Below are 72,089 nucleotides of genomic sequence, written 5' to 3' on the forward strand. Positions count from 1 at the left end.
CACACACATCCATGCCCGAGGCAGGATTCGAACCTGCGACCGTAGCGGTCGCGTGGTTCCAGACTGAAGTGCCTAGAACCGCTCGGCCACACCGACCGGCTCCAGTACAAAAAGTACACTCATGCTCATAAATTAAGGATAATTGCAGAATGTGGTGCCATGCACAAAACTGGCGTTAATAGCATGGGCACATAGGGAACACACACGACACAGATCTATAAGTCCACGGTATTGGTGATAAGTTGAGAAAACCGTCCCGAAACACGTCTGCTACAAAACGCCACTGTTTCCTGCGCATGTACCCCGACATCAATCTGGGATATGATCACCATGCTCATGTACACAGGCCGCACAACGGGTCAGGCGGTCGAGCAGCTGCTGGGATATAGCCTCCCATTCTTGCACCAGTGCCTATCGGAGCTCCTGAGGTGTAGTAGGGGTTTGAAGACGCGCAGCGATACGTCGACCGAGAGCATCCCAAACGTGCTCGATGGGGCTTAGGTCTGGAGAACAGGCAGGCCACTCCATTCGCTTGAGATCTTCTGTTTCAAGGTACTCCTACACGATAGCATGTCGGTGGGGCCATGCGTTATCATCGATCAGGAGGAAGGTGGGTCCCACAGAACCCCTGAAAAGGAGTGTTTACTAGAGCAAAATGACGTCCCGATACACCTGACCTGTTACAGGTACTCTGTCAAAGACGTGCAGCGGTGTACGTGCACCAATCATAATCCCACCCCACACCATTAAACCACGACCTCCATACACGTCCCTTTCAAGGACATTTAGCGGTTGGTATCTGGTTCCTGGTTCACGCCAGATGAAAACCCGTCGAAAATCACCGTTCGTACGTGAATATAACCTGGGACCACTGTTCCAATGACCATGTACTGTGTTTTTGGCACCAGGCTTTACGGGCTCTCCAGTGACCAGGGGTCAGTCGAATGCACCTTGCAGGTCTCTGGTCGAATAAACCATGTCTGTTCAGTCATCTGTAGACTGTGTGTCTGGAGACAACTGTTCCAATGGCTGCGGTATGGTCCCGAGCAAGGCTACTTACAGTACTCAGTGGCCGTCTGCGGGCACTGATGGTGAGATATCGGTCTTCTTGTGGTATGGTACACTGTGGACGTCCCGTAATGTAGCGCCTGGACACATTTCCTGTCTGCTGGAGTCGTTGCCATAATCGTGAGATCACATTTTGTGACACACGGGGGGCCCGTGATACGACCTGCTGTGCTTGACCAGCCTCCAGTCGCCCTAGTATTCTACCCCTCATAACGTCATCAATATGTATTCTTTGAGCCATTTTCAACACAGAGTCACCATTATCCACGTCTGAAAACGTCTGCACACTTACTCGCTGCACCGTACGCTGACATGCACCAAAACACCTCTGCGTATGTGGACTACTGCCAGCGCCACCGTGTGACGACCACAGGTCAAATGCACCGCATTGTCATACTCTGAGTTGATTTAAACCCACAAACCGCCCACCAGAGCGTTGTTTCAGCACGTATCAGCATTATTCTTAATTTATGAGCATGAGCGTAGAGGGAGACTAGAAAAAACCAGGATCTACTGTCTTCGGAACATTGTATCTGTTAACGAAAGAAAGAGGTACAAAGATATTTAGAGAAAGACTGGTATACAGCAGTATAAGTTAGTAGGGAATAAAATAGTAAGCAGAGGGAAATCGAAGCGAAATGGCTATAGGAAAACATGTGAAGGAATCGAGAAAGAAGCAATCGTCGGCAGGAAAGATTCGGCAAACAGTAAAGTCGAAACGAACTTCGTTGAAATTAAAAGCAAGGGTGGGAACATTAAGAGCCCCACGGGGAAATTCAGTTGCGGAGGAGAGAGCGATAGGTGGAATTAGTATACTGATGGCCTCTATGTGGGGGAGATCTGACAAGGCGGTGGAAAAAGAAAACGAAGTGGTTGTCGAGATGAAAGACATAGGGGACCCAAAATAGAGTTTAACAGACCTTTCGAAGACTTGAAATAAAAGAAGGCGGAAGGGTTATACAATACTCCTTTGCAATTTCTAAACCTAGTGGGGGGAAGTGACAACCAAATCCTATTCCACTTGGTGTGTAGGATGTATGAGACTGGAGAAATTCCACTAGACTTTCGGAAAAATATCATCCACACAATTTCCAAAACAGAGGAATGAAGATCTTTTAAATGACTATCAGACTGATGTTCGGAATGGCAAAGGCACTTGAGAGGCAGTTATGACTCTTTGCTTGCTAAAGAAATCAAGACTTAAGAAAAACCAGGACACCCTCACTAGATTTGTAGACCCAGAAAAAGCTTTCAAGAATGTAAAACGGAGCAAATATCGACATTATGATAAAAATAGGGGAAGCTGTAGTTAAAGACGGGTAATATGTAATACCTACAACAATCAAACGGAAGCAATAACAACGGAAGGCCAAAAGTTAAGTGCTCGAATTAAAAAGGGTATAAGACAGGGATGCAGTCTTTCGCCTCTGCTGTTTAAACCATACATCGAAGAAGCAATGACACAAGTACGAGAAAGGTTCAAGAGCGGAATTAAAATTCAGGGTGAAATAATATCAAGGTGAAAGGATATCAGTGATAAGATTCGCTGATGACATTGCTATCGTCGGCGAAATTGAACCAGAATTACAGGACCCGTTGTTGGAATGAACAGTCGAATGAGTACAGAATATGGAATGAGATAAAGCGAAGAGTGAGGAATAACCGAAACGGTATTAGCGAGCAACTTAAAATCTAAATTTTTGACCACTAAGTAGAAGAAGTTAACGAGTACTTCAGTCTTGGAAACAAAAAAGAAAAACAAAAAAAAGAAGTAAGCAAAACGTAGAAAAGAGACTGGTACATGCGAAGAGAGCATTCCCGTTCAAAAGAATTGTTATCAAGCATAGACCTGAGTTTGAGGAAGAATTTTCTGACACTGTGCGTTTGGTTTGCAGCATTGTGTGTTACTGAGCGTAGAGTGTGAGAACATCGTAAAAGTAGAGGATGGAAGCGTCTGAGACGTGGTGCTACAGAAGGATGTTAAAAATTACGTAAACTGATGAGATAAGAAATGTGGAAGGCCTCTACAGACTTGCCGAAGAAAGGCACACTTGGAAGACACTGACAAGAAGAAGGGACAAGTAATGGGATATGTAGTAAGACATTCAGGAATAACTTCCATGGTACACTGAGAAATCTGTGGACGGTAGTGAAGCCAGAGGAAGACTTAGATTGGGTTAAATCCAACAAATAACTGAGGATGTAGGCTGCAAGTGCTACTCAAAAGTGAAGAGGCTGACACTAGAGACTGATTCGTGACGGACCGCATCAAACTAGCTGGAAAACGGATGACAAAAGAAAAGGAAAAAACAGAAGAATAGTTGCCATACACTACCGACAAGTGGGATTCCATCATTTGCAGCGATAAACCACTGTCCTGCATTGCCTCGGGTAATATTTGTATGGCTATATGGCGGAGTCGGAGGAGAGGACACATACGCTAATGTTTTCGAGAGACACGCTGGTGTTATTCTTGGCGTCATCAGAGCCATCGGGTAAGAGTTCCTATGATCATGTAGGGAACCGTTAAACCATAGCAGCACGTCGCATGCGTTTCAGATTCTTATATGTTACATCACATTATGATGGTTCAACCTTTCAAAAGAACCGTACTCGTCTGCAAACGACGCATATCACTACGACCTAACTCCGTGTTACTGATATACTCCTTTGGCCACCTGTACCCCTCCACCACCCTTCCCTTCCCACTCCGCTCTAAGAAAAAAATCCCTATAGAACGTATGTTCAGGCGTCAAATTCATTCTAGTGCAGTACCCAGGTTGTCGAGTGCCAGTTACAACAACTGGGGGACCAGCTTAGTGTCTGAGAGTATATAAAGTCTGTGAAACACCCTTCCCAGCCAAATGTGCGCTTGCGTACGGGCACAAAGGTGTGCAGGATCTAACTACTAAGTGAATTAGAAGAGCCGGAGAGTGTCTGGCGTGCTCCACTACAGTATGTGGTTAGCATTGTCTCCGTATTCTTATGGTTTAGAGGTTACTTTTTCCACCTGAATGGGAGGACAATTCACCACTGAACACCAAGCGTAAAAGCAAACTGTTATCTTCCATCTCCATGTTCGAAAGAAATTCGAAAAGCTCTAAACGTTGTCATTTATTACCACCAAGCAGAGTTAGTTCCAATTGAATCTTGAATTGTTTGAAACACGTCAGATAGATACCTGAGGAACGGCTGGTGCTCTGATGTCGGTACGAGTATACATCTGTGAATTTCGAGGCAAAACTGTGTTGAATGCTTCTGACCGAACGCATCTGTGGATTTCTACCTCCATAACCTGCCATTGTGTCCAATCTGCTGGTTTCGTAATAGGAGGTTGTGAGCTACAGGACGCCCATTGCCGTTCTCTCTCACGTCTCTCATTTGAAACTGAATTACACCTGTTGAAGCGGAGAATGCAAGATGCCTCTTATTCTTGTGTTAGCGCCTACTAGTCTCGAAATACATAACGAACGAGTGAGTGGACGAGCTAGCTGTACCACTGAGGATCTCACCAACAAGCACATGAACCTCCAAAATAAACTGGTGCAGAGATAAGCTTTTAGTTTCGAAGCGCAGCTTAACGTTTACCACAAGGTTCTATTTCAATTCAAGTGGAAGATACGATCTTGTATAATCGGATGATTGTTTTTCAACATCTTGTGTTAATGCTTTGCCTCGCTGCTGTGGTATAAGCCGTGCGTAGTCGCCGAATTTGTCCCCTCTACGATGTTCTGACCGCCTGGAGGTTGTTCGCTCCTGCACGCAGAGAAGTATGGCGGGTAGGCTGTAACCCAGGCGCCAAGCCGAGCCCGTGCGTAATTGGCCATCCATCACGTCAGGCTGGCGGGGGTATCGGGCCGTTACGCCACCTGGTGGCAGACAGCTGGCAGCCGGCGTTTTGTTTGTCTCTGGGGGCGTGGGCGGGGCCGCAGGTGTGATATGGCTGGCTACCAGTCGCTAACGAAAGCCGCTCTGGCCGCTGTGACCGCGAATCCTAATGGAGCCCCTGCACCAGTTACGCTGTTTCGTTCTACATCTCGTTGTATTCCATTTTTCCTCGGCGCGAGCCAATTCTCTTATTGGAACTATAAAACTACGTCTACTGTATATCACCCATACGAAAGTTGCTCAGCGCAGTGAGTCAAAGCGTCTTGGACGACCGAGTTCTTTTTCTTGGATTTCGGAAGAAAGATCTCCCGCTCTATTCTATGCAAAAGAGCAAATCTAATGCAATAGAACAAAGGAAACGACATTGCTTGACTATATCATCACCGAATAATCGCTGAACTCAATCACATCAGTTAAATTTGCAGACGAGATGTGCCATAGATTTGTTAAATAACGTTAGTCGTGAAAAAAATTCTTACCTTTTATTTTCCTCTAGTGGATATTTCTAGGAAACTGACGAACTATGTTATGTCCCCCAAAATACACCTAATCTAATAACCATAACGTCAAAATCAGAAAATTTCTGGCTTACGTGTATGTATAGCGAAAAAGTTTGAATAGCACAATGGCGACTGTGAAACGTCCCCTTAGAAAAATTGTACATGACTGTGCTTAAACTGACACACAATATTTTTAGCGCAACGCAATCTGACTTTCAACCTCCAACTGCGCAACGCTACGCGCTGTTCACATCCAGCTGCCCAACACTACAATGGCAGACAACAATGCAAACTAGCCACAGACTGCACACAGCACAGGCAGTGATTTTCATACAGAGCGCTACGTGGCGTTACCAATAAAAAAAACCTACACAGCCTACTTACATAGCCCCCATGCTCCCCACAAAAATTTTACAAATTGTTTTGGGCAGTGACCAATACAGATTTGAAAACATTTTTTCATAATCGTAATTACAATAACAAAGAAATCAAATGCACGCACTTATTGATACAATGTTGGTCAAAAGCTAAAATTTTCTCACAGTCCATAAAGACAGTCCTGATCATTCCTAATAATAATAATTACAGTTTTTTTCACAAAGTCTCATTAGTAAAAGAAATTGCACACAGAAGTAGTTGATTTCCATGATGTCTTGAAGAAGTAGTGTTGTCCATCCAACAGAAAGACAGTGCTGACTCTTGAAATGCAGACAGGTAATGGGCCACAACATAGCAAACCCACAGCAGAGTCAGTCGACGTTTTGAAGAATATTGGTAGGTAGGTCATCACAGAGCAGACCCACTGTAGTCCTAGTAGAGATTATGGTATTGGTGGGTCATCAGAGGAGCAGACCAACTGCAGTCCTTGTAGAAATAATGGTATTGGTGGGTCATCAAAGGTGCAGACCCACTGCAGTCCTTGTAGAAATAATGGTATTGGTGGGTCATCAAAGGTGCAGACCCACTGTAGTGCTGACTCTTGAAATGCAGACAGGTAATGGGCCACAACATAGCAAACCTACAGCAGAGTCAGTCGAAGTTTTGAAGAATATTGGTAGGTAGGTCATCAAAGAGCAGACCCACTGTAGTCCTAGTAGAGATTATGGTATTGGTGGGTCATCAGAGGAGCAGACCAACTGCAGTCCTTGTAGAAATAATGGTATTGGTGGGTCATCAAAGGTGCAGACCCACTGCAGTCCTTGTAGAAATAATGGTATTGGTGGGTCATCAAAGGTGCAGACCCACTGTAGTCCTTGTAGAGATGGCCAGCAGCCATCTGTTGCGACTGTGCAGGTGCACAATCACCATCGAAGATTGTTGTGGAGAATATAGGAAGTCCATAAACCACCACTTGTGCATTCACAAAAAATTTGTTTGAAATGTCCTTAGATCCAGCAATGCTGTTATCCAGTCCCTTGCTGAATCATTAACACACGTGCAAACACTATCAGTCCCTACTTCTCACATATTGTCCATATACTATGACCAACAGAAACGTGTGCAGTGAAATGTAACATACAAGTTACTTAATTTGTTGAAGTGGTGTCAATTACAATTTTATAACATAAGAATACAATAACAATGGTACAAAATACATCATTAAAGAACATAACAATACAGATAACATTTGTAGTAATAGGGGCTTTTCAAAAGAATAGAAATAAACATATACATCAGTGTTACAGGAATTATGACATAAGTAAATACATAAAAGATCAGAATAACTTTTGAAACATCAACTTCACACATGAGCATTAAAACAAAACAGAATAAATAATGTCTAAACATCTTTACAAAGTAAATAACATGTTATCAGAAAAATTCTACAATGTAACGTTCATCAGATAAACACGTAAAGACAGAAAGAACACAAATACCCAAGGGTACACAAACACATAGTGGGATAACACAAGGAAAGGACAGGGTTTGTTTTACTGCAGTATTTTGCAAACAAAACTTTCTTTACTTCTCAGAGAACTCCCTTCGTTCTTCATTATTTCCAAAAAGTCCTAACTATACCTGCTTTCTGTACTTTTTTCGTATAACTTCTCAATGTATTTCTTCCAGTTCATTGCAACTCATTCTCTTATATAGTCTACCCCCTCTTAAGCTGACTTAAATCTACTGAGGTCAGATGCATAAACTAAGGGATGAGGCAATGCAGCAGCACAAAACAATTAATACAAACAGCAATGACAAAAAAATGGAAACTGGCAAAGCAAGCAGCAGTGAATGTAATAACTTATATCTAAACATGACAAACCCGCAACCAGAAAAAATAGTACACTAAAGACAACAATGCAGATAAGGGAAATGTATATTCACATCTTAATGTCTATGTAATTAAAGTGGTGCACCACAAAAACTAATTCTACAAAAAATTACCAAGTACTTGAAAAGAAAATTATATATGCAGTTACTGTTATTAGTCCCTTCTTATTGTTCTTTCCATTCCAAGAGCTTCTTTTTCGAAGAATGTGGATCATAAAATAATTATTTAATATATCTGTTGACAGAAAGTGTTCACATTAGCAAATGCATTTAAGTTTATTTTATAAAACCAATATTGCAACACAGCTGGAAAACAGATATCAAATGAAATAGGCAATTACGCAAACCAAAGCATAAAAACATCATTCAATAGCTATGTGGCATTTCGTAAGTCAGTAGCTCTCAACTCTCATAGAAAGACACTTGTCATAATCAGGTTTGCAGACGTAAGAATAGTTCCCATCAATTCATAAGCATTTCAGTAAGTAGCACAAAGTACAATATGTTTCCAAGTAACGAGCGTGTCGTATTTGCGATACTTTCTACAGTGGAATGTCAATAGCGAGGTTAATGGTCTCTTTTTTTTTACCTAATGGCTTTTTCTCCAGGCGACTCGCACAGCTGGTCGCCCATAACGCATTACATCGAGGTCACTTAGCTTTCTTACCGAAATATTTACGACACCAGTTTGCACTACAGTGACAGTCTCATATAAAAAATTTCAAAGGCGAGAATTTGCGTTACAAATGTGTAGAAACAAAATCCTATAAATATAACTGTGTCCAAAAAATTTTCGTCGGCGTTGTGATACATTTACACATATACATACATTTCATAACTCTTATAGTACGATTCTTGGTTTCCAACATCCCTTTTCACAAATCAGAGTCCCTAACCACTACTCATTATGCCTTACCTTATTACACATATACATATTCGTCGACATTCTTCAATATTTCATCATTATAAATATGTAGCACAATGAAATTCGTCATATAGCATCAGCTTATTGATCATAAACATAGCTCAACAGCATAATACACATTGTCATCGTAATGATAACATCATAACACCACAGTAAAATCTCAAAATCGTCGTAGCTTTCTGCAATAATTTCAAAACCTAAAAAAATATCCTCCGCTCATTTCAATAGTGTCATCTACCTCAAATGTACTTTAAAAATCATGATCCCATACCAAATACATCATTCAAAGCTCTCATAGTATCACAATGGTTCCGAAACAATATGAACAGTTCACAAAGTATCACACAAAATACAATTTCATAAGCGTGAAGTTATCCAACTGTATAATTACGTAAACATGTGTCACTGACGTAGTAAAAAAAAAAGTTTGTCTCTATCAGTTAAATGATCAGATAGTTGTGTAATTTATGTGTTAGAGAAATATGGTACCGATGTGTAAAGTTGTATAAGCAAATACCATATTAGCTAGGGCTCCCTGTGCTTGCTACACACATGGTACACAAAGTAAGCGTGTAACCCCCTGAGGATTAATGTAATTATACCCTCAGGTGTTACAGATTACAGAAACGGAATGAAATGTATCACGGAAAACTTTCTTTGTAATTCAAAAATCTTTAAAAATAAATGTTTTAAGTACGAAATTAATCACTCAAATACGTGTACTGCGGCGCTAAATTGTGCGTCTTGTTGTAAAATAATCTCTGTCATTACTTGGGGGTAAAAATTGTGCCAAGTGTCGTAATTATCGTCGTCCGTAAGCAAAGTTCTGTAGAAGTCAATGTACTTACCTCGTAATAAACGAAGTAAATTGCTATGCGTATAGATATCGTAGTTGTTACGCTTATTGCCGTGATGAAGTAAGTACTGTACTGTAAAGTATTGTTGTGCTACAGAAAAGGCTGTCTCATTGTAGCTATACCACAAAAGTTACTACTAAAATGTGTTTTCCTTTCCAGAAGAATACATAAAAACTGTGCAGACATAAAACAGATACAGCGCAAAAGCAATAATATAAATTGTGTCACTCACTGGTAGTGTCGTGATATAATCGTGTACCTGTCAAATAAACTAACCACTGTGTCATCTGATATCTCTCAAAAAATACTTTAAATCCAGAATGTATTTTCAAGTGAACCAAACTGTTGCATTAAAATCTCATTAGCAGTACCGGTACATGTTCTAAGTATGTGCGCCTTATGTTCGTTACGTAATCGTGCAACTACCAAGCAAGAATGTACACACACAATAACACTGTGTCGTCTGTTCACTATAACAATGCATTCGTAATTTCTGTTTAAATAAGTTCTCTTGGTTCTTGACTGAATGTTTAACTTCAAACATTGTTGCATGTTAACAGTTTCTAAGTCTGAGAAAGCATACTAGTAACGTGAAGTGATAAGTTGTATGGCAAAGACAAAGTTAAAAAGCAGATTATCTCTCAATAAAAGGTTTTACATGCGAAATGTGGTGCAATCCTTTACTCTTCCTAGTACGCAGAGTTTCAACTTCAACGCAATTATCATGTGGTATACATCGGATTCTGTAAGGTCCATTGTAAATCAGAAAGAATTTGTGACTCAAGTGTTTCTTCTTATGTGACAATGAATGAGCTTTAATGAGAACTTTCTGACCAATATATAATTTCTTTGCATTTGCTTTACCGTGTAGTTTTCTCCTTTTGTCTGCCGCAGAATTTATATTTTTAGTAGCCAAATCAATTATGTCTTTGTGTCGAAGTTACGTGTATTCGGAGAAGGTACAAGCTCTCTAATTCTGTTCGGTGGTTCTTCATTCTTCAGTACAAGGATAGGTGGTAAAGCAGTGGAGTCATGAGGCATTTCATTCAGCACGTTTTGAAATAAGTGTAAATATCTGTCCCAATGCTGATGCTTTCTGTGACAATAAAGTCTGCAAAGCTTATTGATTTCTTTCATAATCCGGTCAGACGGGTTACAATGTGGTGAGTACAACGAAATAAAAACAGGTTTGATTTTATGATTCCGGAGCATACGTGACCAAACAGCAGATCTGAATTGCGGTCTGTTATCTGAAATGACTTTACTAACGTGTCCAACTTCACGTAAGAAATTATTAACAAAGGCGTTGGATACAAACCGTCCAGTGGCTTTACGTAACGGAGTGAAAGAAACAAATTTTGAAGTAAGTTCCACAGCGACTAGAACGTACGAAAATCCATTAGATGTTCTGACAAGGGGTCCCAAGAGATCAACAGCAGCAAATTCTTTTAATTTAGAAGGAATGATAGGAAACAACGGAGCACGATGTGAGATAGTAGATGGTTTCGTCTTTTGACAAAGTTTACAAATAGACAAGACTCTTCAAATTCTCTTTTCCATATTGTTAAAATAACAAGTCGTTCGAAGAATATGATAACATTTTCGTGGACCAAAATGTGCGTAGCTGAAATGAATGTACCAAATGATCTTATTAACAAAATCGTCTGTAATGCAAAGTACCCATAGCTTGTCATCAACAGTGCAGCGTTTGAAGAGTATGTTGTTTCTAACCAGATAATAATGCCGAATCTGAGTGTGCGTCTTTTCATGCCATTTACTTTTGATGTCTTTCCAAATCGGATCTTTATCTTGTTCATGAGCAATGTCCTTTAAAAATGTCGTGATAAAGTTTTCAAAGGCGACTTTCTGAATGTAAAGAATACTGAAATTTTTCTCGAGGTTGCCTTCTGTGTTACCTTTTTCAAGCCCAGCTGGTGAGCGTGACAGTGCGTCCGCAACAATGTTCTCCTTGCCGGGAATGTAGACTATTGTGAAGTGAAATTCTTGCAGAAACAATGCCCAACGTTTTAACCTGTCATGATTTAATTTTGAAGACATAAGAAATTGTAATGCACGATGATCACTGTATACTTTTACGCGCTTGCCAGAAAGAAAGAAACGGAATTTGTTAAATGCCCAAACGATAGCTAAAGCTTCTAATTGAGTAACGGAATAATTTTTTTCAGATTTTGTTAACACTCGGCTAGCAAAAACAATGGTTTTCTGAACAGTAGTGTCATTTTCTATGGCTTTTTGAAATAAATCGGCACCAAGATCGACTTCAGAAGAATCCGTGCCAAGGCAGAAATCTTGTGACAGATGTGGATGAGCTAGTATTGGCGCGTTAAGTAGCGATTCTTTCAAAAAATTGAATTCCAACTGTGCTTGTTTGTCCCAGTTCCAAATTGTATTTTTTCCAGCGAGAGAACAAAGTTTTGGTGTAACTAGAATTTGCATATTCAGAACACGACGGTAAAAATTTACGAGACCTAGAAAACTGCGGACTTGTTTTTTTGTGCGTGGAACTGGAATGGCTCTGATTGCTTCTAACTTTTCAAGATCCGGCTGAATGCCTTCAGAAGAAATAATATGTCCCAAAAACCTCACCTTTGACCTACCGAATTCAGACTTTTCCAAGTTAACTGTAATTCCAGATTCTGCAAAAATACGTAACAAACTGTTGAGGATGCGATTATGTTGTTCCCTTGAGGCTTCTGCTGTTAGAATATCATCCACATATAAGGTGATGTGACGTTTTAAGAAATCAGGTTATGGAATTTAGTCTGCGAATGAACGCTGCCGAAGAAATGTTCAAACCAAAAGGAAGTTTCCAAAATTGATAACAAACGCCGAAACAAAGAAAAGCTGTGTATTTTCTACATTCTGGATGAAGTTCGATCTGATAAAAGCTGGATCTGAGATCAATAGGAGACAACACTTTTACACCATTAAAATATTGAAGAAGTTTTTCCAACGTTTGTGGCCTGTCTGTTTCAGGAATAATGATAGTATTGATTTGTCTCGAATCTAAGACAAGTTTGATCGATCCATTTTTCTTCTCAACAACATGTAATGGATTGTTGTATGAGCTTACTGCAGGCTCAATAATGCCCTCGTCAAGCATAGATTGTATTTCTGTTCTAACACGGTCCCTATAATGTGCTGGAATTACGTATGGTCTAACACAAAATTTAGTATCCTCACGAACACGAAATTGGTATTGAAATCCCTTGATTGTTCCTGTTTTGTGAGTAAAAGCTGTGGAATGTACTTGTAAAATCTCAAAAAGGTCCTGCCTATCAGTGTCATTACAATTCTCAATTGTTTGGATTTTCTTCTGAATTAACTCATTAGTTTCAAATATGTCGTCGATATCATCCCTGTCAGTACTTGCAGAGTGATTGTTAGTGTCTAGTTCCGTAGAAAATTCCGAACTATTGTCTAACAGAAGGTAAAGCCGATTAATTTCCTCGTCATGGCTTGAGAGCCAATATTCAAATTTCAAAGCTATTGACTTACCTTCTTTCTCTAAACTTATTTCAGCATCGTGAAAGTTTAAGATTGCTTTGTATTCATTCAAAAAGTCTACTCCCAATATAATTTCCGTCGACAATAATGGAACAATAAGAAAGTTCATAGAGAAGCTGTGGCTTTGACAAAAGAATTCTAAGTTGGTTTGTTGGCGTACATCTACACTTTTTCCAACGATTGCGCCTTGTAATTTAATCTTACGTAACGGAAGTGTGGGGCAATCGTTCGATTTGTTGCATTTGCTAAAGGCTGTTTCACTAATTACTGAAATAGGACTGCCAGAGTCAAGTACTGCTGTAAATTTTATGTCATTTACTGTAATGTGAATCACAGGATATGCAATGTTGTTATGTTTTACGTCATGTTCCTGGAGTAAGACGTCCCTAATGTCTTCCATTTTTACGTAATTACTAGCTACGGCAGCTGCGTCGTCAGTTTCATAAGTACGTTTTGTGGCTGCCAGCGGTATGAGTCATTGCCTATTTTCTCTTTGTTGGTGTGCGTCGTTATTGGGATTTGGATACCTAACTTCTACAAATTCACCTTGTCGAGAGGGCCCTGCCCTGTTTGAATCCCGCCAGTTCTGATGCAATTCAGGTCTGTCGTTACGATCATATCGTCTGTCGTCATGTCGGTAGATACCATAGTTTCTTTATTGTCAGTCACGGGGTGGAGAATTTCTCCCTGAATCGTATCTGCACGCTGGACCGTTGCGTCTAAAGTTATTCTGTCTCCCTTGATAATAATTATTTTGGTTCCCATATTGTCTGTTTCTCTGATTGTCTCTGTGATAGTCATTACCACGGAGAGGTGATTTTTTCCCTGTAATTATTACTACTCTACCAACCGTTGTCATATGGATGGTGTCTGTTTTGGTCACGATTTACGTTGTAAGAATAGCCTTGTCGTGTCCATTTATTATTTCTGTCATCGCGGAATTGTGACAGAAGTGACCTGTAATTGTTGCGCTCCTGTTTTCGCGTTCCGTGATTGTCAGTGTCAATTTCCCATTATTGTAACAGTCCCTGAAAAGCTTCAATGTCGTCTTTGCAACGTTCTGCCAAAATAATGTGTCGTAAATGTTCAGGTAATTTGATTAAGGAAATGCGGATGAGTTCTGAGGGGCTGTATGGGTTTGACAGGTACTGATTCTTGTGCAACATGTCTTCAAAATATTTCACAAGACTGGAAAATTCAGATTGTTCGAAATGTTTCATCATTATGATGTTATGTTTTACTCGGTCTTGTGTAGCTTGAGACCAATATGCTGAGAAGAAGGCATGATATAATTTTCCTTCACTGTGGCAATCGTGAATGACCGATCGCATTCTCACAGCTGGTTCATTCTCTAAATAGCCACACATATGACCAGTTGGGAGGAAAACAATGAGAGAATTGATGAAGCCACGATTGTGGATGAATGTCGTTGCCAGAATTCTTAAATGTTTTGAATTTACGTATAGTAATGAACAGCTTATAGTCAAAATCATCGTGTCGGCGAGTCGCATGTCGGTCATTGTTATGTCGTTTCGGCGGTTCCATTTCAAAATTCGGTTTACCTTGCCAATTTCTTTCATAATTTCCGAAATGCGCTGTGTTATTATTTTGTGGCTGTTCCGTATTTCTATGTCCCTCTTCCCGTATTGGAGCGCGAGTGTCCTCTGAAATATGTAATTCTTGTATTACTTGTGCCAACTGATCTTTTACATCCCGGATTTCTCTTTTGTGTTGCATATTAATTTGGTTCTGATTTTGTTTGAATTTCTTAATTTGTTCATACTCTTCTGTCTCAGTGAAGGCTATAGATCTTGTGTCACTCAGATCATCATCCACCTTTGTAGATAAGTTAGTGAACTGATGTGAAAGTTCGGCTACTTTCTCTGATAGTAAACTTATTTCCTCAGTGTGTTTTTCTGAACCAAGTTTCAGAGTGTCCATTTGTGTTGAAATCGTATCTACTGTGTCCTTTAAGTTTTCCTGAGTTTTTGCAAGTTGCATAACCGAATCGGTAGATGCAGCTGAGTCAACTTTAGCTTGCAAGATGTCGTGATTTTCGTGAACAATAGTTTGCAGTTCCTTTATGGCTGCTTCGTGATTCTGTAATGCACTTTCATGACGCGAAAAAATAGGTTGGAAATGCTCACAAATTTCTGTTTTTACGTCATTACAGACTTTTTGACATTTCGATTCGATTTATGTATCTCAGTAGTGAAATCTTCACGTGTTCGTTCAAGCGTGGTGTCTAACTTTTGAAGATTTTGTTCCATTGCGTCTAACTGTTGCTGTGTTTGTCTCTGGTGTTGTTCCATTGTGTCTAACTTTTGAAGATTTTGTTCCATTGCGTCTAACTGTTGCTGTGTTTGTCTCTGGTGTTGTTCCATTGTCTCTAACTTTTGAAGATTTTGTTCCATTGTGTCTAACTGTTGCTGTGTTTGTCTGTGATTTTGTTTCATTTGTTGCATTAATTGCAATAATAATGTATTAACGTCTGGAATCTGTTCCTCCATGCTTTTCGGCAGTGCATTTTCACCGGCAACATTCACATTTTGACGAGCAGAAAATGTGTCTTGACTTATTTGAGAAAACGGTGAAGAACGCAAAACCTGAATCTACAGTATTTGCAAGATTGTGACCTGTCATTTCGGGTTCCTGAAGCGAACTGTTGCCGACCGATCGATCGATAATGCTTCCCTGTTCACTAATTGTTTCACTGCCTACACCATTATTTGCAGCCCGCTCCATTTCCCTATGCACAATTACCAAATTACTAGTTTGAACATTAGTTAATTCGTTACACAGTGACGCTAACACACTGCTTTCGTCTTCACTGTCATTTCTCAGTTTAGTTTGGAGCCTAATATTACGTTTTTCACACGCCATTATTGCCACAATATTTCACACGACAACACAGAAAAGCACAATTTGAAGAGCAAAATAAGAAAACACATTAACATAGCATTGAAAATAATATCTCGTTAATTGCAAGCGCAGCTGCGAAATACTTGGTGCAAATCTACATGCATGCCACAACTGTTTTACTGTACAAGAATGAAAAACTAGAACTACAAAGGAGATTTTCTCTACAACTACGTGCTAGCAATAAACAATAGCTACACTAATTACACAAACTACAAGGAAAAAATCAGAAGATTCCAGTGAGGTATCCTCGGCTAAGGGTCGACATATGGAACGTCCCCTTAGAAAAATTATACATGACTGTGCTTAAACTGACACACAATATTTTTAGCGCAACGCAATCTAACTTTCAATAATCCCTACAAAAGAATGGCCCTGACTAACATTAAACTATACCTTTCACAAATCACTTACCTCACAAAAATCTTCGTTACTCAAGCTACTGCAATACAGCGAGCGCCACTACTGCCAGCTAAATAAAAGATTCTAACTACTGAAGGCACTAACTACTGATAGGCATAGTTAGCAAATGAAAGATTTTGATAGAGAACAGACAATGTATTTACCTTTATATTGTTCAAAAGTCATATTATATATATATATATATATATATATATATATATATATATATATATATATATCAGTTCATGACATCTAGTCTTACAAATTTACTGTCTCTGTCCAGATCATCCGCTCTAAAAAACTCCGCCATCTCACTCCCCACATCCACCACTGCTGGCGGCTCACCTCCAACTGCGCAACGCTACGCGCTGTTCACATCCAGCTGCCCAACACTACAATGGCAGACAACAATGCAAACTAGCCACAGACTGCACACAGCACAGCCAGTAATTTTCATACAGAGCGCTACGTGGAGTTACCAATAAAAAAAACTACACAGCCTACTTACAACTGGAATAAAAAATAAACTGGACACGTGTAACTAGCACTTGCTATCTGAGGGTTCCGTGTACACTTAATTATATAGCTAGACGATAATAATTTCGCGTGGCTTATTGGTTTGGCGCAAGTCTTTCCATTGAAAGTCACTTCAGCAATCTGCATGTCTATAACATATTCCGGTTATCCAATTGCGGAAAGGGGACCTGCAGTTGCACGTAGAATCTGATCCACTTGTCGGTTCTGGCAAATCCTCGAAGGCTAAGTTAAAACAAACACAGGGAAGTCCGCAGCCCGATGGAGATTCGATCTCGCAAGTAAGACGTTTCCAGGCATGCACTTTACCCCTAGGCAACTTTATTTTCTGGTCCGATGTGTGGGTGGAAAGTTCGTCTATAGGTTTCGACCAGTGAGTTTGCGAGTACCAAAATACGTGACATGTATGGCCGTGTAATTTGACTGCATCGACTTAGAGCCTTAAATTATGTACAGCGCCAAGAGACCGTGGACGTTAATATTTTACATAAACTTCTACCTGATACCTGTACCCACTCTGATAAAAAGCGGTCTTTGCGGAAGGCCGTAACTTCTGGTTTTATTGATGTAGAATCTTACAATATTTCGCGCCTCCAAGGGACCGTAAACATTAATATATGGCATAAATTTCAACTTGAAACCTTTATCCACTCATGAGAAAAAGGGATGTGAACAATCAGATGGACAGACAGACAGGCGGATAACTATGTGATGCTACGGGGTTCCGTTTTTACTGGTTGTGGTAAGAAACAGTAAAAAGACCTCGTAAATAGTCCCCACCTAGCCATATTTACAAGTGAGCGTATGATGTTAATGTAAAACGGCAGGTTCAGCGTCAGTGCAGGTAAACGTACTTTGATCCGTGGAACATGAACCTAATTCACAGTACTTTCCTTTTCATCAACTGAAAATTGTCTTCACAAGGCTTTGTGTGTTTCTACTACAGTTGCCTTTGATTAGTCGAAATTAACTCTTTGAGAAATGTGTTGCCTTTCATTAGTCGAAATTAGCTCTTTGAGCAATGTGTTGCAGTCCGAATGTATATTCGTCACTCAGAAGCTGATTCTCGTCAAGTTCTACTCTATTTCATTTGGGAGACAGTATAGTTTTGTATGGTATCGGTGCGAGCTGATTCGGAATTTCTACAGTGATAAAGAAAATGGGTGAGATATTTTAAATTACTTGCCGTAGTGATTGTTCGGCGATTGTGCACATTATTTCAGAAGTACGTCCTAGATGTCTGCACAGCAAACCTGCGGTCATTCTGCGTTTATACTTGCGATGATATCCCTCTGCGTAGTGAAGTGTAAGCTTATGAGTTGTTCACTTCTTGTTAAATAGAGTCTTATTATATGACCAAATATTATCTTGTTAATCCGCCGGGTTTCAGACTCAAAATTATCACCCTCTTCTGCATTATAAAATAGTTAGTACCTTGTTAGAAGTTGAGTAGTGAGAGCAATGATTCCGTCTACTCTTTGTGAGAATCTTATTGCTGCTTCGAGGAACCAAGTGGGCTTTGTAAATCAGCTGCGTTCTTTTGAGAATAATATACGTCAACATTTACAACTTTTTTCTCTGAATTATTCGTCCAAACCTAGTCTTTACGTTTATTATCTTAACTTACCGCAGCTAGATTCTGCCAGGCCGCCTTATTGTGAACCACTGCCGCTCTATTAATGCTATGAGATGGGCCAACATTTAGGTAATTCATTACATTCTTCAATACTCCAGGAAATTAGCAATAAATACTCTGTTTCTTTGCGTGAAGTTATGTTTCATATACTGAGCGGTAAGTCGTTGTCTGCTGACTTCTGAATGCAATGTGTAGCGACTTGACATATAGTTAGGTGTGCACTGTAATATTTTATAGCAATGGCGTAATGTTCTGGTTTCAGTACACATTGGAGAGTATCCTCTTTCTCACTACTTGGGGGGGGGGGGGGGGGAGGGGGCGTGTATAGAACAAAAGAAAACACAGTCTGCAATAAACTAGGAGAAGTAGAAAAAATCTGCCAAGTAGTTGCAAACAAAGGCTTATTGGAACACTTAATCTAGATTTCGACAGTTTAAAAATTCTCTTCTTGAGAAGAAACCTAGGTCAAGGGTTCCAACGAATCTTTATTTACTGGTTGGCCGGTTTTTTTCAACATCTCCAAGTTTACTGTCACACAGTTCAAATGGTTCAAATGGCTCTGAGCGCTATTGGACTTAACATCTGAGGTCATCAGTCCCCTAGAACTTAGAACTACTTAAGCCTAACTAACCTAAGGACATCACACACATCCATGCCCGAGACAGGATTCGAACCTGCGAGCGTAGCGGTCGCTCGGTTCCAGACTGAAGCGCCTAGAACCGCTCAGCCTCACCTGCCGGCTGTCACACAGTTGCTGAAGTTATAGCCATGTTCAAGATCTTACAACCTGTGGTTTTTGGGCAGTTTCTGGATAGAAAATTATTTGTTGTTTAACGCCTGAGCAGTTAGTTATGCGAAATTTACTCAAAGCAGGAGTCTGTGACTTAGAATGTTCCGTTAAATATTTGCGGTCAAATACACTCCTGGAAATTGAAATAAGAACACCGTGAATTCATTGTCCCAGGAAGGGGAAACTTTATTGACACATTCCTGGGGTCAGATACATCACATGATCACACTGACAGAACCACAGGCACATAGACACAGGCAACAGAGCATGCACAATGTCGGCACTAGTACAGTGTATATCCACCTTTCGCAGCAATGCAGGCTGCTATTCTCCCATGGAGACGATCGTAGAGATGCTGGATGTAGTCCTGTGGAACGGCTTGCCATGCCATTTCCACCTGGCGGCTCAGTTGGACCAGCGTTCGTGCTGGACGTGCAGACCGCGTGAGACGACGCTTCATCCAGTCCCAAACATGCTCAATGGGGGACAGATCCGGAGATCTTGCTGGCCAGGGTAGTTGACTTACACCTTCTAGAGCACGTTGGGTGGCACGGGATACATGCGGACGTGCATTGTCCTGTTGGAACAGCAAGTTCCCTTGCCGGTCTAGGAATGGTAGAACGATGGGTTCGATGACGGTTTGGATGTACCGTGCACTATTCAGTGTCCCCTCGACGATCACCAGTGGTGTACGGCCAGTGTAGGGGATCGCTCCCCACACCATGATGCCGGGTGTTGGCCCTGTGTGCCTCGGTCGTATGCAGTCCTGATTGTGGCGCTCACCTGCACGGCGCCAAACACGCATACGACCATCATTGGCACCAAGGCAGAAGCGACTCTCATCGCTGAAGACGACACGTCTCCATTCGTCCCTCCATTCACGCCTGTCGCGACACCACTGGAGGCGGGCTGCACGATGTTGGGGCGTGAGCGGAAGACGGCCTAACGGTGTGCGGGACCGTAGCCCAGCCTCATGGAGACGGTTGCGAATGGTCCTCGCCGATACCTCAGGAGCAACAGTGTCCCTAATTTGCTGGGAAGTGGCGGTGCGGTCCCCTACGGCACTGCGTAGGATCCTACGGTCTTGGCGTGCATCCGTGCGTCGCTGCGGTCCGGTCCCAGGTCGACGAGCACGTGCACCTTCCGCCGACCACTGGCGACAACATCGATGTACTGTGGAGACCTCACGCCCCACGTGTTGAGCAATTCGGCGGTACGTCCACCCGGCCTCCCGCATGCCCACCATACGCCCTCGCGCAAAGTCCGTCAACTGCACATACGGTTCACGTCCACGCTGTCGCGGCATGCTACCAGTGTTAAAGACTGCGATGGAGCTCCGTATGCCACGGCAAACTGGCAGACACTGACGGTGGCGGTGCACAAATGCTGCGCAGCTAGCGCCCTTCGTCGGCCGACACCGCGGTTCCTGGTGTGTCCGCTGTGCCGTGCGTGTGATCATTGCTTGTACAGCCCTCTCGCAGTGTCCGGAGCAAGTATGGTGGGTCTGACACACCGGTGTCAATGTGTTCTTTTTTCCATTTCCAGGAGTGTAGTTTCCAATTTGTTTTTTGAGGTGTACAGATTCAGATATTAGTTCTAGCCTTAATAGTTCAAGGCTTTACTTAACTGTTCATGGTAGGAGCTTAGCTTTTAATACACACACATACACACACACACACACATACACACACACACACACACACACACACACACACACACACACACAAACACACACACACACACACACACACACACACACATTAAAACAGCTAGGGGGTCGTGGATTACCAGTAACAGCATTTGTCTTTTCTTCTATTACATGCGGTAGAGCAGTCTGTTTCAGATTGGGCCCACAATAGAAGTTCGGTTATTTTCATACAAATACCAGGCGAAATATAGTGGGGAAGAGTGGTTCCCAATTTAAACTATACCTGCATTTGTTTTACAACCAACGGAAATTTCCTAAACCTTGGTCAAAACCGGATGATGGCATCTTATTTACATTTAGGATGTGGTACCTCGGAATATTGTAACAGTTTCTGATGAAACCAACGTTTCGACCACGGTTACAGTGGCCTTATTCTTGATCTGTTGGTGTATTTTGTTGTCCAGAATCGCTTATGCCGGCCGCTGGTGGCCGAGCGGTTCTGGCGCTTCAGTCTGGAACCGCGCGACCGCTACGGTCGCAGGTTCGAATCCTGCCTCGGGCATGGATGTGTGTGTTGTCCTTAGGTTAGTTAGGTTTAAGTAGTTCTAAGTTCTAGGGGACTTATGACCTCAGCAGTTGAGTCCCATAGTGCTCAGAGCCATTAAGCCATCGCTTATGTTTTGTCATGACTGCGCTACTGCTGATGAAATCAAATCACAGTACCATTTGTACAAGTTGTACCATTCTTACCGCACTATAGTGGCAAGATCAGGTAACGATGATGGCGGTGGATAGCGATCAGGCACCCTTTTCTCCAAAATACACTACACAGCCAAATAATATTGAGATCTAGTAACTGGTGTGGTGGGAGGAATGGGAAATTTTACTGTCGTAGGTTTGCCATAGGGGACGGAGTGGAGATCTGTTGTCTATTGCCTCTTACAGTGTGTGCCAAGACTGATGGTCGTCGGTCAATAGTGTGTGGATTCTTTGTTTTCCTCAGGCCGCGCAGCGGCAGTTCCTCGTCGGTAACGCTCTCGTTTCGTTTCGTTAGTTCGGCATGTTGGGCTCTGATGGCTGGCAGCTACGATGGTGCTGGCCTGAGTCCATCCTCTCTATTAATGTTGTTCGTATGTTTTAATATTTCAGTGGCCTCTCTGATCTTGAGTTTTTTTTATCCCTGGCTGCTTGCCAAGTGCGCAGGTTTCGTTGAATTTTATTTTCTTGCGGCAGCCTTTCTGGTGGTAGGCCATTGCAGATTTACTGTGCTGCCCAAGTTGAATATTGTGCTCTTGCCCCTGTATACGCGTAGCCACAGCTCTGTCGGTTTCGCGGCTGTAGAGTTCTCCTCAATCGGAGTCAAGTTTGTAAACGCTTAGAGTGTACAGAGCACCTGTCTTACCCTTGGAGTAACTTGCCACATCCGGGATCTAGCGGGAGATGTAGAAAACGATCTGGACACCAAACAGGCGATGTTGTTTACCGTGTGGGTCACCTGCGTTCTTCGCATAAGGTAAGCGTACTTGCTGGCTGCAGTTTGTCGAAGTACTGCCTACGGGTGGCGGAGACAAATATGTAGTCACCAGAAATACGACACATTACCGTGCCTAACACGGTGTAGGGAACACGTTTCACAATGAATAAATACCGGTCCCGTACGGTTTTCAATGGAGTCTTATACCATTCTTTCCACATTTCACTATTGGGACGTAAACTCGGCCAGAACTTGAAAACAATGTGCTACAAAACTCATCCAAAATACGGCCGTTCCTCCATTGCACCATTATCTTGGTTGCCACACTGGACTCGCATTCTAGAGGACTACAGTTGAAACCCTACTCCGGCCACCTTGATTTAGGTTTTCCGTGATTTCCCTAAATCGCTTCAGTTAAATGCCGGGATGATTCTTTCGTAAGAACATGGTCGATTTCCTCCCCCATCCATTTCCTAATCCGAGCTTGTGCCCCGTCTTTAATGACCTTGTTGTCGACGGGACGTAAAACCCAATCACTTCCTCCTCCTCCTCCTCCTCCTACCATTGTCCTGGATATAAGACTTTGGCAAAATTTTCCTGTAACGGATGTTTGCATCACTGCTGATTGGTTTTGTAATCCCAACTCGCCCTGCAATTCCTTGCTTACGGAGCTGTCATCCTGTTGTTTTGGTGATGATACGGTCTGCGAGTGCAACATCGGATTGTTTCAATGTCTTTAGAGCTGTCATCCTCTTAGGATCGTCACAATCCTCTTGAATCTGGGTCTGCCACTAGCACTTAAGACACACTACCGTCCGTGTTGTGACTAAGCAGATGATGGTTCTTCTGCTTTCCCTTTATGAGGTATAACTCTTGGATATTGTGCCTCTTGAAACACCAAACGCTTCGGATTCCTAGATTACAGAATCAACCAAAAAATTTCCCACGTTCCAAGTCACTTGGCTCCACCAACTAAAATAACACCGTCCGAACACGCCTCGGAAGGCGCAAGGGTACTGAGTGACCACCATCTCATCCTCAGCCGATAGGCGGCACTGGATGCAGAGAAGGTGGTGCACGGGGTCAGCACACGGTTCTCACGCCCGTTGAAAGTTTTCGTGACCGGACTTAGCTCCATAAGCGCCAGCAACTTTCCCAAATTCGAAGTCATTTAGCTCCGACGTAATGCACTCACAACTACCCAGAACACAGTTCTGATCGCGACTGCCACTTGTAAGTTATTCAGGACATTACATAGTACCGTTAGTATTCGAATACAATAGCACAATCTAGCATCTGCATTTATTTTCTAGTATCCGTGCGTTACAGTGTTTCTATTTTTCTGACCAACCCATGTATCTAGAGTCCTTTCATTCGATGCCAGGGCTTGCGCATCGATGTGGGATGTAGCCAGTGGCCAAGAACGTTGTTCACAGCCTTATAAGCCCAGATATAGCCCGTCCGGTTAGTCGTGCGGTCTAACACGTTGCTTTTCGGGCGGTAACCGGCACGAGTCCGCACGGTGGATTAGTGTCGAGGTCCGGTGTGCCGGCCCGTCTGTGGACAGTTTTTAAGGCGGTTTTCCATCTGCCTCGGCGAATGCTAGCTGGTTCCCCTTATTCCGTCTAAGTTACACTGTGCCGGCGATTGCTGCGCAAACACTGTCTCCACGTAAGCGTACACCGTAATCACTTTACCACGCAAACATTGGGGTTATACTCGTCTGGTGTGAGACGTTCCCGGTGTTAACCCTGGGTTTGGTGTGGGGCGGCGGTAGATTGAGGAAGCATCTCTGTCGTTTCTAGGTCCACAGTTCAATACAATACAGAGACCAGATGTTTTGTTGCGAGCATCACTTGGGCCATATAGTTCTACGCCTAGGACTGGAAATTCCCTATTTTCTATACATGGAGGGTGAACTGGACCTTCTCGTGCATTTTTTTAAATATTCGTGAAACCTCTGTGGTTCCGTCTCACCAAATCGTCATATAGCGAACATGTCGTGCAGGTGTCTGAACCAGCAGCGTGCTCCAGAAGGAGCTGAACGAAGTGCCATTGCTTCGAAGACCTCTGTGAATATGTCGGGTAGTAACGGGAATAAGACAAGTTGACCTGGGGGAAGGTTACTGTAACTGTCCCCGAACGTTGGTTTCATCAGTAGCATGACACAGTACTATACCCAGACGCTTTTTTTTTTTTTTTACATAAATCAGTCCCAACTTCTAAGAACATAATTGTTAAGGCTTTCGTGGCCACTTGTTGACAAACTGCCTATTGGCTTCTGTCTCGGGTTCTTCGGCCGACGTTCATCTAATGATTTTACTGACGTTTCGCCAGCACAAGTAGCTGGCATTCTCAAAGCTTCACCCTCCATTGCCGGTGGTGAACTGGACCCGAGCTCGCGGCCTCAGACTATATATACCTGGCGCGCCAACGTCCGAGGGCTTCTCCGCGGTCATTTTCGGTGCGGTTCTCCTCTTGCTACCTGAGACAGTCGTTCGCTGCAGTACGGGAAGCCAGGATCCGTTTACCTTAAGGCTTTCCTCTTTCTTGTTGAAGCTGTTCGCGTGTTTTTGTATTTCTACAGCTTATCTGAACAAGTGCGTGTGATAGTGCTTCTCTACAGCCAGAACTTCCGAGTCGGTAAATTTTATTACGTGGTCGGTCTCACGCAGTGCGTGCTCTACCACGGCCGGTTTCTCCACCTGTCCCAGCCTGCGATGTCGCTTATGTTCTGCGATCCTGGCGTTGATTGATCGTCCAGTCATTCCGACATAAGCTTTTCCGCATGTGCATAGTATACGGTATATTCTCGACATTGTAAGTGGGTCTCTTTTCTCCTTTGCCGATCTAAGACACTCTTTGATCGTCCTTGTCGGTTTGAAAATCGTCTTTACGCCATGTCTGCGCAATATACGGCCGATTCTGTCCGTCACTCTGGGAATGTATGGCAGAAAGGCCGTACTCGACAATTCTATTTCTGATCCCTTACTTCGCAGAGTGTTTGGCTCTGTTACAATTCTAATACAGGGTGTTACAAAAAGTTACGGCCAAACTTTCAGGAAACATTCCTCACACACAAAGAAAGAAAATATGTTATGTGGACATGTGTCCGGAAACGCTTACTTTCCATGTTAGAGCTCATTTTATTACTTCTCTTCAAATCACATTAATCATGGAATGGAAACACACAGCAACAGAGCGTACCAGTGTGACTTCAAACACTTTGTTACAAGAAATGTTCAAAATGTCCTCCGTTAGCGAGGATACATGCATCCACCCTCTGTCGCATGGAATCCCTGATGCGCTGATGCAGTCCTGGAGAATGGCATATTGTATCACAGCCGTCCACAATACGAGCACGAAGAGTCTCTACATTTGGTACTGGGCTTGCGTAGACAAGAGCTTTCAAATGCCCCCATAAATGAAAGTCAAGGGGGTTGAGGTCAGGAGAGCTTGGAGGCCATGGAATTGGTCCGCCTCTACCAATTCATCGGCCACCGAATCTGTTGTTGAGAAGCGTACGAACACTTGACTGAAATGTGCAGGAGCTCCATCGTGCATGAACCACGTGTTGTGTCGTACTTGTAATGGCACATGTTCTACCAGCACAGGTAGAGTATCCCGTATGAAATCATGAAACGTGCTCCATTGAGCGTAGGTGGAAGAACATAGTGACGAAACTAAATGAGCTCTAACATGGAAAGTAAGCGTTTCCGGACACATGTCCACATAACATCTTTTCTTTATTTGTGTGTGAGGAATGTTTCCTGAGAGTTTGGCCGGACCTTTTGTGTAACACCCTGTATAATTTGTGGAGTACCCATTGGTCCTCAGAACGCTTTCCAGGTGTTGCATTTCGCGTCTGACGTGCTGCGGCTCATATTCGTCCTGCTCCTGTTACGAGCGTATTAATCATGCCTTTTTTCTGGCTCGGGTGGTGGTTTGATAGTTTCTGCAGGTATCGGTCCATGTGTGTCGGTTTTCTATACACGCTGTGTCCCAGGTAACGACATCACTTGTGACCAGCACATCTAGAAATGGCGGTTTTTTGTTCTAAGAACAGGTTGAGCAGTTTGTCCTTTTCAGCCAAGATCCAGTAGGATAGGAGTGAAGCTGAGGGAGCCCAACCGGGAATATCTGACATGAGCAGATATGTGTTTAAATGGAATATGACAGCGACTATGAGCTATAGGGAATATACATTAGCAAGCTGGTTTAATACGATTACTTCGTTACCATTGCTTGTTTAGGCAATAAATTACCTTAACCTGTTGATCCAGCTATAGCCGAAAATATTCACGCGGCACGATACCAATCTACGATACGCTTATCGTTTTGAACCCGGGTGACTTAGAGTGAAATGACTAATGAATGGCGTTACTCGCCGGCCTTCGCGCCAGGCAGCTCACGGCCGCTAGCGGACTGGCCGCCGTGTTTGCTCTTTTACGGCGGCGCTCGACGGTCGCACGTGCTCGCGAAACAAGTGTCCACGTGGGCGGACGCGGGTAACAGCCAGCCGGGCCGGCAGCGCATTTGTCAGCCGTAAGCCGAGCTCCTTCGTGCTTCTCTTTCTGGCCGGCCCCGTGCACATTCTGCGCCCTGAATTATCCGGCTCCCCAAAAGGCAGGCCACAAATCACCGCCGTCACCTCTGCGGGCATACAGCTGCAGCCGGCGTCGCCTCCCGGTCGAGTACAGGCGTACTCGGCCGGCTAGTGCCCCGGCATTTCTACACTTTGCAGGTTTCGTATCCTTTCTGCTCGTAAAGCAGGAAGACACTACAGCAGACGAGTTGCTCCAAGCAGTCGTTTCACGGCCTTAAAGGGAGACAGTTACTCAGTTTCTAAACTGCCGGCAATTACTGTTGCAGAGCCATGAAGGTGGTAAGCAGCAAACCTCGTAATGGCATGATGGGTACTACATGACTGGATATGCAGGTGATCAGCGTTTCAGTGCCTTTGCACGAAGCAGGTAGGACCAATGCTATCTACACTACTGGCCATTAAAATTGCTACACCGAGAAGAAATACACATGATAAAGGGGTATTCATTCGACAAATATATTATACTAGAACTGACATGTGATTACATTTACACGCAGTTTAGGTTCAAATCGTTCAAATGGCACTGAGCACTATAGGACTCATCTGCTGTGGTCATAAGTCCCCTAGAACTTAGAACTACTTAAACCTAACTAACCTAAGGACATGACACACATCCATGCCCGAGGCAGGATTCGAACCTGCGACCGTAGCGGTCGTGCGGTCCCAGGCTGGAGCGCCTTTAACCGCGCGGGCACTCCGGCCGGCGCGCAGTTTAGGTGCATAGATCCTGAGAAGTCAGTACCCAGAACAACCACCTCTGGCCGTAATAACGGTCTTGATACGACTGGGCATTAAGTCAAACACAGCTTGGATGGCGTGTACAGGTACAGCTGCCCATGCAGCTTCAACATGATACCACAGTTCAGCAGGAGTAGCGACTGGGGTATTGTGGCGAGGCAGTTGCTCGGCCACCATTGACCAGACGTTTTCAGTGGGTGAGAGATCTGGAGAATTTGCTGGCCAGGGCAGCAGTCGAACACTTTCTGTATCCAGAAAGGCCCGTACACGACCTACAATAAGCGGCCGTGCATTATCTTGGTGAAATGTAGGGTTTCGCAGGGATCGAATGAAGAGTAGAGCCACGGGTCGTAACACATCTGAAATGCAACGTCCACTGTTCAAAGTGCTGTCAATGCGGACAAGAGGTGACCGAGACGTGTAACCAATGGTAACCCATACCATCATGCTGGGTGATACGCCAGTATAGCGATGACGAATAACGCTTCATGGGTTAGCGACATGCACATATACAGACGGTGGCTGTATCGCGTATACGCGGTATAAAATGGCAGTGCTTTGGCATTTAGAACCAAGTGATTCATCAGAAAAGTTTTCCAACGTTATTATGGCGGCAAGAATGAAATTAACAGAAGGAATGCAAGTAGGAGCTAGACGCATGGGACATTCCATTTCAGAAATCGTTAGGAAATTCAATATTCCGTGATCGACAGTGTCAAGAGTGAGCCGAGAATACCAGATTTACGAACAACACAGTGGACGACTGGCTTCACTTAACGACCGAGAGCAGCAGCGTTAGCGTAGAGTTGTTTGTGGTAACAGAAAACCAACGTTGCATGAAATAACCGTAGAAATCAGTGTGGATCGTGCAATGAACGTATACGTTAGGACATTGCTGCTAAATTTGGCGTTAATGGACTATGGCAGCAGATGAGCTACGCGAGTACCGTAGCTAATAGCACGACATCGCCTGCAGCACTTCTGCTGGGCTCGTTACTTGTTAACAGTTTTGAGCAGCGGGTGATGGGTTCCTTGACAACATTTCAACAAATTATATCATCTGAATTCACCATTTTGACCACGGACACAAGAAATCATCTATGGGGTTCCACCACAAAGGATCACCGACGCAAAATAAAGTTCGGGAGCATGTCATCAGTATTGAATTAATGCAGTCAGCTTTCTGGCACGTTCTAGGTGTGATGCATTTGGAATTTATTCCTAAAGGAACTGATACACTACTGGCCATTAAAATTGCTACACCACGAAGCTGATGTGCTACAGACGCGAAATTTAACCGGCAGGAAGAAGATGCTGTAATATGCAAATGATTAGCTTTTCAGATCATTCACACAAGGTTGGTGCCGGTGGCGCCACCTACAACGTGCTGACATGAGGAAAGTTTCCAACCGATTTCTCATACACAAACAGCAGTTGACCGGCGTTGCCTGGTGAAATGTTGTTGTGATGCCTCGTGAAAGGAGGACAAATGCGTACCATCACGTTTCCGACTTTGATAACGGTCGGATTGTAGCCTATCGCAATTGCGGTTTATCGGATCACGACATTGCTGCTCGAGTTCGTCGAGATCCAACGACTGTTACAGAATATGGAGTCGGTGGGTTCAGGAGGGTAATACGGAACGCCGTGCTGGATCCCAACGGCCTGGTGTCACTAACAGTCGAGATGACAGGCATCTTATCCGCATGGCTGTAACGGATCGTGCAGCCACATCTCGATCCGTGAGTCAACAGATGCGAACGTTTTGCAATACAACAACCATCAGCACGAACAATTCGACGACGTTTGCAGCAGCATGGACTATCAGCTCGGAGACCATGGCTGCGGTTACCCTTGACGCTGCATCACAGACAGGAGCGCCTGCGATGGTGTACTCAACGACGAACCTGGGTGCACGAATGGCAAAACGTCATTTTTTCGGATGAATCCGGGTTCTCTTTCAACAAATTTCTTCAGGGTATCAGACCGCATCGTCATAATTTTAAAATATGCCAACGTTTCGGCCAGCGTTGCAGCTAGCCTTCATCAGGGCCTTACGTTAACTGCTAAATGAACACACTTGGATTCCTTAAATAGCTGCACGAGAAAACCGTGTCGTTACTTGATTGGCTGTACTAGGAGGAGGAGGAGGGGTGAAAGGTATGCTTTATTGGTGTTTCCTTTATTATCTGTCATTGGCTGAAATAGCTGTTTTCTATTGGTCTTTACATTAATCCACCCCATTGGAGGAGACGGACGAATAGCGAACAGGTGATGGCTGTGACGTCACACTGTTTCCATGCTGTCCAGAAGCCGGCTGCGGCGTGCCATTGCTTTGTGTGCTCGCGACCACTACTGTGGCTCTCCGCGTGTCCGCATGGGCCGCCACGGCTCTGCCGCCGCTCCGTAGCCCTGCTATTGCAGGCAGCCAAGACCTCGGAAGCTTGTACCCGTCCTCTCTATTCATGTTGGCGGGTCTTTTGGCTATTTCTATCGCCTCTCTAATCTTTCTTTTGAAAGTGAGAGGCTGTTTCGCCAGGACGCGGGCTTCTTGAAAAAATATTGGTTTCCCGCACTCGTCTCGGTGTTCCGCCACTGCTGACTTAGTGTGTTGTTTCAGGCGGATATATCTTTCATGTTCCGAGAGCCTAGTGCTGATCGGACGTCCCGTCTCACCTATGTAAACTAATCCACACGCACAACCAATTTCATACACGCCAGCTGTGTGTAGTTTGTCAACTGCATCCTTGGTAGAACCGAGCATGTCTGATATTTTGTGTCTGCTTCGGAAAATTGGTTTGATGTCGGCTTTTCGTAGGATTTTGCCAATACGTTCGGTGACCCCTTGTACATATGGTAACACAGCAATGCTCTGTGCCTCCTTCTCCTCTTCCCTATTAGTCTTCTCCCTTGTCGACATGGTGCTGTCTATCATCTGCTTCCCATAGCCATTAGTTCCGAAGATGGACCTGAGGTGTTCAAGTTCTGTCTTCAGATGTTCTTCGTCGCTTATCCTGTACGCTCTCTTCGTTAGCGTGTGCAGGGCGGACTTCTTCTGCGTGGGGTGATGGTGGGAGGAGGCGTGAAGGTACCTGTCCGTATTGGTTGGTTTCCTGTACACTTTGTGGCCAAGTTTACCATCAGGTTTTCGATAAACTTCCACGTCGAGAAAATGCAGCACCCCATTCTTCTCTGTTTCCATTGTAAACTGGATTTTCCTATGCTGTTGGTTAAGGTGCTTGTGGAAGTTCTGTAACTCCTCTTCTCCGTGGGGCCAGATGACGAAAGTATCATCGACATAGCGAAGCCAACAATTTGGACGTAATGGTGCGGACTGGAGGGCTGTTTCCTCAAATGCCTCCATGAAAATTTCTGCTGCGATAGGCGATAGGGGTGAGCCCATAGCTACACCGTCAGTTTGTTCATAAAATTGACCTCTCCACCTGAAATAGGTGGTCGTCAGACAGTGGCGCACAAGCTCACATACATCAGGTGCCACGCGTTCTTCTAGGATGTTCACAGTATCTGACACTGGGACATTCGTGAATAGGGATTTGACGTCGAAGCTAACCATCAGATCTTGGTCCGTAACACGCATTTCCTTTAGGAGAGACACGAAGTGAGTGGAATCCTTAACGTAGGACTCGGTTTGATGCACTAGGTGTCGGAGCCTAGGTGCCAGTTCTTTCGCTAGGTAGTAGGTCGGCGAATTTATACTGTTTACTATGGGCCTTAAGGGGAAGTCGGTTTTGTGTACCTTCGGTACACCATATATCCTTGGTGCCTGTGTCACTTGCGGGATGAATCTTCTGGCCTTGTCGAAATTGATTCTAGAGTGCTTCAGCAGTGCCTGCGTCGTTTTGATTACCTTGGCCGTCGGATCTCCCTGAAGTTTCTTGTAGATAGGTTCTGCGAGAATATCTTCCATTCGTTTGTTGTAATCAGTCGTGTCCAAGACTACAGTGGCGTTGCCCTTATCTGCCTGTACCACTACTAAGTGGGGGTTGTCCCTGAGTTCCTTGATGGCATGGTATTCCTCAGCGTTGATGTTTTGCTTCGGTGGCTTTGCTTTATTCAGAACTCTGACCGTTTCCTGCCGGATCTTCTCCGCCTCGGCCTGCGGCAGATGACGTACCGAAACCTCTACGGATTCTATGATATCTTCTTTTGGAACTCGCTTAGGTGCGACTGCGAAATTCATCCCCTTGGCCAGGATTGCTGTGGTTGCCTCGCTCAAGGTGTGGCTGGAGAGGTTGACCACTGTCCGTCGCCTGTCCAGCGTCAATGTTTCGTCCGTGGCTTTCTGTTGTAGTTTGTCGTACTTTCTCATCTGGCGGTTAGTAATACTATTGCTGGTCCTTGATGCTTGCTGAAAGGTTAACCTGTCGACTTTATCCCAGTCTTCCATCTGAAGTTTTCCGGCCAGAAATAGGTGCAGATCACACAAATTCCTGTTGTGAGCATCGAGACTTATGCGGATGTGGCGAATCCTTTCCCGTAGCAATGCTTTGCTGGCTTTAACACAGATATTCCTCGCCTTGTTCGTTTGTATGTGAGACGTCAACCGCAAAGAATGCGGCACAACACTCGTGTCTCTGCATCTCTTCAAAAAAGCAAGGTCATTCAGCAGTTTACATCTTTTTAAACGCAGTGCTTCTAAATTCTTGATGTTTCCGTGGATTTCCTGCCCATAAGTCAGCAGTGGCGGAACACCGAGACGAGTGCGGGAAACCAATATTTTTTCAAGAAGCCCGCGTCCTGGCGAAACAGCCTCTCACTTTCAAAAGAAAGATTAGAGAGGCGATAGAAATAGCCAAAAGACCCGCCAACATGAATAGAGAGGACGGGTACAAGCTTCTGAGGTCTTGGCTGCCTGCAATAGCAGGGCTACGGAGCGGCGGCAGAGCCGTGGCGGCCCATGCGGACACGCGGAGAGCCACAGTAGTGGTCGCGAGCACACAAAGCAATGGCACGCCGCAGCCGGCTTCTGGACAGCATGGAAACAGTGTGACGTCACAGCCATCACCTGTTCGCTATTCGTCCGTCTCCTCCAATGGGGTGGATTAATGTAAAGACCAATAGAAAACAGCTATTTCAGCCAATGACAGATAATAAAGGAAACACCAATAAAGCATACCTTTCACCCCTCCTCCTCCTCCTCCTAGTACAGCCAATCAAGTAACGACACGGTTTTCTCGTGTAGCTATTTAAGGAATCCAAGTGTGTTCATTTAGCAGTTAACGTAAGGCCCTGATGAAGGCTAGCTGCAACGCTGGCCGAAACGTTGGCACATTTTAAAATTATGACGATGCGGTCTGATACCCTGAAGAATTTTATTGAAGAAGACAACGGCCGCGGAAGCCTACGCTTACAATCCGGGTTCTGTTTACAGCATCATGACTGTCGCTTCCGTGTTTGGCTACATCGCAGTGAACGCATATTGGAAGCGTGTATTCGTCATCGCCATACTGGCGTATCACCCGGCGTGATGGTATGGGGTGCCATTGGTTACACGTCTCGGTCAGCTCCTATTAGCATGGACGGCTTTTTGAACAGTGTACGTTACATTTCAGATGTGTTACTACCTGTGGCACTACCCTTCATTCGATGCCTGCGAAACCCCACATTTCAGCAGGATAATGCACGACCGCATGTTGCAGGTCCTGTACGGGCCTTTCTGGATCCAGAAAATGTTCGACTGCTGGCCTGGCCTGCACATCCTCCAGATGTCTCACCAATTGAAAACGTCTGGTCAATGGTGGCCGAGCAACTGGCTCGTCACTACTTGATGAACTGTGATATCGTGTTGAAGCTGCATGGGCAGCTGTACCTGTACACGCCATCCAAGCTGTGTTTGACTCAATGGCCAGGCGTATCAATGCCGTTATTAAGGCCAGAGGTGGTTGTTCTGGGTACTGATTTCTCAGGATCTATGCACCCAAATTGCGTGAAAATGTAATCACATGTCAGTTCTAGTATAATATATTGGGCCAATGAGTACCCGTTTATCATCTGCTTTTCTTCTTGGTGTAGCAATTTTAATGGCCAGTAGTGTACAAACTCTGCAGGGTGCTGTGAATCCCTCAGATAACTGACAGCACGAATTCTAAGAAGTCGTCCACCCGTGGAGCCCCCTCCCCTTCAGCATGACAATGCTAGACCACACACCAGCGCTGCAACATCTGCAACAACCCGACGCCTTGGGTTGGCTGTCATCGATGATACTCCATAGAGTCCCGACTTGGCCCTGTCCGATTTTCACCTGTTTCCGAAACTTGAAGAAACATTCGAGGACTTCACTTTGACACTGATGAATCTGTGTACATCTACATCTACATGTATACTCTGCAAACCACATCTAAGTGTCTGGTAGCTCACAGGCAATTCTCTATTATTCCAGTCTCGTATAGCGTGCGGAGAGAACGAACACCTATACCTTTCCCTACGAGCAGAGTAAGCAGAGTTGAGGCTGTAACTCCGCAATAAACGTCAAACAGTTTACAGTGACGGTGTGAAAAAGACAGTTCTCTTGTTGGAAAAAATATGTTTGTCGCCAGGGTGACTATGTTGAGAACTAAGTATGTTAACATGAAGAATAAAGCTATAGAATGTTAATAATGTTTCTTTATTTAAAAAAGCTATAAGAGTTTCACATAAAAAGTCGGAGGCATCAATTTTTAGCATGCTCGCGTAGTACTGTATGTAGAATAGTACCAGATCGAAAGGAGTCTACTGTACTTGAGTATTACCAAGTCACATCTGAAATTTCCGGTCGGATGAAGTAGTTTAGGAAGTGTTTGGTTTGGCTTTAGGAGCAATGAGATGGAGACATTCCGGGACCACCACTGGTTTGAACTAGTGTACATTGGTAGTACATAGTAATTACATTTTGTTAGTATTCTTTAAATTTTAAGTTAATATTTTCGAAAAATTTTACACGTTAGTCAGTCTTTTTTTTTTTTTTTTTTTTTTTTTTTTTTTTTGGTGGTGCTGGAAAATTTTCATACTTTGTATAATAATTTCTTCGACCTGCTGTTGTAAACTAGACCGCAGGTCACTGGAATGTAGGAAATAAATAAAATAAATTACATGCTAAATTTATAATCTGTGTGTTATGCGAGTTTATAATAATACAACAATTGCGTGTGCTCATTTTACAACCAGTACGTTGTAATTTAATACTACAGTTTCAGTAACTGCCAACGGCCTTGCCGCAGTGCTAACAATGGTTCCGTCAGATCACTGAAGTTAAGCGCTGTCGGGTTCGCAGGGTGCACTCAGCCCTTGTGAGGCAAATTGAGCAGTTACTTGATTAAGAAGTAGCGGCTCCGCTCACGAGAACTGACAACGGCCGGGAGAGCGGTGTGCTGACTACACGCCCCTCCATATCCGCATCCAGTGACGCCTATAGGCTGAAAATGCCACAGCGGTCGGTCAGCACCCTTAGGGTCTTTCGAGGCTTGTACGGACGGAGTATAGCTTTAGTTTAGGTTCAGTAACTGCTATATTCACAGCTATAAAACAACAATTACAATTCTTTCATGTTACATTTACAGTCATTGTATCATAGAAGTTTTTACTTTAGCATAATACAACAGTTCCATTTTTACATTCAATGAGTTTCATTTCCATAGTACAGTATCAACTCTATTAGACTTACTGTTGATATGTTATGAGGGTTCTTCCATTTGAGCGTTTTATTACTCGTCAATACACCGCATTATAGCCAAATAAATATGTCTAGGAACCGTGAACACACCTATAACGTATTAACTGTATCAATGTCTGGGCACAACATAATGCACTGGATTGGCACAGCTTATATGTCTTAGATAACAATTTCTAGTGAAGTGAAACGCACTATAGGTTAACTGCTCATTACATATACGACTGCCTGCAGCTGTTTCTCGGATCCATCCAAGCCCTTAATCAAAACGTGGACATTCCGTACCTGTATCGTAAACACTGACGTCACATCATCTGAGAACACAGATAAGGAATAGTCGTTATCCAAAGCAAAGGTCAGGGGCGTCATCAACAGCGTGAATGATTTTGTTCTAAGTCAAACTGAGCTAAAGATATTAATTTATGGCTGTTACTAGACACAACGTCGGAAGAAGGAAGGACAGTGACCGACAGAAACATATCGTCGTCTGCTTAGATATGAGAGTTGACTCCCAGAGACTTACACTGATGAATCAAAACATTCTGTCCAAAAAGTAATGGGGAACCATTCTGGCAACGATATGGGTCACAAATGGGGAAATCTAGTGACATAAGTAACTACGTCAAATGGCAATACGTTATGGCTCCGCGCCTAGGAATGAGCATTTCGGAAACGGCTAAGCTGTTAGTTTGTGTGCTACTGTCGTGAGCATCTATGGAAAGTGACTGAGGAACGGTGAAACACCGAGTACGCGACATGGTGTTACACGTCCACACCTCATCGCAGAAAGTAAAATTCGCAGACTTACCCGCTCTGTAAAATAGAATAGGCCCAATCTTTGTCACAACTGACGATATACACTCATGCTCATAAATTAAGGATAATTTCAGAATGTGGTGCCACACAACGGGGCACTACACAAAACTGGCGCTAATAGCATAGGCACATAGGGAACACACACGACACAGATCTGTAAGTCCACGGTATTGGTGATAAGTTGAGAAAACCGTCCCGAAACACATGTGCTACAAAACGCCACTGTTTCCTGCGCATGTACTCCGACATAAATATGGGATATGATCACCATGCATACGAACACAGACCGCACAACAGGTTGGCATACTCTGGATCAGGTGGTCGAGCAGCTGCTGGTGTATAGCCTCCCATTCGTGCACCAGTGCCTGTCGGAGCTCCTGAAGTGTCCTAGGGGTTTGAAGACGTGCAGCGATACGTCCATCGAGAGCATCCCAGACGTGCTCGATGGGGTTTAGGTCTGGAGAACAGGCAGGCCACTCCATTCGCCTGATATCTTCTGTTTCAGGGTACTCCTCCACGATGGCAGCTCCGTGGGGCCGTGCGTTATCATCCATTAGGAGGAAGGTGGGACCCACTACAACCCTGAAAACGTGGACATACTGGTGCAAAATGACGTCTTGATACACCTGACCTGTTACAGTTCCTTTGTCAAAGACATTCGACAATCATAATCCCACCCCACACCATCAAACCACGACCTCCATACAGGCCCCTTTCAAGGACATTAAGGGGTTGGTATCTGGTTCCTAGTTCACGCCAGAATGACTGTTCAGATTATACCTAGACTCGTCCGTGAACATAACCTGAGACAACTGTTGCAATGACCATGTACTGTGTTCTTGACAGCAGGCTTCACGGACTATCCTGTGACCAGAGGTCAGTGGAATGCACCTTGCAGGTCTCCAGTCAAATAAATCATGTCTGTTCAGTCATCTGTAGACTGTGTGTCTGCAGACAACTGTTCCAGTGGCTGCGGTAAGGTCCCGAGCAAGGCTACCTGCAGTACTCCGTTCGCCGGCACGGTAGCTCAGCGGGTTCGGTCAGAGGGTTACATGCCCTCTGTAATAAAAAAACTGAGTTAATCGATCAACAACGAACTTCAATGAATGTCTTACGACGTCCGCCCCGAGCAGATGCAACGAACAAAAGCGAACAAAATGAGATAAAAAAAAACATGGCCGCCTGCGGGCACTGATAGTGACATATCGGTCTTCTTGTGGTGTTTTACACTGTGGACGTCCCACACTGTAGCACCTAGACACGTTTCCTGTCTGCTGGAATCGTTGCCATAATCTTGAGGTCGCACTGTGTGGCACATGGAGGTCCCATGCTACGACCTGCTGTGTTTGACCAGCCTCCAGTCGCCCTAGTATTCTACCCACATAACGTCATCAATACGTGTTCTCTGAGCCACTTTCAACACACTGTCACCTTTAGCACTTCTGAAAACGTCTGCACCGTACTCTGACGTGCACCAACACACCTCTGCTTATTTGGACTGCTACCAGCGCCAACGTGCGACGACCGCAGGTCAATGCACCACATGGTCATACCCCGAGGTGATTTAAACCCGAAAACCGCCCACCAGTTATTTCACCATGTATCAGCATTATCGTTAACTTATGAGCATGAGTGTAGCACAACGCTGGTGCAGCCGTAAGTGTTTAAAATTTGGTATTTGGTATTTCGTGGTAAGGTCTATGGGACCAAACTGCTGAGTTCATCGCTGCCTAGGCTTACACACTACTTAATCTAAACTAACTTACGTTAAGGACAACACACACACACACACACACACACACACATACATGCCCGAGGGCTCGAACCTCCGACGGGGGGAGCCGCGCGAACCGTGGCAAGGCGCGTCAGCGTTTAAGATCATACCGTTCAGCGCACATCGTTGAAAATGGGGCTCCACAACAGATGACCTCTTTGTGTTACCATGTTGACATTATCAGATACGATCGCAGAGCACGGGATCATCGAGCGTAGGCTGTGGATCAATGTAAACACGTAGCCCGGTCCGACGAATCACATTACTTGTTACGCCAGGTCGATAGTCATGTTTGGACTTGGCCTCATCCGCACGAACGGCTGCTCGAAACATGCACCGCGCCATATTCGCAGGCTGGTGGGAGCAGTAATATGCTGTGGGGGACACTGGCCTAGAATTCCAAGAGACCTGTTGTAGTAATCGAAGCCACTGTGAGAACTGTGAACATCATTGCAGACTACTTGCATTCCGCGTTCGATGCCTTTCCTGGTGTCGATCTAATCTTCCAGCAGCATAAATGTCTGTGCCATAAGGTCAGGATCGTGCTAAAGTGGTTTCAGGAGCATGGTAGTGAACTCACGTCGATGTGTTGGCCATCGGGTTCTCTTGATCTAAACTCGCTGGAACACATCTGGGAAGCTATCAGTCGCCAGCAAATCACAGGCCTCTAATATTTGGAAACTGTGTGATATTTGTCTAGACTTCTGGAGCGACTTAACCCTAAAAAACCTAGGTGGAACAATACAATATTAAGCTAGTGGTCGTAATGTACAATCTAAGACAAAAAAAAAGAAGAACAACGACGCACCACCAAGAAATTATCCGAAAGGGATGGAAATCGATAGAGGTACGTACTTTTAGAAACAAACAAATAATTACAAGTTTAGAAACATTAGATGATTTATTAAAGAGGAAAGAGCTTCATTAAATGAGGAAGTCAACAGCACATTGATCTACCTCTGTCTCCTATGCAAGCAGTTATTCTGCTAGGCATTGGTTGAAAAGTTGTTGGACATCCCCCTGAGGGATACAGTGCCAAATTCTGTCTAATTGGCGCGTTAGAGAGAAACGGTTGGAGGACCCTGCCAATAACGCTCCAAATGTTCTCAGCTGGGGAGTGATCCAGCGACCTTACTGGCCAAAGTAGGATTTGGCAAGCATGAAGAAAAGCAGTATAAATTAACACCCTGCTGAAATGTAAGCCCCGTAAGGGTTTTCCTCGAAGTGCAACAAAATGGGGCGTAGGATATCGTTGAGGTACCGCTGTGCTCTATGGGTTCCGCAGGTGACGACAGAAGGGATCGTACTACGAAATGAAATGGTGTCCCAGGCAATCACTCCAGGTTGTCGGACAGTATGCCAGAGGGCAGTCAGGTTGGTATCGGATTGCTGTTCAGGGCATCTCCAAACACGTGTTCCCTGGTCATCGGGGCTAAGTTCGAAACGGAACTCATCAGTGAAGACAACTGAAGTCCAGTCAACGAGATTCCAGACCAAATGTGCCCGACATCACCGCAAATGGGCTTGTTGGTGTCCACCATGGTTCACCCATTCCTGTGAACATAATCGAATAGTGGTATCGCTCTTATTCAAATGTCGAGCTATTCGCCAGTTACTCTAATCGGATTCAGTGATCCCAACTAGACGCGCGGTGAAATTGCGCTGCAGCGTTACACATTTATCCACTGACCGCGGAAGTTTACAATTTGCATTTTCTGTCGATGCTTGTATGAACATCAATTCGTGATCAATTCGCATAACTCCTTTGTGATGAGTCGTTCCTCTTTCTTTTTTTAGTGAATTCTGCTATGTCAATGATAACACCTTTCAATTCATATGCGATCGGCATCTGGTACAAAGACCGATAGCTGCCTGCCGTTATTGACAAACGTCACGTGATACACTGAAAACAGAACTATCACGCCTGACTACGCGTGCGTCGATCACTTACTGGATATTCATCAAGCACAGTGAATCACCTTCCAGGTAAGCTTACCAGCGGGAAACTCAGATTCCAGACTCACAGTGTTTGGAACAATTCTAAGGTAAAAATGGAAGCCTTACAAATACCTCGTTTGAAATATTCGTCACTATCGTTCGAAATCTCCAAAAACCATGTTAGTTTAAAGGAGAATGGAAAAAAGGTTGAATAAAGAGCTACCTAACACGTCACGAGTTCATTTCACGCAATGTGACAGGGCAGAGGTTGAAAATACCGCTTCAGTTGTAAATTATTTTATTTTCACAATACCGGTTTCGGACTGTTATAAGCCCAACCTCAGGTGTCGTAATGGAAATAGCAAAAGACGGGAGATAATTTTCGCATGCCGCAACATACATAAAAAAACAAAAAAAATAACAATTTTTTTCTAAAAAGCATTAAAAACGTTTAAAAAACATTTATAAACCGCCGGTCTGGCTAGGTGCTATGAAATCTATGTCAATGCGCAAGTGGCACCAGACAGTACCACGGACGACTGCCTGGTAGGGAATATAAACAAATTACATCACGACACTTAACGCTGTGCTGTGGTCCCCGAGCGTCGCGTGTACCAGTCGCGGTGTGCTGCCTATGAGCGCAGAACAGGTTGGCTCAAATGGCTCTGAGCACTAGGGGACTTAACTGCTGTGGTCATCAGTCCCCTAGAACTTACAACTACTTAAACCTAACTAACCTAAGGACATCACAAACATCCATGCCCGAGGCAGGATTCGAACCTGCGACCGTAGCGGTAGCGCGGTTCCAGACTGTAGCGCCTAGAACCGCTCGGCCACCCCGGCCGGCGCAGAACAGGGAGTAACGGATGAGAACGAGGAGGCAAATTGGTAAACCTGAGTGGCAAAAGTGCTGTCATCTGTTGACGGAGGGAAGAACACGGGGCCACCAACCCGGCCGTTCACAATTTGAATTTAGTGGTTTACATTTAAAATGAAGAAAAAACGAAACAAAAAAATACATATAAAATACACGATATAAATTAAAAATGCATTATGCGTAGTAAAGGAGCGTATTGAACAGGTCGGTCCAGAACTGTGGGAAACTGAGTGGAAAGTGCGATATAAAATTATTATATGAACTGTAAAGCGCAATGAACTTTTCCTTTTACATGAGTGGCAAACAAGTTTTAAATTTAGTGAGGATACATAAGTGGCAACGTGTAATAACGCGCCACAGTCATCAGTTAAAAGAACATGCACATGTGCCACTCCTATTTACCAGCTCTCGTCACTGATCAACAGGGAAAGTACCGAAACCTTACAGTCTATACTGTCAGAAAGTAATATGCCAATTAATAGCTATCAGCGATAGCATTGACCCCACTTTTAATGTGTTCTTTTAATGCTATTGCAGTTGTGGGTGTTCTGCCAACAGGATTGTTTGCAATGTGACAGGGTTACATATATCCTCCACAAAATGCATTGGGGGTGGGGGATTACAAGAAAGTTTTTGGCATTTTGCAACGATTTCCTAAATAAACCTCCGTGAAATCACGATTCTAAACCGTAACATATTACTTGCCTCAAAATACTTCTCGTCTAATGGTTATGAGTATAAAATAAGTGGAATTCGTCTTATACACAGGGATTCCCATTGTGTACGGGTGGAAAAGGAAAAGGGTTATCTGAATTTTGTGCAATGTCTACCCTCTTCCACATGTACTCTGTGGTTGCTTGCATGACACAGATATGTAATTTGTTGTCGACAACATATAGTTGATACTGCATTAGCTGTAATTACATCCCTTTACACGTAAGTTGTTTGTAGCCAGTGTCATGAGCGAGTGTTTATTAAGCGTGATAAAGTAAGTTTGACACAGCCTCTGACACAGACAGGTTTCCAGCCTAACCTGTGATGAAACGCAATTTCCACTTCTAAGCAGACTATGATAGCGTACCATCACTGGTCCTTCTTTTGCTAGCAATTAGGATCACAGTAAAATCCGCAGGAGTGGCGTTTCGCTGATACTGTTTTTATTACTCTTTTCCAGCCGTCGTCGGTCCATTGTAGTAGTAAAACTTTGTGAATACAGGGTGCATACAGCGAAGAACGAATATCAACAAAAAATAAAGCGAGAGAAATGGAATTTAATCGAATTAAATGAGGCGAAGCTTAAGGAATGAGATCAGTAAGCGAGACATTAAAAGTATTAAATGATTTATGTTATTTGAGGAAAGAAATTTACGATGATCAAAGCAGAGAGGATATGAAGTGCAGACCGAAAATAGAAAGAAAAAGCGTTTTTCCAAAGAGAGACATTTGCTGACTTCGAATATAACTTTACATGTTAGGAAGTATTTTCTGAAGGTATTCGGATTGTAGTACTGAACAGAAGCGAAATGTGAATGATAAGCAGCTCAGACAGGAAGAGAATGGATGCTTTCAAATTGTGATTCCACAGCGAAATACAGAAGATTAGATGTGTGGGTCAGATAACAAATAAGAAGGCATTAAATCGAATTGGGATAAAAAGATGTTTGTGGCACAATTTGACTAAACGAATGGGTAGGTTAATAAGATACATCCTGAGACAACGAGGAATCATCAATTTAGTAACGGAAGGAATGTGTGGAGGAAAGGTTTGGAGGCATATCAAGCACAGTAAGCATGTTCAAGTGCATACAGATTTCTGAAGAACGTCACGATTTACCGCCAAGAGCTGTCGATAAAATTTATTTATTGGACAACCAGTTTCTGTCCACAGACCATCATCAGGTTCATAAAAGCATTTACGACGTCATACTAGACTATATTAAACCAATGACGTCGGATAATAAAAGCCACGAATTCCTCTCTGTTATCAAATAATAATATAAATTACATCGTTGGTCATAAAATTTGCTTGAGAGTCTCTCATTCATTCTAAATCAACACCGTGAGAGCGCTCTGTGGCACATTTTACGACTGACGGTATAATTTATATTACTGTTTGACAACATTGACGAATTCATGGATTTTATTCTCTGACGCCACTGACTTCATATCGCCTAGTATGATGTTATAAATGCTTTTTTGAAGCTGGTGATGGTCTGTGGAACGGAACTAGTTGTTCAATAAAGAAATTTTATCAGTAGCGCTTGGTGGTAAATCACGACGTCCTTCAAATGTTTACGAGCTGTGGGATATCACCCCACGAAAAAATACGAGTTAAAGTAATTCTGAGACGAAGAGAAACGGGATAGAGAGTAAAGAGCTACATTAAACAAGCCTTCGATATGAATCAGGGTGTCGAACCCGCGGTCCTCGGGTTGCGGGAGGCCCAAAGCAAGTACACACGTCAAGAATAGTTTGCAATATTATAGAGTTTATTACAGCAACTTCTTATAGTACATCCGCTGAGATTTGTGCAGTACTTTATTCAAAAAATAATCATAATTCTTTGTGAAAAGAAGGAAGATTTTGGTTAGTTACAAAAAGCTCATTAAAACAAAAAAAAAAAACAAAAAAAAGGAGGCTCTCTCCTAAGCGTACGACTTGAAAACAAAAACAGTGAAAATCTTTGATGATTATTAGTCTTTAGTAGTGAGTATGTCCTCCACACGAATGGATGAGTTCTTCCATTCTGTGACTCATGCTCTGGATGAGACCTTCGAGTGTATCTTGGGGTATGAGGTCCCACTCCTCAATGACAGCTTCAATGAGGTCCTAAAGGCCGTCAGGTAGATTCGAACGTTATGCAATGGCCACATTCAACAGATCCTATGCACGCTGAATCACAATTACGTCTGGGGACTGTGCTGGCCAATGTATTCGGTTGATGTTGCACCTGTGAAGATACCGAGACACTGATAGAGTACGATGCAGTCTTTCATTGTCATCGACTAGGTCGAAGTTGTCACCGTCTTTAGTTGCACCGACTTTACGTTTGTAGGGCCTTACGATCGTCTGCAGGACCTCTTGGAGGACCAGTCAAATTGCCGTAGATGGTAATTAGAGGTTACACTTCCACCAGCAAACGGATGGGCCTCCTGAACGTATCGGCATTCCTGGTGTCGTCTAGCGCTTCTCCAAACCCTAAGATGTCTAGTGCCTGGTCGCAAACGAATCCTGCTCTCTTCAGCAAACATGACATTACCCCATTCTACAATGGTCCAATGTTGAAGTGCAGAAGCCCAGGACACTCGATTGCGTCGATTCCGATGGCCTGTGCAAAACTTCTAATTGGTCTTCTGGAATGAGTACCGCCTTGATGCAATCCTCTAGGCACTGTTCGGTCTGAGATACGAAGCCCTGTTGCCCAGGAGAAGTTGTTTCCAATGTTACTGGCAGTTGATGTTGGGCGCGTGCGAACCGACAGTTGGAGGAAACGAGCTAGCACTGGTGTTGTCATACAACAAAGAACACTGGGAGGTCTGTCGTTCATATGTCCCGTCTCTCTGTACTTTCCCCACATCTTGGACACAGTGCTTAGAGTGTCATGTAACAGATTGGCAACATCTTGTTGTGTATGACCTGGTGAAAGTAAAGCCACTACCCCTACTCTACCAAAGTGTTGTATGCCACCAAGTGGCATGTCACTGCAGAGCTGACCACAGACTGAACGAAGCTGTTGTTGATGCTGGACTGCTCGCGGTGTGCCTCTGATGCAGCAGTATGTTTACATGACTGGGAAACGGCCACAAAACACTCGCCAGTAGTAAACACCGTCCATTATATGGGCTCTAACTGGATAATGCATGCAGTGCCTTGGTTACTGAGGCCTCTAGTAACGTAGGCCACATTTGACGATAGTACACTAAACTTCTATTGACCAGTGTATCAAAGCAACCCAAGAGGTGAGCATGTCACACGATCGGTAACTAAAAAACTCATGTTATGTTAAATTATGGTAAATTGAATACTTTCAGTCTGAAAACCCCGACGGGCCGGCCGGAGTGACCGAGCGGTTCTAGGCGCTACAGTCTGGAACCGCGCGACCGCTACGGTCGCTGGTTCGAATCCTGCCTCGGGCATGGATGTGTGTGATGTCTTTAGGTTAGTTAGGTTTAAGTAGTTCTAAGTTCTAGGGGGACTGATGACCTCAGAAGTTAAGTCCCATAGTGCTCAGAGCCATTTGAACCATTTTTTAAAACCCCGCCACACGATACTGTCCTCTCATTGGCCAATCGAGTTTTTTTTTTTTTTTTAGTTTTCTAAGCGCGAGACAGAAAAACTAATCTAGTTGCAGTGCGGCCCAGGTAAGCTAAATGTTAGACACCCCTGCTCTAGATAATATAGCTCTGAGGGTGGTGAGTCGAACCTCGGTGTTTTGAGTGCTACCTTCGATATACTTTGTCAGAAGTTTTTTACATTGTCTCACGCGCCTCCTTTTGTGAACAAGTCTCTGTTGTCATTGACTGACTGGATTTTTTCGCATTACAGTATAGCCATCTCCACGCAGACATGCTGACGTAAGACAGCTAAGCTTGTCATGAAACAAATCGCTGAAATGTTGAGGTCCACTTCACTGTTGATGCGGTTAGAGCACCGTGGTGCCTTTCAGCCTTAAAAGAACGCGACAACACGTTTGAACACTCGTGTTCAGAAGCTGGTATTGCTTTGTGGCAAAGTTCTCAGAACCTTGTTTTCTCCAACATTGACACAGATTTGTGTGTTTAGAAAACAGCTTGTGTTGAAACATTACACTGCTAATGCCGTGTGACGTCTAGAGGTGGCGAAAGGACCCCACGGTGGCCGCCACATCTGCCCTTGCGAGCCGCGAGCGGTCCTGTCCTGCTGCCATTCCATTGCGTCAGCGCGGCGCTGCGAACAGAAGAACGCCGCCGGACTCTGTAATTTGGACGGCGTGCAGCGGGCAGTGTTTGCGCGCCCGCCGACAAAGGCTATGCAAATGGCGCCTAATGGACGCGCTGCGCGAGATGCGTGAACCACGAGACTCTGCCGTGCGTGCCGGCCGCCTATTCGTCGCACTGGGTCTCGCCCCGGGCCGGTGCTGCCGACTACCTCGTGGGTACAGCGCCGCTGCCCACACCTTTATCAACGCCTCTGCTCTCCTCTGCTTTCAGCGTCACCCGAGTGACACACTGAAATCTGCTTTCGCAGGACAGAGCGGATCAGGTTGGGGAAAGGGGCCAAGGTCTATTTCTGTTAGTTATACAAGATCACACACCACTTTCTTCCTCAAACCAATGCACAGTTTTCTGCATCTACATCTACATGATTACTCTGCAATTCACATTTAAGTGCTTGGCAGAGGGTTCATAGAACCACAATCATACCATCTCCCTACCATTCCACTCCCGAACAGCGCGCGGGAAAAACGAATACCTAAACCTTTCTGTTCGAGCTCTGATTTCTCTTATTTTATTTTGACGATAATTCCTACCTATGTGGGTTGGGCTCAACAAAATATTTTCGCATTCGGAAGAGAAAGTTGGTGACTGAAATTTCGTAAATAGATCTCGCCGCGACGAAAAACGTCTTTGCTTTAATGACTTCCATCTCAACTCGCGTATCATATCTGCCACACTCTCTCCCCCATTACGTGATAATACAAAACGAGCTGCCCTTTCTTGCACCCTTTCAATGTCCTCCGTCAATCCCACCTGGTAAGGATCCCACACCGCGCAGAAATATTCTAACAGAGGACGAACGAGTGTAGTGTAAGCTGTCTCTTTAGTGGAGTTGTTGCATCTTCTAAGTGTCCGGCCAGCGGGAAGTTCCTCGCCTAATATCTTGGATTCATTGTGATCCACCTGTGTCGACTGTGCCATGGGATCATCCGTTGTTTGGTACTGCGGAACGTGCAGGAAGGCCTCCTTCCGGAACGTGCCAGCATAGGTAAGAGGCAGTGGATACTGTCGTGCGTGGGCGTACTGCTTCGCCAGTCAGTACTTGAATTATTCTCCTTTGGGCGCACTCGGAGCGTACGTTGCCCTCCTTCCCACAACAAGAGCAGTCTTGGGCTGCCCGTCGTAAATAATTAACGCTCTCCAGCCATCAGTAAGAAGGTAGGACCAGACACGCCCTGTGAACTCGATCCGAAATTTGCTTGACACCATCAAAAAAGGGAATGTCGTAAAAGTGGTGGTCCATTTTTCGGAAACATAGCTAAGTACCAGTCCATATGGTTGCAAAGCATGACCACGACGTCTTCTGGAACCTCGAAGGGACGTTCAAAGACCCTAATCGTGCCGGCCGTTGTGGCCAAGCGGTTCTAGATGCTTCAGTCTGGAACCGCGCGACCGCTATGGTCGCAGGATCGAATCCTGCCTCGGGCATGGATGTGTGCGACGTCCTTAGGTTAGTTAGGTTTAAGTAGTTCTAAGTTCTAGGGGACTGATGACCTCAGATGTTAAGTCCCATAGTGCTCAGAGCCATTTGAACCAGTTTTTGATCATAGCAACTGCACGAACTTCCCTAGCACGCCCCCGGTCAGACCCATATTCTCAACTTACCCGTACACAATTGGTGTATTGCTCCTGCTCACTATGCTCATTACTCGAGGCGTTTCACCTATTCCGTAAGAGTTCGAGCATGGTGTGCATCTGCACTGAAGGTATCAGTAGTCAATCTCGCCTTCATTGTATATGTCGTGTCTGTCATTTATGACATTTCCTTTGATGTAAATCAATGCCCACTAGCAGCTGGTCGTAATTCCTTTGTATCTTGATTTCACAGGATGTCTCTGTACTGGTTCATTCCTAAGATTCTCAGTAAATGTGGGTAGGTGCCACCGCGGGGTTTGCTAAACTGAGCGTTCTTAGAGTGACCCTTTGCCGTTTTATTCACGCATGTGTAAATGTTGCAACCCCACGTGATCACGCTACAGGAGGACACAAAACGACTGAAAAAGCACAACGGTCAAATTTCGTTGAATGAGTTTGAACTGTCCCTAGTGGTTCTAACCAATATACGAAAACAGAAATTCCTGTCGGGCTGCACCCCAAACGGGTGCACACACGTTCAGTGGGCATGCAGCCCCACAGTATCTTTAGAGAAGGGTTGAAGTGGCAGAGGTTGTCAGCAGTGTTGAAGGTTTTAAAGGACGTCGTGCTGTTTCTCATCGCACTGCGAACTGACGCTCGCGGTAAGTGTTGGAATCAGCGTCGTGGTGAAGGGTTGGTTTCATTGACGACATTTGTGCCACTCCTGAGGCCTTTTCGAGTAGATTCTGAGTGCAGGTGTGTCTGTAGTATTTTCTCAGCCACCCAAAAGACAACCACATGATTTCAACGCTGGGCTACTTGGTACCTCCGTCGCAGAGGTGTGAAAAGAAGGAGTGAATGTGAGTAAAAGGTTTTGTGACGACCTTCCCATTGCGTGACACGTTCACGGTGGTGGCTGGCAGAATTGTGGTACAGTTTGATACCAGTGTGACATCATTAACCAACCTTACAGGTCACATGATCTTACGAGCTCTGGCCGTTTTACGCGTGTATCGATGCCTTACTGTTTGTTGCGTCATCAAACTCTAGGATGAGGTCGCAGGGCGCCACGTTTTTTGCATTATGAAAGAGGAAAGATGTAGGCACCTTCAGCCAGATTTCAAATTTGCGCCGCAATGGGAGACCACTGCAGGGTTTCCAAAAAGTGATCCTTTAACTCTGTTACGCAGTGTGTATCAAAGTATCACGCAAGAGTATTACGTCGATGATAGGAAGGCAATACTGAAAGGAGGTTAGGCGGTAGACAGTTTAGTTTTAGGAGAAGCACAGACTTTCCAGAAGCAATTTTACTAATGTGCTTATTAACAGAAGGTATATTTATGGAAAACAGAAAACACGTACGGCATTTGAATATTTCGGAAAGGCTGTTAATACTGTGGAATCGAATACGATGTTATTTATTCTTAGGTATCGTGTATCAACTACAGAAATAGAAGCGTAATCCTGTCCCCTTATACGAAGCAGATTGGAGTAGTCAGTCAGCACTTGACGGGATAGTACAAGTCTCCGAAATGAGGAAAGGGATAATGCGTGATTGCTCAACGTCACTGCTGATATGTGATTTATGAATTGAAGAGGCAATGACGGAAATAAAGAACTGTGTTGGTGTGGAAGCTGTTTGTCATGGGCAAAAAAACAAGGGCGATAAGTTTCGGTGATGACACAGCAGTGGCCATCGGGAACAGTTAACATTCAGGAACATGATCTCAACCCTCAAAAATAACTATGAAAACTATGTATGGAGTGGGAGTGAAACGTAAACAGTGATTAAACAAGAATGAAAAATAATAGAAAACATTTCACAGTATGGTGTTACAGGAGACAAGTGACGTTGTCATGGATTCTTCGAATAAGGAATAAAGACGTCCTAAAAGTAGTAAATCGGAAAGAATTACTGGTACAGAACATAATGAATCGAAGAAGGAGAACGGTTGGATATATATATATATATATATATATATATATATATATATATATATATATATATATATATATATATATATAACGACATGAGCCCTGCCTCAAAACAATATCTAAAGGGATGGTGGGAGGAACAAATCGTAGAGCCAGTCCTAGATACGAGTGCATAAGACAAATATTTAACGATACGAGACATGGCTGTTTTGCTGAAAAGAAAATCACTGCTGGTGATCAAGACAGAATAAAAAATTTCATTCAGTGAACCTTAGGGTTAATTACGTAATCAGCTAACAGCAGCAATGAAATGCGTCACGGGCCATGCATCACAATTTCAGAAAAGAACAGTATCTACAATTATAAAATAAAAAGTAACCATCATAATCACTGGCTCAATAAGTATTTTACGATCCAACCACAAAAGTCTTTCTTTATTGAGACAATAAAGTAAAAAATTTGATAAATAGTGAATCTCAACAGAAATCGTTTGTACAGGAGAGCTCCCTATACTTTGGAAACTCATGTTAATGGTCTTTCATGACTACACAACCGCATTTTCGGTAAGGTACAATTACATTTTTGGTAGGATAATGCAACATTAATTTCAATTATTGTTTACTTTGTAGTGAATGAGAAATTTGGTGGGAGTTCCTGTGGGATTCTAGAGTGCATTTTTTGCTGTTTGTTTTTTGGTTATTTGTTTTTAGATCATTGATGCTGCCCACCTCCCCTTTCAAACTCTGAGATAAAGAGTAGCACTTGCACACAGTATCCTCCACTATTTGTTGGGTAGATTCCAGTCCCTGATTTCCGTACAGTTTCTGCCCTATACGGTTCTCACTGCTAACGCTGAAGTTACATCCTGATGTCTTAGAACATGATACATCACCCTGTACCTCCTTTTAGCCAACGTGTTACTCATATGTCTTTCCTCTTAGACTTTGCACAGAAACTTACTATTTCCCAATGTACTTACGTTTCAACATCATTCTTTTGCACCGAGTCCACCAAGTTTTAAACGTTTCGATTCTCTTCTTTTCTGAATTTCCTACACTTCCTGATTTCGTACTAGTAGACTTCTGTGGGCCACGAATGCCTTCTTTGCCTGTGTTAATTTGCTTTTGTCCCCTTTGCTTCGTCTGTAATGGGTTATTTGATTTCTAAGGTATCCGCATTACTTCGATTCGTCAGCTTCGTGATCCCCGGTTTTGACGTTATGTTTATCACTAATCTCAGTTTTGCCACTTTTAGTAACTATCGTCTTTCTTGGGTTTACTATCTGTATCAGTACATTTCTGTGTAGAGTAGACGGTTCCATGCTGTCCAGGGTCTCCTGTAATCCTTCTTCGCTTTCACTGAGGCTGGCAATGTCATCAGCGAGCCTTCAGACTACATTTAATCCCAGTCCTGAACATTTCTCCTATTTCCGTGATTACTACTTCGATATAGACAGCAATGGCGAGAAACTGCATGCTTCTCTTAAAAAAATTTTATGCCATTACTTCTGGGTCTTCCATTCATGCCGGCCGCGGTGGTCTCGCGGTTCTAGGCGCTCAGTCCGGAGCCGCGTGACTGCTACGGTCGCAGGTTCGAATCCTACCTCGGGCATGGATGTGTGTGATGTCCTTAGGTTAGTTAGGTTTAAGTAGTTCTAAGTTCTAGGGGACTGATGACCACAGATGTTAAGTCCCATAGTGCTCAGAGCCATTTGAATCATTTTCTTCCATTCATATTGTTTCTTCTTCGTTCCATGTAGCTTCCACCTATTTTTTCTGAGAATGTCGAAGATACTATTCCATTTTACGTTACCGATAACCTTTTTTAGGCCGACAAAACCTATGTAAGTGTTCTGATTTTCTAATTGAAACGTCGAAACGGTCAGGTGCATCTATTTTTCCTTAAGCCAAAAAGATCGTGATCTAACAGATCTTCAGTGTTCTTCTCCTTTCCTATTTCAATTATACTTGTTACCAACTTGAGTGAAAAGCCTGTTAAGCTGATCGTGCAACAGATCTCGCATTTTTGTGCCATGCTGTCTGCGGAAATATGTATATGGGACTCTTCCTTAATTCCGATAGTATCTCTCCATAAATTCTACATACTAACTTAATAAACTTAAACTGACTTCCGTTTCTTTTGTTGTGATGTCAACGGAGAGATCTTCCTCCTTGTGGTAGTCCTTAGTGTGCTGTTTCAACCTATCCGCTCTCTTCTCTCCGTTTAACAACAGCATTTCTTTTGCGCACTTAATATTGTTTTTCATGCTTTTAATTCATTCAATGGTGTTTCGCCTTTTCCGTATGCTGAAAATGTCCTCCCAACTACTATTTCATTTTCTGTATTGTCAGTTTCTTTCTCTGCGCAGTTTGGCTTTAGCGTTCTCACACATTCCACTGATTTCAAAATGGCTATGAGCACTATGGGACTTAACTTCTGAGGTCATCAGTCCCCTAGAACTTAGAACTACTTAAACCTAACTAACCTAAGGAATTCACACACATCCATGCCCGAGGCAGGATTCGAACCTGCAACGGTAGCGGTCGCGCGGTTCCAGACTGTAGCGCCTAGAACCGCTCGGCCACCCCGGCCGGCCCACTGATTTCACTCATGCCTTTTTGTATTCTCTTCTGTCATCAATCAACTGAACTATTTGTTCTTTTCGCTACGTTTTCTTCGCAGTTACCTTCCTTGGCACAATATTTGTCTGTCTACCTTCTGTTTTAAGGATGTTCAATCGTTTTAAGCTGAACTGCCTAGTGTGGTGTTCCTCACCACGGTATCTACAGGCTCAGAGGACTTCTGACTCACATTTAAGACGTCAACGGCAATTTCTGTGCCTACACTGTGTAGTTACATCTTGACCTCTATGTTGCAACGGGCAAACGGTAAAAATAGACCAAAAATATCAGCTGCTTTCACAATTTAAATTTGCGATCCATCAATTCAGAATTAATAAAGATAACATACCACAGAACTTAGAACCTTTCCAACCTTTCCACCCTTTCCGCCCATTACACAAGAACCATAGACTTTGCCACTGTGCGGTGCCTTGCATGTATCTAAAATGCAAAAAGCCCTACCGTAGGTGCAACCACACCGGTGGAATATTTGGGGAAAAGTCAGACTGACACGCGATTTGTTTACAGTTTTCTTTATATCCTAGTATGGCGCATAGACCTGCTCTCAAGCTTGTAGCACTGATTTTTATAGTCTTTTCTAAATTATAGTCCTAGAAGGAACAGTGTATCTTGAAATGCGGTACGGAGGTGGTGTTGAGTGGTAGGATACTGGGCCATAATTCTATTAACATATTTTAATAAGAAATAAACCCCTTTTTTTCCACATCAAAGAGACCTCAGTCAGCTCAATAACTACTACCAGAATTTAACTTACAAGTGAATTTTTCTTTTCGAAGCAAGGTAACTGGTGGAAGAATTTGCAAAACCTCTAGAATAACATTTAAAAAAATTAAGAAAGAATCTTTAAAAAAGTGATATCCTGACATTAAATCCAAGAAGTGCAAATGTTTAATAAAACCACGCTGATAACCTAGTCGTTGAGCGCCCGTGAGCACGACAAATAAGACAAAAATGTGGCGTTTAAAAATACTTTCGAAGTTGAAGCTTTAGAAACATATAGAAATGATTAACAAGCAACTGACATCTGACATTCAGTGGCATGTAAACCAGATCGCCTGTAATTAGGGAAAACAAGCAATACAAGAAAATAAGCCGATGACAAATATATATAAAATATAATCAGTTGGGGGTGCAAACAAAGTGCCCATGTAGAGCCAAAACGACACTCTTCCTGATAGGACAGCTGAGTTTTTACATTCTCGCTTTAGTACTGTTAACAGAGAGCAACCACTTTTGTTTGCTCCCGACCCTGTTGGCGGAACTCACATTATAAACCACATATGTACTCACGCTGTCCTTTAACACTTAAATTACTATTTAGCAAGCTTACAAAAAGATGAAAACACAGAAAGACACTGGAGAAAATTTGTAAAAAGTCATGCGCTGAAGTCACGTTATGTACTGCTTAATTTGTATAAAAGCAGATTAAAGCGGCCAAACCCAGGCAAGAGGCTTCCACACCGCCAGTGTAATAGTCAAAAATACACAGTAAATGAGATCACTTCAAAAGTTCGCAAAAACTACTTTACAAACGACGATGGATAACCAGGATGGCAGGTAAGAGAACAGCCTTTTCACACATCAACTACAACGGATGGGATTTTGAGTGGATGCTCACCATAAGTCCCAGAAAGTTGGAACGTAAGTCAAGAACTGCCCTGTCGATGGGTGCAATCGGTTGAGCATATCCACCAGACACGCTCCCGTACAGTCCCCTGGAATTGGCTGACAGGAAAGCAAACCGACACCACTGTGGACGCAGGCTTCTTCGGAATAATCCAAGTCCAATTAGAAGTAAGTGCCCAAGCAGCACACCGAAATAGCTTCTATGAGGTGCATTCAAGTTCTAAGGCCTCCGATTTTTTTTCTCCGGACTGGAAAGAGATAGAAATATGCGTATTGTTTTAAAATGAGGCCGCGTTCATTGTCAATACGTCCCAGAGATGGCAGCACCGTACAGCAGATGGAATTTTACCGCCAGTGGCGAGAATGAGAACTGTTTTAAATACTTAAAATGGCGATGTTTTCCTTACTTGAATAGCGTGCAATCATTCGTTTTCTGAATTTGCGTAGTGTGAAACCAATTGAAATTCATCGACAGTTGAAGGAGACGTGTGGTGATGGAGTTACGGATGTGTCGAAAGTGCGTTCGTGGGTGCGACAGTTTAATGAAGGCAGAACATCGTGCGACAACAAACCGAAACAACCTCGGGCTCGCACGAGCTGGTCTGACGACACGATCGAGAAAGTGGAGAGAATTGTTTTGGAGGATCGCCAAATGACTGTTGAACAGATCGCCTCCAGCATTTCTGTGGGTTCTGTGTACCCAATCCTGCACGACGACCTGAAAATGCGAAAAGTGTCATCCAGGTGGGTGCCACGAATGCTGACGGACGATCACACGGCTGCCCGTGTGGCACGTTGCCGAGCAATGTTGACGCGCAACGACAGCACGAATGGGACTTTCTTTTCGTCAGTTGTGACAATGGATGAGACGTGGATGCCATTTTTCAATCCAGAAACAAAGCGCCAGTCAGCTCAATGGAAGCACACAGATTCACCGCCACCAAAAAATATTCGGGTAACTGCCAGTGCTGAAAAAAAGATGGTGCCCATGTTCTGGGACAGCGAGGGCGTAATCCTTACCCATTGCGTTCCAAAGGGCACTACGGTAACAGGTGCACCCTACGAAAATGTTTTGAAGAACAAATTCCTTCCTGCACTGCAACAAAAACGTCCGGGAAGGGCTGCACGTGTGCTGTTTCACCGAGACAACGCACCCGCACATCGAGCTAACGTTACGCAACAGTTTCTTCGTGATAACTACTTTGAAGTGATTCCTCATGCTCGCTACTCAGCTGACCTGGCTCCTAGTGACTTTTGGCTTTTTCCAACAATGAAAGACGCTCTCCGTGGCCGCACATTCACCAGCCGTGCTGCTATTGCCTCAGCGATTTTCCAGTGGTCAAAACAGACTCCTAAAGAAGCCTTCGCCACTGCCATGGAATCACGGGGTCGGCGTTGTGAAAAATGTGTACGTCTGCAGGGCGATTACGTCGAAAAGTAACTCCAGTTTCATCGATTTCGGGTGAGTAGTTAATTAGAAAAAAAAATCGGAGGCCTTAGAACTTGAATGCACCTCGTACATCGGCGAGCTCCACTGATCAGGCTGACATCACGTAACCAACTCTAACATTCCAAATGCAGCAGCGAAACAAGGATCTTATCGGCCGCAACGTCACGGTGCTTACTACCACCGTCGCCACACAATCCCCTAGACACAGTCCCAGCGGTCGGGCTTAAATCGACATCACTGTAACTGCGGAAAATTGCTCTAACTCAACCACCGTCAGTGCTGCTGCCAACCAGTGAAAATATATCGATATTGAACCGTGGCACGAAATACCCGCACGGCAGGTATTAGTCCTTTGTCAATAATGAAATGTCATATCCTGCTCTGAGTTCTCTGCGCATTATCTTGGACCTCTTGGTGTTTACTTTTGTATTGGTTCGAGGAGCCCTTCTATGTTCTCAGTACTATCGCTTTTCATGTCACTTGCAAAGTGAGAGTTTCTCTGAAATGTCAATCCGCATTTCTCTTTACCTTGACGTTACACCATAACATGCTTCGATTCTTTTTTTTGCAATATACTGCTTGGTTAATTAAACTCTCTAATTTTGTCAGTTCAGCCTTTCCTTAAGCAGTAACATACAGCTTTTTGTCGAATAATCAAGTACAATGAACAAAGTCCAAGTAGTAATTGTAATGCCTAAGCTGGAGTTGTCCCGAAGGTCCCAACACTTTGGAGAACAATATTTCTATCGACTATTCCTGCGTCCAGTGTCCGTTTCATAAGGTTAACAGTATGAGACCACGCACTTGAACGATAACGCACTACTGAACAAGTAAGCTGCTGTTCTAACAGTTTGTTACATTTTACGGACCGTGTGTGGACGGTAAAGCTATTTTTGTCCGAACATAAATTCATAACCCTATATCTTCGGTAACTATTTGTAGCTGAGGCTCGTAGCCTCATGACTTCAAGGATATTTTTAATATTAAATAAATCCATTTTTTCCTTGGTGAATGGATGGGAGTGGACGAACTGAAAGTCTTATGCATTCAAAACCGTGTCAGTTTTTGCTATTCTGTGTGGTACTTCTTCTACTGTTTCCCCGGGTCGTCGAAAGTAATTCGTTGCTGATTGCAGTCGCCTCTTTAGGAGCATCTTCATTTCATAGGATCATCAATAGTAGTTCCTTCTTAACGTCCCAAAACATGAACGCATGTTGCTCACTGACCTCTCCACCCAGTAGTTGATCACTGAATTACAGATAGCCATTTTGTTCGGACTTAATAATAACCGATGTCTGCATCATAACAGTTATTTTGCCCTTAGCAAAGGTCCAGTCCCATACAGAATTTTACGGACTTCAGCCGAATAACGTGCAGCCACCAGAAATGTTACTTAGGAACGTATCTTGCAACTTTCACTTATGACTAAATTGCCTTTAAGCGCAGCAAAAATCACCTTCAGATCAGTGCCGATCACAAAAAAGTAGCTAATCAGTAAACATAATGGAATATTGTGTCTGTTATGAGATGTACACTACTGGCCATTAAAATTGCTACACCAAGGAGAAATGCAGTTGATAAACAGGTATTCATTGAACAAATATATTATACTAGAACTGACAAGTGATTACATTTTCACACAATTTGGGTGCATACATCCTGAGAAAAAAGTACCCAGAACAACCACCTCTGGCCGTAATAACGGCCTGGATACACCTGGGCATTGAGTCAAACAGGGCTTGGATGGCGTGTACAGGTACAGCAGCCCATGCAGCTTCAACACGATACCAAAGTTCGTCAAGAGTAGTGACTGGCGTATTGTGACAAGCCAGTTGTCGGCCACCATTGACCAGACGTTTTCAATTGGTGAGAGATCTGGAGAATGTGCTGGCCAGGGCAGCAGTCGAACATTTTCTGTATCCAGAAAGGCCCGTACAGGACCTGCAACATGCGGTCGTGCATTATCCTGCTGAAATGTAGGGTTTCGTAGGAATCGAATGAAGAGTAGAGCCACGGGTCGTCACACATCTGAAATGTAACGCCCAAAGTTCAAAGTGCCGTCAATGCGAACAAGTGGTGACCGAGACGTATAACCAGTGGCACCCCATACCATCACGGCGGGTGATACGCCAGTATGGCGATGAGGAATACACGCTTCCAATGTGCGTTCACCACGATGTCGCCAAACACGGCCGCGACCATCATGATGCTGTAAACAGAACCTAGATTCATCCGGAAACATAACGTTTTGCCATTCGTGCACCCAGGTTCGTCGTTGGGTACACCATCGCAGGCGCTCCTGTCTGTGATGAAGCGTCAAGGGAATCGCAGCCGTGGTCTCCGAACTGATAGTCAATGCTGCTGCAGACGTCGTCGAACAGTTCGTGCTGATGGTTGTTGTCTTGCAAACGTCCCCATCTGTTGTCTCAGGGATCGAGACGTGGCTCCAAGATCCGTTACAACTATGAGGATAAGATGCCTGTCATCTCGACTGCTAGTGATACGAGGCCGTTGGGATCCAGCACGGCGTTCCGTATTACCCTCCTGAACCCACCGATTCCATATTCTGCTAACAGTCATTGGATTTCGACCAACGCGAGCAGCAATTTATCGGTACGATAAACGGCAATCGCGATAGGCTACAATTCGACCTTTACCAAAGTCGGAAACGTGATGGTAGGCACTTATTCTTCTTACACGAGGCATCACAACAGCGTTTCACTAGGAAACGCCGGTCAACTGCTGTTTGTGTATGAGAAATCGGTTGGAAACTTTCCTCATGCCAGCACGTTGTAGGTGTCGTCACCAGCGCCAACCTTGTGTGAAAGCTCTGAAACGCTAATCATGTGCATATCACAGCATCTTCTTCCGTCAGTTAAATTTCGCATCTGTAGCACGTCATCTTCGTGGTGTAGCAATTGTAATGGCCAGTAGTGTAGAAAGACAATTTCTGCTTTTGCCCACTGTGAAACCTTGCCTGCATAGATAGCAAATAAATAAATAAATAAATAAATAAAAAGTAGCTCATTTGTAAAGGTAAAGGAATAGCGTGACTCTCACGAGCTGTAGGAAGACATTGTCTGCTTTTGCTGATTGTGAACACCCCACTACAACTCACTTTACTCCCTGCTGTGACTACGTTAGCAAGAAATTTGTTGTCCTACAATGACTTTCGTTGCCGTTTCCAAAAGAGCAAACCAAAATTAGGCGCACTTTAGGCTTACTTTACATGGAGCTCAGTCGCGGCAATTACGCGTCATTTGTAGGGAGGACGCACAATGGCTTATTATCCGTTCGGAGCGGCGAGAACAATACCCACGGCTGTCGCCGTCAGAGTACACAAAGCGATATGAATCAGTGTCGGGCGCGATTTCTTCTTTGTGCGCGTCGCCAGCCACAGGAACCGAGTTCTCCGGAATCGGAACGTCGCGGTGAACGACCTGTGGGGCGTGACGGACAAGTATTGTCTGCGCCGCTGTGCTGCGATTCCATCTGCAGAACTCTCCCGCGCAGCTGGCAGGAAGTGTTGACACTCTCTGGCGACTCCCACACACACACACACACACACACACACACACACACACACACAGAACAGCAAAATGGTAATCACCTACTTCACATTCTTCAGCGGGAATTACCGAGGTATCTGTGCATACACATCACCTTGCGTGGTTGAGAAAATGTCACCAGCAACAGTTTTGCAAGTATTCATTAAACGTACTGGCCTACTAGCTAACCTAGTACCCTGGAATAAAGACGACCCACAGGGATGTAGCCGAGCCATTGTTTCCTAGTGTCTATCTGGAAGACCTCACCAGTCATCGACTCTGCCTTGAAGGCATAGCTTCATCTACATCTACATGGTTACTCTGCAGTTCGCACTTAAATGCCTGGCAGAGGGTTCATCGAACCATTTTCATACTACTTGTCTACCATTCCACTCTCGAATGGCGCTTGGGAAAAAGGAACACCTAAATCTTTCCGTTAGAGCTCTGATTTATTTTTTTGTGATGATCTATTCTCCCTTCGTAGGTGGGTGTCAACAAAATATTTTCGCATTCCGAAGAGAAAGTTGGTGATTCAAATTTCGTAAATAGATCTCGCCGCAAAGAAAACAGCCTTTGTTTCAGCGACTGCCACCCCAACTCGCCTATCATATCAGTGACACCCTCACCCCAATTGTGCGGTAACACGAAACGAGTTGCCCTTCTTTGCACTTTTTCGATGTCCTCCGTCAACCCTACCTGGTAAGCATCTCACACTGTGCAGCAATATTCCAACAGAGGCCTGCGATGTGGTCATGTAGGCTGTCTCTTTAGTGGGTCTGTCACATCTTTTAAGTGTTCTGCCAACACAAGTGTTCTGTTAGCGCGCCTAACGATACGCAAAGTCGCACTGTAGGTGCAACTACAATGGAGATTTTCTACGGAGAGGAGAGACTACCTTAAGGAATCTGAAGAGGGCTAGGAGCCAATGCAGTACTTGCAAGGGCAACAGTGTGGATGACTGGCTGATACGACCTTGTAACATTAGTCTATATAGCCTTGATGTACTGGGACTGCAAACTGCTGAAAGCAGGAGGAAATTGCAGCCATTTTATTTTCGCAGGATAAGCAGGTCTATTTTATTGTTTGATTATGAAGGCATCTTCTTCGTTAAATATACCTAAGATGTCATAAGGACAAACGAATGTGTTATTCTACGAATGGAAAGATGGAATATTACCTCTCCTAATCAGGCTGGTACGTTGGAGAATTTAACAACGTGGCAACCTTTTAGTCGCAGAGTGGCGATTGCAACCGACGTCAATTATTATTTGTTGGAAGTATTCCAATCTCTGTAGCCCTCTACAGTTTTCCATATATTCCTTTCCTCCTCGTCCATTCCGCAGAGAACCTCCTCATTCCTTACCATTTCAGTCTGTCTGGTGTTCAGCCTTCTTCTGCAGCATCGAATCTCAAATGCTTCGCTTCTCTTGTGTTCCGGATTTCCCACAGTCCATGTTTCACTATCATATCGTGCTGTGCTTCAAACGTGAATTCTCAGAAATTTCTTCCTTAAATTAAGGCCTACGTTTGATGATAGTAAGCTTCTCTTGGCCAAGATTGCCCTTTCTGCCAGTCCTTGCTCGTTGGGTCATAGATTACTTTGGTGCATAAGTAGCAGAATTGCTTAACTTCATCTGTTTCGCTATCATCAATTCTGATGTTAAGTTTCTCGTTATTCTCATTGTTGCTTCTCATTACTCTCATCTTCCTCTAGTTTATTCTCAATCCATATTCTCCAGTCATTACCACAGCAGACCCTGTGATTCTTCTTCACTTTCATCGGCGATAGTAATATCATCTCCTTTCACCTTGAATTTTAATCCTGTTCTTGAACCTTCCTTTTATTTCCGTAATTGCTTCTCCCATGTACAGATTGAACAGTAGGGCCGAGGGACTACATCCTCGTCAAAACCGTTTTCAGTCCGAGCGCTTTGTTCTTGATCTCCCACTCTCATTGTTCCCTGTTAGTTGTAGTGCGTATTGTATGTTACCACTCTTTCCCTACATCTTATCCGTATTTTTCTCAGAATTTCGGAACGTCTTTCACCATTTTACATTGTAGAATACATTTTTCATGTCCACAAATCCTATGAACGAGTCCTCACTTCCCTCAGCCTTGCTTGCATTACCAACCACAAATCAGAACTGCCTCGCTGGTACCTTACCTTTACCTTTCCTAAAACAGATCTTTTCCATTCTTCTTTTACATTCTTCTATGCATTATTCTTGTCAGCAACTTGAATGCATGAGCTGTTAAGCTAATTGTGCGATAATTCTTGCACTTGTAGGCTCCAGCTACCTTCATAATCGTATGGACGATGTTTTTCCTCTGCCTCGTGATGACTGGGTGTTGTGTGCTGTCCTTAGGTTAGTTAGGTTTAAGTAGTTCTAAGTTCTAGGGGACTGATGACCATAGATGTTAAATCCCATAGTGCTCAGAGCCATTTTAACCATTTGATGTTTTTCCGAAGTGTGATGGTATATCGATGGTCACATAAATTCTACACACCAACGTGAATAGTCACTTTGTTGCCACTTACACCAATGATTTTAGAAGTGTCATCTATCTCTTCTGTCTGATTTGGTCTTAAGTCTCCCAAAGCACTTTTAAATTCCGACTATAACAATAGATTCTCTATTTCTTCCCTATCGATTCCTCTTCCTTCTTCTGTCACGTCATCAGACAAGTCGTCCCCCTCATAGAGGCCCTTAATCTACTGTTTCCACCTCCATGTTCTCTTCTCTTCATTTAACACAGGAATCCTCATTGAACTTTTAATGTTATCAACCTTGCTTTTAATTTCACGCAATATTGTCTTGACTCTTCTATATGCTGAGTTAGTCTTTCCGACAATCATTTCTTTTTGTATTTCCTCACGTTTTTCATGCACATGCGTTTAGGCGCAAGTCGAATAACAACAAAAGTAAAGCAAGAGTAATAACATGTAGTCGAATTAAGTCTTGTGATGCCAAAGGAACTGATACGACTTTAGTGAGGTTGATGGGGAGTGGAAAATGCTGATGATTCTACTGAAGTTAGTTCGGAGTTATCGTTTATCAATAAACGTACAGGGTGGCAATTATTGAACTATACGGAAGAAAAACGTAAATTTGTTACAAACCACGGCGTGCACACACTTTATTCAACGTATACCGGTCACCACAGATATTCGGATTTAGGTTATGACATGTTCGATATGCCTGCCATTATGGACGATGATGTGGTGCATACGAATAGCGAAATTCTGCTTGACCGGCTGAAATATCGGAACATCGACTCTGTCGATGACGTCGTGAATGGCTGTTTTCAGCTCAGCAGTGGTTTTGGGGTCACTACTGTACGCCTTGTCTTTAATATAGCCCCACAAGAAAAAGTCGCATGTGTTCAGATCTGGTGAATATGGCGGCTAATCGATGCCCATGTCAGCGATCTCTGGGTTACCCAGAGCCAAAACGCGGTCCTCAAAGTACTCTTCCAGGACATCAAACATTCCTCTGCTTCGATAGGGTTGAGTATTTCCTTGCATGAACCATATCCTGTCGAAATCAGGTTCACTTTGGATAATGGGGATGAAATCATCTTCCAAAACCTTCACGTACCGTCCGCTAGTCACCATGTTATCAAGGAATATCTCGCCGATTATTCCGTGACTGGACATTGCACGCCACATAGTCACCCGTTGAAACTGAAGAGACTTCTTGTTCGCGAAATGCGGGTTCTCAGTCCCCCAGATGCGCCAATTGACAAACCCAACCAAATGAAAGTGGGCTTCGTCACTAAACCAAACCATACATGCGCTTACTAATTCCCATCATGCCCCGCGGCCAGCCCTGCAATTTGAACGTCCCAAAGAAAACCGTTCAGAAGTCGATGTTATTTCATATAGTTCAATAATTGTCACCCAGTAATATCACCGTGTTACACTTGGCGGTATGAGCGATTTTACAGATATCAATCACAATTTAACAGGCAGTTGCCTTTGGTTACATTGGCGAAATGTTAAAGAGATCTTTGATCTTGCCAATCACAAGAAACATTCACTACTAAGTTCTCCATATCTTAAAAAACTACAAAATATGTGTACGTATGAAAAATAACTCGTCTTCGCACCACCTGAGGTATGCATGACTTCAGCACACATCAACAGCTAGAATGGAACTGTTGACCTTTGATGAAGTCTTGTGTACATTAGCTGGTGCGAAGACTGGTTATATTTTTCAGATGTGACGTACACATATTTTGTCACTGAAAAGTTTAGCCACTATATAGAACAGAGGGCCTGAAGATGGCGTATTATGTCGCCGAAATCGGTAGTCTATAAAGGAAATTGGAGATGAACTTACAGCTGACAGCTTTTTTGATATTTATTACATACATGTCGGCTACTGTTCTGAACGTAGCAAGAATGGGTGAACCTAAGAAAAGTGTTCACTTGGCAAATGATAAGGCTGTGGAGCTCCTGGATGTTGTAATATTGGCTTTCTTGAGTCAAGGTGGTGTGGCCGAATGATTTGCAGGGAAATCCACCCGAGTTTCCGGGCCGACAACCTCTCTGATTTGATAAGGCTAACAACTTCCGTCGGGGAATCGACGTCGCTATTCGGACAAGATGCAAGATAAACGTTACCCAGAAGATAATGTCTCCACTACTTGTCTGAATGGTGTCCTATTGGCAGAGGAATCATCAGCTCATGTGAGTTTCAATTTAGTCATATTCTTTCATCGACGTGGGTCACCAGCCAAGGATGACTTTACTCACGGTACGAATGTTCCCATGGTGATTTTCAGTAAACAAGGGCAGTAACTATAATCGTAGTCCTTTGTCAGGCGGAAGGGGTGGGGGGGAGAAAGTGCGGATCTGGTTGCGTAGGTATTCTTGTCGTCCGGCACAGAACTGGTGTTTGATATTTCAACACTATCCAGCGTAATCGTATCATCACCCTTTTGCCCACAGCCTTCTGTTACCGACATTCCTTAAACACACAATCTCCGATGTCGTGAAGGCACTTTGTTTTTCTTTTTTTGTGTCATCATACTAACACTGTATCATGAGAGACTCATGATACAGTTAGTATGATGACACAAAAAAAAAAAAAAACAAAGTGCCTTCACGACATCGGAGATTGCGTGTTGATCACCGACGAAGAAGTTGCGGTCAGATGCACTGATATCATCAGACTCAAGGACGGAAGATTAGGGCAAACACACTGTGGATGACAAGGCCGTTAAAAACGGAGTACAAATTCGGATAGTGTAAGGATGGGAAAGGAAATCGCAATGAAGAACCTTCCTCGCGTTATTTACACTTATTCGTTTGTTTATATAAGTTATTAATAAGTTGTCCACTTATTTAACAGTTGCGGTTTTTCCAAATTGGCTATCATGCAATGAGAACAGATTTAAATTAAGGGTTTCATGCCCACAAATACGATATTTAGCCACTTCACATTCTTTATTGTTAGCGAAGTCACACCACGTATCGCTTCGGTTTCAGCTATCCCGCCTAATCCTATGAGGTTTTACACGAACAAGTGGAGCTTGTAGCGTAACACCATTATAGATCACTTACTAACTGATATTTTTGCAATCACAATTCAGTATTATTTTATTTTGTATGCTCTGTAAAACTATTTATCATCAGTGACCTGTTATGAAGTAAGTACTTAGTACTTTGCTTTATTGAATGTACACTGCAGGCCATTAAAATTGCTACACCACAAAGATGACGTGCTACAGACGCGAAATTTAACCGACAGGAAGAAGATGCTGTGATACGCAAATGATTAGCTTTTGAGAGCATTCACTCAAGGTTGGCGCCGGTGGCGACACCTACAACGTGCGGATATGAGGAACGTGTCCAACCAATTTCTCATACACAAACAGCAGTTGAGCGGCGTTGCCTGGTCATACGATGTTGTGATGCCTCGTGTAAGGAGGAGAAATGCGTACCATCACGTTTCCGACTTTAATAAAGGTCGGATTGTAGCCTATCGCGATTGCGGTTTATCGTATCGCGACATTGCTGCTCGCGTTGGTCGAGATTCAATGACTGATAGCAGAATATGGAATCAGTGGGTTCAGAAGGGTAATACGGAACGCCGTGCTGGATCCCAACGGCCTCGTATCACTAGCAGTCGATACGACAAACATCTTATCCGCATGGCTGTAACGGATCGTGCAGCCACGTCTCGATCCTTGAGTCCGCAGATGGGGACGTTTGCGAGACAACAACCATCTGTACGAAAAGTTCGACGACGTTTGCAGCAGCATGGACTATCAGCTCGGAGACCATGGCTGCTGTTATTCTTGACAGTGCATCACAGACAGGAGCGCCTGCGATGGTGTACTCAACGACGAACCTGGGTGCACGAATAGCAAAACGTCATTTTTTCGGATGAATCCCGGTTCTGTTTACAGCATCATGATGGTCGCATCCATGTTTGGCGACACCGCGGGGAATGCACATTGGAAGCGTGTATTCATCATCGCCATACTAGCGTATCACCAGTTGTGATGGTATGGGGAGCCATTAGTTACACGTCTCGGTCACCTCTTGTTCGCGTTGACGGCACTTTGAACTTTGGACGTTACATTTCAGATGTGTTACGACTCGTGGCTCTACCTTTCATTCGATCCCTTTGAAACCCTACATTTCAGCAGGATAATGCACGACCGCATGTTGCAGGTCCTTATGGGCTTTTCAGGATAGAGAAAATGTTCGACTGCTACCCTGGCGAGGACATTCTCCAGATCTCTCATCAATTGAAAACGTCTGGTCAATGGTGGCCGAACAACTGGCTGGTCACAATACGCCAGTCACTACTCTTGCTGAACTGTGGTAACGCGTTGAAGCTGCATAGGCAGCTATACCTGTACACGCCATCCAAGCTCTGTTTGACTCAATGCCCAGGCGCATCAAGGCCTTTATTACGGCCAGAGGTGATTGTTCTGGGTACTGATCTATCAGGATCTATGCACCCAAATTGCATGAAAATGTAATCGCATGTCAGTTCTAGTATAGTATACTTGCCCAATGAATACCCGTTTATCATCTGCATTTCTTCTTTGTGTAGCAGTTTTAATGGCCAGTAGTGTGTGTTTCACAGTGATGAATGGAAACGCCGACGTGGTCATTTCCGGTAGTTAGTTGTCTGGATGGAAGATATTTTGGAATCTAAATTTATATCGTAATTGCTTTCATCACAAAGCCAGCAAGCATTGCGGCCAAGGTATGTAATATGCTGAGCAATAGCAACGTCTTACTATAGGACCTGAAGATATCACGTGTCAACTCCACAGTTTGTACTCCTTAGCTAATAAATATAGAAACCTCTTTCTCCATTTCGTTTTCGTTTGTTTTCTTTTTGTTTTGAAAGGAGGATCAGTTATGTTTCTAAAAGTTGATATTAATTAGTTCTACTGAACGTAATAACATGGTTTATTACGTCATCAGTGTCAGTCTTTCTCTACAGTTTTGACCCTCTACAGCTACTTCTAGTATCACGGAAATTATGTCTTAACATGTGTCCTTTCATCATATCCCTTGTTCCTGTCATTTGCTTTCATACGTTCCTTTCTTCGCCGATTTTGCATACAATCTCCTCGTTCCTTATCTTATCAGTCCAGCTAATTTCAAACATTCTTCTGTAGCACCACATCCCACATGCTTCTTTTTCCTTGCTTTCCGGATACCCCACAGTCAGTGATTCACTACCACACAACACTGTGCTCCAAATAACCATTCTCAGAAATTTCTTCTTCTAATTGAGGTCTATGTTTGATACTAAGAGACTTCAGGAATGCCCTTTCTGCCTGTGCTAGTCTGCTTTCGTGTCTATTTCCTTTGACCCTCGTGGGTTATTTTGCTTCCTTCTTTGTAATCGAATCCCTATTCGCTTTTCTAATTCTTCTAACTACGTTCGTCTTTCTTCAGTTTACTCTCAGCCCACATTATCCACTCAGTAGACTGTCCACCCCATTCAAAAGATTTTGAAATTCTTCTTCACCTTACAGAGGATGGAAACGTTACCAGCGAATACCATTATTGATTTCCTTTCAGCTTGAATTTTTTTACCACTCTGGAATCTCACATTTATTTCCGTCATTGCTTCTTTCATGTATAGACTGAACAGTAGTAGCGAAAGACTGTAGCCCTGTCTTTTTCTTCTTTTTTCTTTTTTGAATCAGCAGTCTTGTGATTGATTTCATGCGACACAACCATTAATTATTCTACTGTGACAACCTCTCCATTTCAGAGTAGCACTTACAACCTACGACATCAATTACTTGCTAGATGTATTCCAGTCTCTTTTTTCCTCTGTAATTTTTACTCTCTACAGCTCCGTTTAGTACCATGGAAATAATTCCGTGATGCCTCAACAAATGTCCTACCATCCTGCCCCTTCTCCTTGTCAGTGTTTCCCATACATTCCTTTCCTGGTTGTTTCTTCGGAGAAGCTCCTCATTTCTTACCTTATCAGTCCATATAGTTTTCAACAGTCCTCTATAGCATCTAATCTCAGATGCTTTATTCTCTTCTTCACCCGTTTTTCCTCAGTCGATATTTCACTGCCTTACAATGCTGTGCTTCAAATGTACTCTCAGAAATATCTCCCTCAAGTTAAAGCCTATGTCTGATCTAGTAGACTTCTCTTGGCCAGGAATGCCCTTTTTTCCGGTGCTAGTCTGCTTTTATGTCCTCCTTCTCCCTGTTCTCATTTCTGCTACTACTCATTGCTTTCGTCTCTCTGTGATTTACTCTCAGTGCATATCCTGTACTCATTAGATTGCTCATTCCATTCAGCAAATTCTGAATGTCTTCTTCTCTTCCACTGAGGATATCAATGTCGTAATTGAATTTTATCATTGATATCCTTTCATCATGAATTTTAATTTCGTTTTTGAGACTTCCTTTTACTTCCGTCATTGCTTCTTCAATGTACAGATTAAGCAGTAGTGGCGAAAGACTATATCCATGTCTTGCACCTTTTTAATCCTAGCACTTGGTTCTTCGTCTTCACTCTCATTTCTCCCTCTTGGCCTTTGTCGTATTGTATATTACCCATCTTACCCTATAGTTTACCTCGAGTTTTCTCAGAGTTTCGAACATCTTGCACCATTCTACATTGGCAACGCTTTTTCCAGGTCGACAAATCCTATGAATATGATACTGCAGTGATTGTGTTATTCTGAACTACTATACAGTGTTCCTTTGAGCATGCACGCCATGAGTCGTGCACTGATAGTCAAATGGTAAGGCAACCGCTCATGATAAGCAGGAAATCCGGCTTCGAGTCCCGGTCCGGCACAAATTTTCACTGTCGTTATTCAGTTCTATGCTTTATACCCCTCCTACTCTGTTCGATCTAAAGTCTTCCAAAGCTCTTTTAAATTCTGATTCTAATCTCGATCCCCTATCTCTTCTACATCGTTTCCTCTTCTATCAGGTTATCAGACAAACATTCACACTCATAGAGGCCTTCAGTGTACTTTTACCCCCTATCCGCTTTCTCCTCCACATTTAACGTGGAATTCCCATTGCGTCCATAATGTTACCGCCCTTGCTTTTAATTTCATGGAAGGTTGTTTTGACTCTTCTATATGCTGAGTCACTCCTTCCGACAATCATTTCTTTTCAGAATTTTCACATTCTTCATGCAGTCATTTCATCTAAAACTCCCTGCACTTACAGTTTATATCATTCATAAGTAAACTGTATTTCTGTTTACTAAACATCCCTGAACATTTTTGCACTTCCTTCATCGTTTAAATGAAGTATTTCTTCTGTTACACGTGGTTTATTCGTAATTACCTCTTCTGCCTGTGATGTAATCCAACTGAAATCTTACGTATCTCCTGGCCTTTTCCAAAAATATCTCCTCGTCCTGTGATTCTTCAACAGCGTATTTGCTATTATCAGCTGAAATTTATTGGAGAATTCAATTAGTCTTTCTCCTCTCTAATTCCAGTTACCAAGCCCATATTTTCCGTGAACCCTTTCTTCTAGCCCTTCCCCTATGACCTCATTCCATCCCCCATGACTATTAGATTTCCTTCTTCCTTTAAGTAGCGAACTATCCGTTCAATATTATCATATACTTTCTCGATCTTGAGGCTACGACGTCCGCATATATATCTCAACTATTTTTGTCGGTGTTGGTTTGCTGTCGATTCCGATAAGAACAACCCTATGACTGAACTTCTCACAGTAACACATTCTCTGCTTTAGCTTCCTATTCATAACGAATCCCACTCCCGTTATACAATTTTCTGCTGCTGTTGATATTACCTTATACTCATCTGACCAGAAATCCTTGTCTTCCTTCCATGTCACTTGACTGATCCCTCAATGTATCTAGATTGAGCCTTAGTATTTCCCTTTTCAGATTTTCTAGCTTCCGTACCACGTTCAAACTTCTGACATTCCAGGCCGCGTCTCGTAGATCGTTATTCTTTCGTTGGCTATTTAAACTTTTCTTATAGTCATATCCCCCCTGCCAATCCCCTCCCCGAGGGTCCGAATGATAGACTAGTCCGGAATCTTTTTCCAGTGGAAAGATTATCATCATACTATTTCAGTTACAGGTCATGCGTCCTGTGGAAACACATCGTTTGTCTTTAGTGCAGTGGTTTCCATTGCATTCTGCGTCCTCTTCCTGTTGATCATTCTTCCGCCTTCAGGCGCAGTTTCCCACTCCAATGGCAAGAGAGTGCCCTGAATCTCTGTCCTCTTCTGAGCTCCCTTCGACAAGGCCGTTGGCTGAGTGAAGGTGATTTTTCATGCCGGAAATCTTCGGTCGCAGTTGCTTATCCTCATTCGCTATCTTACACATTTTTAATGCCAGCACTACGCTCTCGTTCTTTCAGTGACCCCTTTTGGTTTCTGCACATATTTTTCTTAGAATTTCGAAGACCTTGGACCATTTTACACTGTCGAACGCACATTCCAGATCGACAAATCCTATAAACGTGAACAGGTTTTTCGTCAGCCTTGCTTCCACTGTTAAGCGCAAAAGCAAATCTGCCTCTGTGATGGCTTCACCTTTCCCAAAGCCAAAACTGATCGTTACCTGACAGGTCCTCAACTTTCTTTTCTATTCTTCCATATATTGTTCCTTTCAGTTCAATGGATGCACGAGTTGTGAAGCTGACTGTGCGATAGTTGTCGCACTTGTCGGCTCTTGCTGTCTTCGGAATTGTGTGCATTATATTTCTCCGATAATCTGATGGTATATGGCTAGACTCATACATTCTATACACGAAGGGTGAACAGTCGTTTTGTTGTCACTTCCCCAATGATTTTAGTAATTCCGTTGGGATGTTATCCATGTCAGCTGCCTTGTAAGAGGTTAAGTCTTTGGTCATCAGCACAAGGTCGACGACATAAAGTAAGTCTGTAGTGAAAATATTTCTGTTGTTGATAAGTCAGATATAGGTACAGTATTTAACAATCAATTTCTGAGCATTGATAGTGACTTAAATCAAAACTTTGTTTCTACAGGGAATCACATAACTCTCTTGGAAAATTCCTTTCCGAGAACGACGATTGTAATACTCCTCTGTGATACCTCAAGGGGGAGATTGAGTCAATAATTAAACCACTGAAGACTCTCATGGATATGATGGATTGCCTAGCAGAATATTAAAGTACTGTGCTGCACATGTTAGCCCTTTATTTACCCATATTTGTAATTTTTCCTTTAGGAATGGTCAGTTTCCTGAACAATTAAAGTACTCGGTAGGAAAGCCGCTTTATGAAAAGGGCGAAAGGGGTAATGTAGACAATTTTAGACCTATTTCTATGCCATCAGTGTTTGCTAAACTTATTGAGAAGGCTGTGTATGTAAGGATAATTGATCATTTTACATCACATAATTTGCTATCAGTTCGGCATTAGAAGTCGTTTAAACAACTGAAAATGCTATATTTTCTTTTCTGTGTGAGGTACTGGATGTGTTACACAAAAGGTTTCGTATGCTAGGCATATTTTTTTGATTTAACTAAGAGGTCTGATTGTGTTGATAACATAACATTGCTCAAGAAGTAGGACGATTATGGAATACAGAGAGTGGCTCAGAACTGGCTCACCTTTTACTTTAACAACAGACAGCAAAAGGTCATTTTTCACATTGTTGAAAATGGCTGTGATGTGCGGTCTGAATGGGGTACAGTCAACTGGGGGTTACCCTGGGGATCAGTGTTGGCGCCACTCGTGTTCCTTATTTATTTCCTTATTTATATAAATAATATGACCTGTAGTATTACAGGTAATTCTAAAATATTTATATTTGCTGATGACACTAAATTGGTAGTAAAGGACATTGTGTGCAACTTTAGCTCTGTTTCAAATAGTACACTTCATGATATAAGTTCAAGGCTTGTAGAAAATAAACTAACGCTAAATCACAGTAAGACTCAGATTTTACAGTCTCTAACACACAATTCAACAGAACCCGACGTTTTAATTTCACAAAATGGGCATATGATTAGTGAAACTGAACAATTCAGATTTCTAGGTATTCAGATAGATAACAAACTGTCGTGAAAAGCCCACGTTCAGGTTCTTGTTCAAAGACTTAATGCTGCTATTTTTACTATTCGAACGGTTTATGAAGTAATTGGTCATTCGACATGAAAATTAGTCTACTGTGCTTACTTTCATTCGCTTATGACGTATGGTATTATATTTTGGGGTAACTTTTCCTATTCTCAAAGGATATTTTTGGCTCAGAAACAAGCAGTTCGGGCAATAAGTGGTGTAAGTTCGCGAACTTCTTGTCGACCCCTGTTCACTAGTCTGGGTATTTTGACACTGCCCTCTCAATACATATTTTCTTTACTGTCGTTTCTCGTTAACAATATCAGCTTATACCCAAGAATTAGCTGCTTTCACTCAGTTAATACTAGGCAGAAATCCAATCTGAATTTGTATCGCGCTTCCTTAACTCTTGTGCAGAAAGGTGCGCTGCTGCATCCATTTTCAGTAAGCTACCACAAGAATCCGAAAATCGTAGCAGTAATCCACGAACTTTCAAATCGAAGCTAAAGAGTTTCCTCATGGGTCACTCCTTCTATTCTGCTGAGGAGTTCATTGAAAAATTAAGTTAATTCGTATGTTATATTATTGACTGGTTTTACTTGAACTGATGGCTTGACTTGTTTTGGGGTTCAAAAACATTTTATTTTATCTGTTATTACTTTTATGTTGTAATTTCGTGTACTGACAAGTTTTGCTCCACAATTTGGTACTAAGGAGCTGGAGATGTAAATAAATAAATAAATTCAGACTGTACTGCTGGACCTCTTCTCTGTTTCACATCAGCTGCCGTTTCTTCGTCTTTCACGTCACCACATTGTTCCACATTGTTCCTCCCCTTCACAGAGGCTTTCGATGAAGTCTTTCCGGCTATCCGTTCTTTCCTCTGAGCTTAAGAGTGAATTCAAATAGCACTCGTAATGTTACCACTCTTGCTTTTAATTTC

Source organism: Schistocerca serialis, chromosome 5 (genome assembly GCF_023864345.2).
Source record: "Schistocerca serialis cubense isolate TAMUIC-IGC-003099 chromosome 5, iqSchSeri2.2, whole genome shotgun sequence".
NCBI lineage: Eukaryota > Metazoa > Arthropoda > Insecta > Orthoptera > Acrididae > Schistocerca > Schistocerca serialis.